At 40.5% G+C, this 51358-nt stretch overlaps 1 protein-coding gene across 1 annotated transcript; it reads left to right on the top strand.

The window, feature by feature from the left end:
• The first annotated feature begins 26178 nt into the window (after window positions 1-26178).
• PIK3R4 (phosphoinositide-3-kinase regulatory subunit 4) lies at window positions 26179-48184 on the top strand. Its single transcript, XM_071429496.1, has 20 exons — window positions 26179-26311; window positions 26473-27250; window positions 28487-28620; window positions 28792-29374; window positions 30680-30814; window positions 32703-32924; window positions 34292-34465; window positions 35605-35750; window positions 36860-37063; window positions 37859-38060; window positions 39592-39791; window positions 40734-40944; window positions 41296-41461; window positions 41914-42078; window positions 43143-43354; window positions 43638-43769; window positions 44960-45060; window positions 45983-46071; window positions 46529-46637; window positions 47573-48184. Exons 2-20 carry the CDS (start codon window positions 26521-26523, stop codon window positions 47741-47743), a joined length of 4086 nt encoding a protein of 1361 aa, XP_071285597.1. The 5' UTR covers window positions 26179-26311; window positions 26473-26520; the 3' UTR covers window positions 47744-48184.
• The last annotated feature ends 3174 nt before the right edge of the window (window positions 48185-51358 follow it).

The following is a 51358-nucleotide window of genomic DNA, read 5'->3' as shown; positions in this document are numbered from 1 at the left end:
TTCCTTGGCCAAAGCAGTTTCCTCCCATTACATTGTGCCAAGTAAAGGAATGCATCAGAAATCAATGGATCGTAAGCAGGGTGTGTGATCAGGTGTCACATGGCTGAGAGGTGGCTGTCAGTGGAACAGTGCTCACGTGCCTCTCAGAGGCCATGTACACAGATCTATCAGCCCAGCACTGCTTTCAGAAACTTAATTCCTTTAATAGCCAACCTTGGGGTCACAATCAGAGTTAATTTCCCATGGATAACAGGCTGAAGTTTTATACCCATATTGCCACACTAGAAACACAGAATAGATATTCTTATAGCCACTGTCCTACAAATGACCTACCTTTTACTCTCTGCACAGCCAGGAAAGCTATTTGTCTTTTTAAAGCTCCATGGTATTAGGATTTGGGCCCCATTTGTTACCCACTCTCCTAGTTCTTCGCGTTAATGAGCTCTAATCAGCAGCCTTCCATTTTATTAAGTGTCACCCTCTAGTGCATTGTTTAAATTTATCTAAATTAAAATCACACCCTATTTAAAATTTGCCTCTTGCTCTAAAATCTCTTGATCAATCATTCTGTAGTTTCAGCCTAGCCTCTACAAATTTGATCAATGTGTGCTTCATTTTGTCTTCCAGATTGTTTAATAGAAACCTTAATTAGTGCTTTCATTAATTAATACCAGACTCGATACTGATTCAGAGACATCCCATTTGATAGCTCCCTCACCACTGGTGTTTCATTGTTAATTATCCTGACACTGTAGCCCAGGCAATTCTGTATTCACGTTACAGGTTTATGAAGCTGAGAAGGGCTTTTTCCTTTCAAATCCTTCCTGAAGGAGCTTCCCACACACAGCAACAAGAAGCCATGGTAGAGTTAGATAACAGGAATCCACTGTGCTTTCACTTGTCTATTAAACACATAATATACTGCAGCTTATTAACTTAGTCTGAACAAAAAAGTTCAACTAATTATTCACACATCTCAAAGGAGCATGACAACATCTTTTTCGCTGCACTGATGGCATGTGGGTTAGTTTTAGGGTGCTTCACAGAGCTGTGGGGCTAGAAAGGCCAGGTGGAAGTTCACTGCTTTTGAACCTGGCAGCCAGCTGAGTTTTTCACCTCTACCCTTTCACCCAAGGTTTAACTCATTACATCACCACAATCTCATCTCTCTAGCCCAGTTAATCTTCCTATAGTGTTGTTAGCATTGTATCCTCAAGTTCCTATAGTATTGTATCCTCAAGTCTGCCTTCAAACACTCAAAAGCAGGTAGCAGCCCATCCAAAAACCCACTAAGCTCCTAGCCAGCAGAAAGTGCCTGAAGGGTGGAAGAAGAGGGCCTTTACTCCTTAGTTTCCTTTTTTCTGACACACAACTCTTCCAGCTTCAATGAGGACTCATCTGAACTGTTTCCATATCTTACTCAGAAGAGCCCTAAGCCAAAGCACTTCCCTTGGAGGTTTGCTTAAGGTGGAGAACACTTACAGTACAATCCAGGTTCTGAACAAGAGCACTTATTTAAGGCATAATCAGAGACACACAAGGTCAGATTACTGAGAAAACCCTCTCCTATTCAAGTACAAGCTCTACAGAAATTGCATCCTGGAGACACCAAGGACTAGACCTGCAAGTGTACTTAGGGTTACCAGAATTATATGTGCTAAGAGCCTCATAAGAGGCTGTAGGAAAACAGGGAAGCTTCTCAAACTAAGCCTGATTCCAGCAATTCACCTTTAAACACTTAGCATTAGCTTTTCAAAATATTCCCCTCATCAGACTAGGGAAAGATAACATGGAAATTCAACATGCATTCTACCAGATTTGGCATACAATTTTCTCCTTGAAAGTAAGGAGTCTCTTCACTCAAGTGAAAGTAGCCCCTTTTAGCAATTTAACTTTACTCCTCAAACTTCTTGCACAATTTCTTCTGCTGTATTTTTGTTTGATTTCATATCTATGTAAAACCTTTTTTCTTTTTGAATGTACCTACCATTCTCAAGATAATTCAACAATTGAGAAATAAAAATAACTGACCTTTTTTCCCATCTTCTCATGGTGTGTAATTCTTTTCCAAGGCCCTTCCAAATGTTCCCCTAGGAACATTTCTCTTACAGAAATACTACATACCACAGAGGAGGAAAGGAAAAGGATTGCAATATCAGCTTTACAAGAGCTCACCTTAGGTTCCCCTCCTCTCACTTAAAACACCTAGCCTAGAACATGATTTAAGGAGATTACTGCTAGGTAATTCTATATTTTTTTCCTCTTGTGTCTGTGAAGATCTCAGATTTGAGGCATGTGAGTTAAGCAAGCAAGGAGAGGAGATGGTGTGAGTGCATGAAATGTGCCTTATCCTGATAGTGGAGCCCTGGAAAATGTTAAAAATAGTCTTTGAAAATATTAGGCTTTGTGTTTTCTCAGATCAGTGCACCTGCATAAGCAGTATGATAAAAGATATAATTGTTAGATGTGATGATTGTTTAGTAATTAAATATAATTATTATATAACCATAAGAAGAATCATGAGAAACTATGTTGGAAATTTAAAGGGGGCTATGTTTAGCTGAAATCTGTGTATACAATAGAACAATATAAGTTTAATAATTAACATGAAAGTTATGTAATGATAGAGTATAAAACATGTTCACCTCGAATGTATGGTCAGAATCAGATTTGGGTGGAAATTACCCAGATTCCCAGAGCTCTTGAATAAAAAGCACCACATATAATCACTTATGTGATTATGTGTTTTTGAACACTAACAATCCTACAGTGGAGAATGTGAATCCTGCCACTGACAGGATGTAAAGGATCTAATTGAAAGCATATGTCATTTGAAAGCTGGTGGAGAGTAAGGACCAATTGCTGAGCACCTGAAACTCCAGGTGCAATTAATAATTCAGCTGCTTAGCATCTACCGAAAAAAAACCCATAACTTATTTTAGAAAAGATTCCATTTTAAAATATCTATCTCTAAGGGCAATTCATTTATCTATTGATCAGACTAAAAGAAGAATGTGTTGGAAACCTACATGCAGCTAAAAGGAAGAACCAGCATGATAGTTTAGAATAAAAGCTTGCCCAACAGGCTCTGAATTTCATATTGTAAATTGGCAAACATCTGACTTGAAGAATGGTATTTGAAAGTAAAAAAGACATTCAGAAAATGGATTCTGAAAAATTATGTCTGGTTTAGACTTTATCTGTTTATATATCAAAGGACACTCTTCCTAGTAGTTACGTGTCAATCTCTTCTTTCTGCCTGGTACACACTCCAAAAATTATTTTAGGATTGAATTATCTGTCAGTTTTGGATAGCCTGGATCTCCAGTGCAGATGATATACAGTTACTTTAAAGACATCAAGAAGAAGCTATTGCTCTCATTATGCACAGATGATCCAAAAAGTGCCTAGAGAATAATAGAGGGCTGTATTATTTTCTGTTTTACAAATCAAGGACGTGTCTTGAGAGCACCCATAGCCAGATGTATCATCATCTCACAAAAACTAGCTGCAGGAATGGAAAGACATGAGACAGACAGTGATCATGAATAGTCCTACAAAGGCTTTTACATGAAGAAGGACTGAAAAGATGCGAACTGTTTAGAGCCGGAAGGAGACAGACACAGAGGGAAATGAAAGACTGTGGAAGAACTAGGTACAGCACATCTGAAACACAGGAAGGAAGTCTGGGTTTTTTAATAGATTTTCTTTTGAATAAAATAGGAAGTGATTAAAATATGGATTTTTTTTTTTCCTGCATGTCATCTCAGGGGTCAAATGTTACTCAGATTCAAAAGAAGATTGAACAAGTAAGTATATAATGGGAACATTCATTAGAAAGGGTGCAGACTGGGATATCAAACTGTATGCTTCAGGGCAAAGGTCCCTCATCAACTCTAAGGAATTAGAAACCAGACTTTTATAAGCAGTTATTCTGGCAGGCAAGGAAAGAATTGTGAATTCATTTATAATGCCTTTGACCTAAAACACAAGGGGAAGATACAGATGCAAAAAGGAAATAGAAATAAAATTAGTAAACAGACAAATGAATCAACATGTAGTTACTTAGAGTGAAAATCCCTAACTTACTCCTTAGAAAAAGAAAAGGGATGAAACATCAGTTAATCACCTTGAGAGAAACTCAAAGTTCTGAGGTTAGGCCCAATGAGGTGGAGCTATGAAAAGACATGAAAAGTGTTCCAAATGTTTGAGTAAAAGAGCATCACATTTATTGAGAGGGTGAAACAGAAATGTGACATATTGAAGAGATGAATAAATGGATTTTTTATTAAAACAAAAATCACAGAGCAGATGCAATACTAAATGTTTTAAAGTTTTGTTAATTTAAGTTGATTTACCAGGGAGGCAATTTGCCTAAATTATTTGCTATATGTATTTATCATCCTGAGCTTGAACATGGTTCAATTGTAGCAGAGGCAGAAGCTAACATAGAAATGATCATTCCCCAACAGACTGAAACTTGTTGACAGGAAAGGATGATGAAACCTGAATTATGTGTTTTGTGCACAGATATGATAATTTGTCAGGGCTGTTTGACACTGACTTCCTCTGCCAATGAATTCTCAAGGAAGGAAGGCAGGAAGAGAAAACCTGCAACCTATTTTCTGTCTCATGAGGCAAATTAGATTAACAGATTCCAGTTGCAGAGTTTGCTGTGTTATTAACTTCTCTCATTCTGAACATTGCCTATGTTGATACACAAACTGTTGGTAGCTGGAGTTATCTTCATTATCCTAGCTTATGACTACAAGTGAGCCATAAGCCATGTTTCAGCCCAGGCCATTTTATTATCTTTGTCTGTTTGAAGTGAAAAGGACCCCCTCAAACTTCTAGAAACTCTAGGCAAAACTTGTCTGAGTCACCTTACAATTATTACTGAAATTTATTGAGCAGCCATGTCCATAAATACCCTTAACCTTTGTGTTTAGCATGGTAATCTTCAACCTTATAAATTCTTGTTAAGAGAATCTCTGTAAAGACGTAATTAAATTATAAGATCATGGTGCTGCATGATCAAGTATATTACTGTCAGACCTCTTACTTTTTCTCCCAGTGTGGGACCAAATGTGATAGATTCACTTGACAAAAGGCAAGCTGGAAGGTGTACCTGTGCCCCACAGCTAAAGGTGCATAAAAACCAGAGGTGAGCAAACCACCAACCAACCTTTCATCACCCACAATGGGTCACAAACTGGGTCAACAACTTGGTCATGGCACCCCAGATTGGGCTACTGGTGTGGCACAGCAAGGGAGGGAGTTCCCAAGAAAGGAGGTGGGTAGCTGTGAGCCACAGGGGATGGCCCCACCAGCCAGTGCTCATCCCACTGCCCTCATGGAGGGAGCAGGGCAGGCTGGAAGGGAGCAAACCAGGCCCAGCAAGTCCATGGGTGATGGGGTAGGTCTGGGGTCAGGCTGGGAAGCAAAATCATGGGTCAGGGACAGTCCATCAGAAGGGTCCCCAGCCAAGTGTAGGCGTGGCCATGATGCAGCTGCAACGCAGGCTGGCTGGGACCCAAGGACCCAGAGCCTGAGCTTAAAACCAGATCCTGTGTGAATGGCAGGTGAAGAAAGACCTCACCGAGTCCCACCTACTTTCTGCCTAAGACCAGCAGCTGTGTCACAGGGCACTAGCTGTGTCAAACCCCCAGGAGGGGCAGAGGGTGCCCTCAGGGCCCTGACATGAGTAGAGACTGTCCTCATCCATTTCTACCAGACAGAAGGAGTGCTGCTGTGTTACTGCGTGTTCTTGTACCACAGGTCACAGCTCTGGGGGCTCTCTTTGCAGGTGTCACCCTTTGCCAGAAACAGTTCACAAGAGCAGCCGTACCCGCTCAGAAGATGTGTCCCCTGAGAGCTGCTTCCTGCAAGGGCTTTTAGCAGATGCACACACAACTGACTTGAGAGCAGAGCAGGCACACAGCATTGCTTCCCCCAGGTACCTTCATCAGCTTCCAGCAATCTCCAGGTCACAGAGCTCCTGCATCAGGAAGGGTGTCTTGAGGTGTGGCAGCCCAGGTTAATTTTTTGTGCATGAATTTCTCTAATTCCTCTAAGAGCCCATATAAACTGCCCACAGCATTCTGTAGCAATGAGCTCCCCTTCTCATCATTCCTCTGGCTGTTGAATTCCTTTATGAATCACTCTAAAAAGCAGAAACCATAAATTTGTGTAGCTAAATCACTGCTGAATTCTTACCGGTAACTGAGAACAGACCTTGATCTAGAAGCATCAATTGCTTTGAGTGATTTGATACTACTGTGCTCACATGCAAATATAAAATTTTGGGCTTAGAGATATTAGGAAAGCTACTCATGGGAAAAAATGATACAGTGTGTTTCACTTACGTAAAATCTGGCAGCCAAAATGTTGAGCAGATTAAAAAAGGAAAGTAAGGGGCATGTTAGTAAAAAAATTATTGCATAGAGACACCTCCAGAGACTACAAGAGCAGAGCAATCACAGTGTCAGCACCATTTATCACCAAGAGAAGACTCAGTGTTCTCACTGTAACCTTGTGTTTCTACGGAGAACGCCTTCTTTGGCTTTCTCTCCAGTTTGATCGATACAATACACCAAATGTGCTCAAATATGCTGTTTCCAGACTCAGTCAAGGTTCCATGATAGAGCAACAGTACACAATTTGTCAGTCAGCAAAGAAAATTACCTTACAGTCACTGTATTTGGGATGTTCAGTGCAGCATATAACTGGGAAATGCTCACTCTATGGAGTATGGGGAAATTTGAAAAATAACACTGCAGAGCTGGGACAGATAAAGACATGAGCAGAATACTCTCATCCACTGCTGCTATCAAAAACAGGGACTTTTTCTCACGTCTCTGCAATGGGAATGTGCAATAGGATGAGGATGCTCTGCTATTATACCTTGGTTGCATCACCTTTTGAAGTGCAGGAAACCCTGTAACACCAAGAAAAAATATTCAGGGATGGAGCATGAGAGCTTGTTGGCAAAGTTAGCTGGGAGTAAATGCCACAAGGTAAATGCTTAAGGTGGCACATACTGTGTGTTCCCAGCCTACCCCGAGCTGCTCAGAGCACCTCCAGGCTGTTGCTGTTCGCTAACAGCAGCTTATCTTGTAAGAGACGATATCTGATGCAGATATCCAAGAGACCCCTATCTGATGCAGAAAGCTTATGCCAGGTGTTCTGCTGGCTTTAAAAGACTGAAGAAAAAGGAAGACTCCATTTTCCTCAAGATTTCCTCAAGAACACCTCCATTTCAGATGTTCTCTGTCAAGAGTCATCTCGAGGGCTTTCTGTACACAGAACATAGCTCTTGAGCCTTTGAGTGACTATGGGTTTTGGGTGGGAAAATGAAGAGCTGCATTACATACTGACAGGAGATCATTGCAAGACAGGGTTTCTAGTAGAGTTAGTGGAGTCACAACTGGAGCTAGCAGGGTGTCTTACCCCTCTCTTCTCCCATTTTTCTGTTTAAAACCCATCTTCAGCACATGGGTCAATTTGCCTATAGATGTTCACAGTGCATGTGTAACACATTGCTATTCTCCTTCCATATGTTTTTTCCATGGCATTCCATGAATTAACATGATGCCATTACCCTGGGATTTACTACTGCTCTGTTTTGCTCCTCATATCTCGCTGTTCCAGAGCATAGGAAGCTAACCTCCTGCTCTGTTGTCTCAATGCAATTTCCCTTATCACCTCCTGGGATATCTCCTTCGTAAGCCTTGGACTCTGCTTTAAATAACTATCTTCACACTGACTTTACAAAAAGCACACTGTACTCCCTGCTGTCAATGCAATGATAGATTCTGGAAATAAATGGATTATGACACAAATCACAAAAAAAAATATTAACAGTGCCAGAAAATAACATTTGTATAGACTGTCAATTAACCATCTGGGAAGCCTACATATAGAAAACATCTGCATTTATTTCTACAGTATCAGTATTTCATTCAACAGTACTGGGTTATTTAATTCCCTTGATGAAATGAGTGCACAGAGTGCCTATTAATGGAAATAAAATAAATGTACTGTGTGAGATAGGAGAAGATTGTGTGGATGGAAACAAGCACTTTTGGGGGAAAGGAAAGTAGCATTTGTATCTGGGTTTTTTTGCCTAAGAGAGAGTGTTTGTGCATAATTTATCTGATGCATTTGCAAGGAGCTGTCTACTCATCAGATATGAATCTCAGGCAGCTAAAAACACAGGCCAAATCTCACTCAAGGTAAGAGGATCTTTAAGTCCCAGTACCCAGTCAGCCTCATCATGGCCACTGGGATGAAATGAACATCGTGTACTGTAAAGCAGATTTGTTACCACTGATTCACTGCACAGTGATGATGGAACAGTCATATATAAAAACCCTTTCTGCTCACTGCCCTAGATTCCAGCTTTTAACTAGGAAAGGTAACTGAGCTGCAAAATTACCTCATGTATTTTGTCCAGTGGTGGTTATGTACATACAGGTCACATGTAAGTGGCATAGAAGTAGACATACAGGTAACATAACAAAATGCATGTTTGCCACATGCATTTTCTGAGAAAAGCATGAAAACCAAGCCTTACTTCCATTCTTTGATTCAGCTCTGATCCTCTCTACCAAAAGCTGAAGGGACACTAGGAGGCATTTTACAAGAGCATGGCACATGTTACATCTTGGCTGCAAATAAAAGGCTTTACTTTCTACAGCTCCTGCACGTCTGCAATGGCTGGACTCTATTCTAAAGGTCTTTTTCAACTTAAACAATTCTACGTAAATCCAGAGTACTTCCTATAATGTTGTGAGGGATGCCATTTATGAACATGGCCATATATTTACTGGAAAACACTTGTCACTCTTGCAATATTTAAGAATTTGTAGGTCACAAAACTCCAATAAAAAGGTCATTTCCAATATTATCCTTTTTTTCCCTCAAAAGCATGTCTTTCCAGAGCTGAAGCACTCCTCAGCACCTTTTAAGTTCAAAAATGGCCAGAACGAACAACAATCAGCAGCCCACCCATCTCTTTCAGCCAAAGGACAATTCAAACATTCTACCCTAAATATCATTTACTCAAGAGCACAATTGTCTCACTGAGTCACTTTTTTCAGGTAAACACAGCAAACGAAGCCTATCCCATAGTGTAATGTGTCATGAATAAACATTGTCAACAGAGCAATTTTGACCAAAATGAAAAACAGAAATTCCCAGGCACTAGAAAAATAATTTCCTAGGTAAATCATATAGTCTCTACTGTCAAGGAAGTCACTCTGAAATTACATTTCTTCCTCTTCAGCACAAAATTCTGATTCTATTGAAAATAATGGAAATGCTCTTATCAATTTTATGAGAGAAGGATTTTAACACAGTCTTTTTAAAGGAATAGTGCCAAGAGTTTGTCAGGAATAGCATTCACCAAGTTTCACCCTTCCTTTGGAGCTTACAGATGGGTAGGAAACATTTTGCCCTCACTTTACCTGCAACCCCACTGGCTGTGAGTCAGAATTTCCATCTGGAGCAGCTGAGCCATTGATATAAATTAGCAAATCACAAAATTCACCCCAGCATTAGGAGAGGAGTCTTATTTCCAGTGAAATGAGTTGCCTTCTAATTTCATACCCGATGGTGGAACAAGGTCGGACCTCTTATCACTTGTGTAACTGCTTCTGCATTAGTCCATCTTCTCAAACTCTCTGACCAATTTAAAGCATTAACCTTCCACCAGGCAAGAGGAAGGCTAGGGTGGGCAAACTAATTTCAGTTTGTGTCACAGCAAGTTCCCCTGAGGGCTTTATCAGCTATTTGTTAATAGTTGAGGAAAAACTTGATAAAAACAGCTGTGCAGAAAGATTAAATATATTTCCCATGTTGACATTTATAGTGACTCCAAGTTCACAAACACCTCATAAAGTATTAGTTGTAAGGCACCATGTATCAAGGCTGTTTTTTAAAGCAATTACACTTAATTTGTCAATCAGAACCTTTCATCAGAAATAAAACAGGTAGAATAGAAGCAAATGAGAATTTATAGACAAATCCCTTGCCTCAAAAATTTGCTTTTACAAACATTACACACAGCTACCACAAGAAAGGTCACTGAAATAATGAAATTTGGATGAACAGGCTACAGACAGCAGCAGTAAACATTTCTGGTTTGCCCTGGTAGCTTAACAGTGTAAACAGATTTTTTTACTCAGTTTTTCTGTATGTAGGTAAGGCCCAACTTTTACTCTTTGTTTTGCATAAAAAAAAGGAAGAAAATTTTTTCTAAGATAAGTTTAGCTTACACAATAAGAAAGATTATCAAATGGCTAGTAATTAGGATAACTAAGAGGCAAATTATTAGATGTGAAAAACACTTTTTTCAAAAAATCCTCTGAAACACCCTTCATTGCAACACTTCAAGGCCTTTTAAAAGTTGCTCTGCATTCTATGTAACCTTAGTTAGTGAACCTGAATTAACCAAACATCCTCCTTAAGCAAACAGTTTAAAATCCCAAGATGCTGATTAATTCTATTGGAAATTCTCTCAAGCATTAAATCACTTGGTTATCTGAAATGGTTCTCTGCCATTTTCTGCATTCAGGTAATCAAGCATATGATACAGTACAGATGTAAGCTTGTTATTTTACCCAGTAACTCCAGAAATGAGCACTAAATTGGAAGGAATACTGTAGCACAGTTATCTACAGTCATAGATAGAGTGAACAGAATTTCTATTTTCAAGACCTTGCAGCTCCTAATGATGGATTTAAATTATTCCTTACTCTCCATGAAAAATGTCTGGCCTACAGAGTTACCATGTTAGCCTTGACACCATGGGCTAATTAAATGTTAAGCATAACAGCTCAAAAAGGAAAAAAAACTTTCTCCTAACATTAATTCTTAAGAGGATCATTTCAAGAATTTGTATGGCAAACCATTCCTGTGCAGGGTGCACAGAGGAAGCCCAAGAAGCACCAGCACTGCAGATAATTTCCATTCAGCAAGAGAGCCAAGCACTGTGGAAAAGCAGGACTGCAATGGCCATGTGTCTCTTTTAGAGAGACACCTGTGGAAAACAGCAACCCTCAGGGGCCTGGACCACTCCCTTGACTTAGCTGAGAAATTGAATCTTCCCTGTCCCAGGAGAGGCTGGTGTGAAGACACTTCTCTGCCTGCTCTTCTAAAAAGCAACTACAAATTCCTTCTCTTAGCTACTGCTCAGGTTTCTTTTTCTTTTTTTACCAGGATTATGTGATTTGTATACAATCACTGGTATAGAGAAAGATTTTAACCAGGACATCTCCATGAATGCTAATTTAGCACAATTATACTTAATGAGAGTGAAACTGCTTAACAGGGGTATATTCATTTAGTGATACAGAAATTAAGTATCTCAAGCTCTTAAATCAGTGTGAAATGCCAAACTTCCATTACAAACAGAGATTCCAGTCATAATAAGGAAATAAATACCAAAGACAAATTAGATACTGTGAGTAATCTTCTTATTGCTGTAGTTTTACTTTGATGGCTACTTTATGTCATGGCAAGTCTTTTCAGAAGCATGTTTGTCTCTTTATCAGGATAACTGTTTAATTGAGTTGGCTGTCTACCAGTTCAGAGGATTCTACTGAATTAACACTCAGATTTGTTTAGCTTTAGCTAATCAGATGTGCAATTGTGATGTTCCTGCAGACCTTTCAGTAAACTTATGTGTTGAAAAATGCAGGTTGGTGCAATTAAGAAGATGTGTTGCAGATATTATACATTCCCTAGGGTACCAGATTGTTTTTCTTCCTTTTATATTTTATATAATTATTACAAATCACTATTGGAAGAAATCTATGTTTTGTTTACAGTAAATAATTATTTATCTATGAACTGGATGTTCAGATTAAGAACAAGAAAATATGAAACTAAGAAAAGAAGACTACAATAAATAAGGGAAAAGTGGCTAAATCACTATTAAAATTGCCTAGCAGCTAGGATGGCTACTTTTTCCACTGATACACCACCAATCCAAATTACTCTAGAAATAAGGACACAAACTCAATTTCCATTTAGCCCTGCAGGTTATCTGCCACAAAAACCAGTCAAAGAGATGTCTATTTGAGAAGGAGGAAAAAAAGTAAGAAGAATAAATTACTCCTAGAAAGGAATTAATGAATATTTAATGATAGCTTTACTTTCAGCAGCCCATGTGTAATTTCAAGACCTAAAACCAAGCTTGGCTATTCGTGCAAAGATTTTCAGGATGTGAAAGAACAGGATGGTCGTCATCTTTTCTGAAACACCTACAGCTGCCCCAGGGTGCTCAGGACCATGGATCTTGTACTAGAAGCGTGAGGAGAGAGAATTTCTACTGTTACAGCCAAAGATTAAGTGGCCATTATGCAAGAGAACATTGATTGTGTCATTGTCCCCCATCTCCATGTCCACCCTCCCCATGCTCACTACAGCACCAGAAAAAAGGCATGGACATGAATCCTTTCCAGACAAGTTTTCTCCCCTGCCTCAGCAATCCTCTGCTTTTGTGAAGGTGTATTTCAGAAAACAAAAAGGATTGAGAGAAAGGAGTAAACCATTTGGTTTGTGCAGAATTCTTTTCTTCCTTTGTGATAGGTGTTTTGGTTTCCTCTCTTTGTCCACTAAACCCTTGCAGTGAGAATATGGAATTTCCTTCCAAAGCAGGAATATTTGGCATTTTTGGGAGTAAACATATAGGCCCAGCTCTGCATCACTCAGTGAGGCTTTTAAGGTACCACTGTCTTCATCAGATAACAGCCTGTTATTGTTGGTTACATCATAGAAATTTTTCAAAGCATGTCAAGGCTAGAAAGTAACCAGCTTTAGCTACAAAAACTCTTTTTTTTTTTGTTACTGTCTTCAGAGGATGAATAGGATTATTTTGTGCCCTAGGAGTTGTCTGTATGCTCTTTTTACCTTTTGTCTTTCTTCCCTTGTTTTGCCATGGCTTCTTTAGGACCCATGTTGAGCCAGACTGCACCTGAAGAGAAATTTGTTCCTTGGCACATCAGCTCCAGGACCTGTAAAAATGTAAGAGCACTGCTGGAAACGTCTCACTTTCTGAAATACATAGCAAACTGTATGCACTACTTGAGTAAAAAAGATTCCAACCTTCTTCTAGTGGTAGGACATGGGGTAATGGTGTAAAACTGAAAGAGGGACAATTTAGATTGGATATAAGGAAGGCATTTTTAATGATGAGGGTTATGGGGCACTGAGAAATGTTTCTGAGGGAAGCTGTGGATGCCTTGTTACTGGAAACGCTCAAGGCCATGTTGGATGGGCTCTAATCAACCTGGTTTGATGAAAGGTGTCCTTGTCTATGGCAGAGTGTTAGACTAGATGATCTTTAAATGTTTCTTTCAACAAGACATTCTGTGATTCTTATCATTCAATTTCTGAATACTTCCAGTATGGAAATGCCTCAAGAAGCAGAAGACCATGACTCTTCTAATACAAAATTATGTAAATTTCCTAGTCAAATAGAAAGGCTATGTACAAAAGATCAGCACAGAATCTTAATATAAACTATATAGGATCTCCTGAAAATTTTCTTTGCTGAGTTTTTGAACTCTCTGCCAAGCTGTTAATAATGTAAAGGATCTCAAATTATGAACACAGTTCATGTTGTTTGCAGAAAGAAAAGGTGATTTATTATTTACAAGAAGATCTATCAAATAAGATGTCAAATCTCAGGTGGTTTTGTCCATACTGACAGGCTGCTGAGTGTATACACATCAGTTTCATACTTCAGTTTGTCCTGATTCAATTTCATTCATAATTGACAACTGCATTTGCCTTTTTATATTTGCAATAAAATACTGTGCAAACAAAATTTGTGAGTATACATGCAGCAAATCTCGTATCAACACTGACTGGCTGCCAGATTTGGAATCAATTCACTGATTAGTTTGAGAGTGATTAATGTGAGTGCTTAATTTAAATCCCTGATTTAAAAACATTTATGGAAAGAGAACTGACAGCCTAAATAGCACTTCAAGTGCTACAACTGTTCCTTCCAAGGATTCTGCTTTTGTGAAGTGCAGGGCTAAGTTTTTGCTCAGGTGCAGCATGCCATAAGGTGATGATGTTCAGATGCCAAATTTTTCAGCCCTTTTTGTAATAAGAAATGATAACTGTTAACAGGTTTTCTGGGGAAAAATGGAAGGAAATCCACTTTTCTCAAAAAACTGAAAGGAGCCCTAAGCAATAGCTGAATAGGGTACTAGGGTTAAATATTTCATTATACTCACACTTGGAATTTCAGCCTGTTTTATACATTCTACTTCCAGCTAGGACATGACAAGTAAAACTGAATTTTGGGTTTAGATAATAAACCAAGTCTGTGTAGATAGTCCAACAGGTTCCTGGTGTTGTCATCATATTTCAAAAGTCCCATACCTCCTTGGTGATTTCTTATGGGCATCTCCTCGCAGCACTGACTCCTTCTTCATAGCACAACTACAAACTGCAGCTCTCTTCTGGACCAGCTAACTCACTCCTTTATAGGACTCTTCCTTACTAGTCACAGCTGTGGTCTATCAAGGTGTGGTGGTTTGACAGGAAATGTGTTTTTTGGGATGCTGTGTTTGGGCCAATGGATATTCAGGGTTTAATATTGGCATTTAACCTGGCCATTAGGACATGGACACGCCTCTGAGAACACGGGGTTAAAAGCAGAGCTCTCCCCTAGGAGGGTCCTTTCTTGGGTTTCCGGTGGGAAAGAGTTTGGGTCTCTCCCCCAGCCCAGCTGCTGGCTGGGCAGGAGGACGGGAAAAGCCATGTGGCCGGGAGAGGTAGGCCTGAGCCCGGGGGTGGAAGGGTGGAAGAGAGAGAGAGACACCGGGAGCCATCGGGCAGCCCCCCCTGAGAGACACAGAGAGAGAGAGAGAGAGACAGAGACAGAGCCGCTGCCTGGGACTGTAACCTTGAAACTGGATAAACATGGGCCTGTGCCGGCAGCACGGCTGGGACGGAGAAGAAGGGGGGGGGTTCAGCCGGCCACTTGTAGGAGCTTTTAACCCCTTTTTGGAGAATGAGAACTTTACAGAACATTGACCTTTCCTAGAAGAAAGATAGAGTGGAAGATGAGGAAGGAAATGTGCAAGTGTGAGAGAGGCCTGGGCGAGTGAGAGATAGTAGAAGAATAGAGAAGAATCCTAGTGGGAAGAGATGATGGAGTGGCTTTTGCTGGACTCTTTTTGTATAGCCATGGACAGAACCATGTTCCTTGTGACACAGAGACTGCATCTAGGGGGAGGCAATGGCCACAGAACCAAGAGGGTTCAGTGTTGATGCCCCTCGGCCCCAGGGGGTGAAAAAATATGGGGGGGACAGGTGTCCCAAAGGAGAGATTGTGGGGACAGGTGTCCCAAAGGAGAGATTGTGGGGACAGGTGTCCCAAAGGAGAGACTGTGCCTTTTTTGGATTGGGACAGAGCATCCTTAAAAAAGACAACCCCAGAAGCAGCTCTGGTCTGTGTTCAGTGGTGAGAGCACTGGACATGAAAAGGAAGAGGTCACGACGGCAGATGTTCTCCAGGCGGTGCCATGAGTGACACGGAAACACACGAGGCTTCAGCTGTGTTTCCAGGGGAAGCCCATGGTACAAGAAGGACTCCTCTCCTCTTGATGAACTGAGGATTGATTGTTTGAAGGGTGGCTCTGGACTAAGAGTTGGTGATTTGGGGAATAGATGCATTGTATTGGAAATTTGGTGGGGGGAGGAGGAAATGTATTTGTAAGGTTTTCATTTTCCCTGTGTGTGTTCCTTTTTATCCATAGTTGTTGTGTAGTTAAAAAAGTTTTGTTTTCTTTCTTCCCTAAGTAGGAGCCTGCTTTGCTTATTTCTGGTCACATCTCACAGCAGAAACCAGGGAGAAGGTATCTTCATGGGGGCACTGGCATTGTGCCAGTGTCAAACCATGACACAAGGACAGGCCTGTTCCTAATCTTTGGTAGTTAGTACAGCTGCAACTCCTCAGGGGCAAGATTACCTTCTGCACCATCTTTATTTTCTTACATTCTATCCCCCCACATCCTGGTGCAACTATTAATTCAGCTGGAAGCTTTTCTCAGCACTGTCATGTCAGACCTGGTGCTTTCCTTCTCTGCATATTTCTGTCCTATGTGGATGGGGAAACCCACAGTCCAGGTCTAGCCATGGCTTTCCCAGCTGTCTGCTGTGCAGTTCTCCAGGAGTAGTGCAGAAAACAGGGATCCAATGTAATGAATGTACCAATGGCCAAATATCAGGCCTGACACTGGAAAAGAAGGGTTCTTGACACTAGGCCTGGTTTTGAAAGACATTATGAAAAAAAGAAGACATAACATCAAAAAATGCTCTCTTAGATAGACTATGAAGGAAGAAACCCTAGAAGATCAAATAAATTCAATTATTTCTTTTTGTTAGGACACAGCTGCATGCTCCTTCTTGAACAGACTGAATACATCTTTGACTGAACACATCCTCTTGCATCTTTGAACTCATCCAGTTTTGGTTGTTTGCCATGAGATACTGCCTTCTGATCCTTCTAAGACTCTTCCTTTCTCAAAGACAAAATCACAGCAGCATTTCAGTAGCTAAAATAAATTACTGAACACTCTCATATCTTAATTTATGTACATATAGAACCATTGTTTAGTTGACATTTTCATCAGTTTAAATCTGCCTGGACATGTTGGAAGCAGACAGATTTCAATGGGAAACGAGAAATGTGCCCAACTGCATTATGGATTTTTCCCCCTCTCTATCTCCTTTGGAAAGATCCATTGGTTAAACCCAACATGTGTGTAACACTGTCTACTAAGATCCAACATTACTGTTTTGCCCAGGCAGAATTCCCAGATATTTGGAAGGTGCACAGTTCAGAACAGATGTTCTCCTTGGCAACTTCATTTTTGTGAACTACCTTTGCAGCCTATAGCAAATTCCCTTCTATTTCTTATGGGTATCTGCAACATGAATAACAGTACAAATTTGTTGTGCTGCTCTGCCTATACCTGTCTAGGTAAGAAAATAAAATTGCCTCTTTATCCTATTCACTACTTCAGGCTGCCAATAAATATGAAAACTCACAGTAACCACTCACATGATTAGAAGAGATTTTCATTGTTTTATAGCACTCAAGCAACACAGAACTGAGCTAAAGTGCTCAACATTTACATGGATTGTCTTCAAATTAAAAACTGATGGGATAAACCCTCCAGACCTCATCATTAGCTCTTCCAAAGTAGCTCCACTTTATTTTGGAGTGAATTGAACCCTATGGACTTGGTATGTAGAACCAAGGGAAAATGGATTCTGGCCCTTTATTGCCTTCTGCCAATGGAAAAAAAATTCTATTCATACTTGACTAGCAGGCACACACAATAGTGCAATTTTGTTAGACTTACTCGCTGTTCTTCAGGAACACAAAAAGCACAGGTTCTTTTTCCTTAAAAAAAAAAAAAGAGAGAGAGAAATTACTTTGCAAAAACTTTTTCTTCATCTATTGAAAGAAGCTCATGGCAATCTATCTTCATTTACACTGTAAGGGATCTGGCTTGGGTCCTGGAATAGACTCTGGTTCCTTTTAAAACAGGGAAATAGCTTCTAAATACATTGAGCTGCTTTTTAGAATTTATGAAGTAGAACACAAATCTAAGGGCTGGCAACATTTAGTGGTAATGAGGCAATTCTTACATGAGAGAGTTCATTACAGGATCAGCTCATGTTATTTTCCAGCAGCTGGAAAACAGAATCTTTCACAGCCTGGGAATGAAAAATCTCTCTATAAAATTATCTTGTGTATACCCTAATACACAATTAGTATAAGAAGGAAGCATAGCAGAATTCATCCTGCTGCTTCTAATGCAATGGGCTTTTTACTGAAGGAAGAATGGGTGTTTTACTGAAGGAAGAAGTGATGTTTTCCTTGTCCAGTGCTGTTGTGCCAGCTGACCAGCAGCACATGGTGGAGAGTGGGTCTTGGCTGCGCTTTGCTCCTCTGCAAATGTTTTGAGACAACCAACATTGCTCCTGTATGAGGCAGAACCTGTCCCTGTAGTCAAAAAGCTCAAAGACAAGGAGCGTGTCTGGCTCTTAGTGCAAAGAAGGAATTTCCTTCCAGAAGCACTTTCTTAATCTGCCATAACTCTCCAAGTGGTCTTTCCTACTGTATTTTTGCCATCAGGTGGGTCCACAGCAGAAGTATGGCCCAAGAGGAGCTTGAAGTCTCCTCCCAGTCTCAGAGCTGGAGTGAGTTTGCCAGCACTGAGCCATGTAGATTCCTACTCACCAGTTCAGCCTTACTCTTTCACCACTCAGATTTTGACAAGGATGAGATGCAATCATGCTGTTTTTCTAAGTGACTGCATTGGCCAGCCAGTGGATGCTACTACAGGAGAAAATCCAGCTGCTTAGTGCCTCCTTTTTTTTCCTTTCATTTTTCTTTTTTTTCTTTCTTTTTTTTTCTTTTTCGTGGTGGTCTGCAATGTGCATGCTAAGAGATTCTCTAAATGACCCAGGGCTGCAAACACAACCACCCCAAAATGGGAAATATTTTTCCTTTAAGTTGCAGTCTGCTGCTGTTCAAAGTATTTTGAAAAGATGCTAAGATAACTATTTCACTTCATTTGCTATCCCCAAGTGTACTCAAGTTCAAAGAATGCTAAAATCAGTTGAAAACAACAGGACAACGAAACATTCCACTCATCCTTTTTAAAAGCTGCAGGAGCCCAGAGAAGAGCTAGAACTTAAGCTTTCAAGAGGAACCCAGCCATCCAAAGTCAGCTGCAGTTTCTCACCAGTTATTGAGCTGGCTCCCACACTCAGTACTGGTGCAGAAGGGGGTGGTGGAGACCAAGGACAAAAACTGCTTCCCCAGCACTCAGTTCCCCAGCTGGCTGAGGCAGCTGGCTTTCATCACTATTTCCCTCCTCCCCAGGCAGGCATCATGCAAGGCTCAAACATGCCTTAGGAGTGAGGCCACAGAAAACAGCTAGGGAATCAGGAGGGTCTGGGGAAAGGACAAAGATGGACTGAAACCTATGAGGATTTTTAAAAGAAGGGCATCTATAAGAAGCTTATTTTCTTGCAGAGGCTTGCAAACCTTACACTAGCAGCCTGACTGTAGTCAACAGATAGGCAAGCTGGGCACAAGCAGCAGTGTGAGTCAATGCCAGCAGTTATCACCATAATTCTTTGTCTCGGAAAAAATGAATTATAGAGAACTACACAAGTTAGGTAATAAGCAATATTTTTTAAAAACGCATGGACTGCAGTTGCAAAAGTCAAGGAAGCTTGAAAACTCTGAGAAATTGTGATTTGAGAAATCACAAAGTGCAATATTAGACTGCTAAACCAAGACAATTTTTTGCTTCAGACAGAAGATGCAAAAACAGAAACCAAAAACAACAACAAAAAATAAACCACTAAAAAAAGGCTGGCAGAAAAAGAACCAGGTATCTCAGCTGCAAAGAAGGCCAAACTGTGAGCTAGAAACAGATTGCCAAAGAAGATACCCAAGCAAGTCAGCCAAGTATTTATTTTGATTCATACCCATCCTTGGCCCAAAGCCCCAAACACTTTTAAAATATACTACTTGAACAGTAAGAGTATGAGTGAAATTGCAACTTCAGCTTCAGATTAATTTTATAGCAACTTAAAGTTATTGTTGACCTTTAAAGAGCAACTACTAATGGTCTGAATTTCTGAGACAAGTGAATAAGCTCTGAATGAGACATGAGAGAGAGAGAGAAATAAAATATAATCAAATAAACCAGTACCAGTAGCTTTCCTGGTAAGAGTTTTTTGTTATTGAGACAAAGAGGCTGCAGTTCTTGGCCTACAGCTCACCCAGGATGTATAGGTTTGCAGCAAGTTTCTGGCTGAATTTTTGCCTCTCTCTACAAGAATCCAAACTAGCTGCAGCAGTAGCAATTTCTGCCCTGAAATCCAATCTATAGCTCTTAGATACTGTCATGTTGTCATGGCTCAGTGAGACCCAAAAAGAATTTCACTGTTGTTTGCAAACAGATTGATATGGATGAAAGTCAGGGTATGTTCTTCTGTGCTTGAGAAGATATAATTTAACACTCTTGGACCCAATTTTACCCTAATTATAGGCAACACAGAACTTTGCAGTGAAGTCAGTAGGCAGAAATCAGACCTCTTACTGTAGCCTGAGAGACAAATAACAATCTGCTGCATAGCAGAATGTGATTTACCCTGTATGCTAAAAAATTAGTTTAAATAGCTCTATAATATTAGGGATTCTTCAGAAATGGAGGACCAGTGGATTAAGATGCAAAAATGACAATGCACTGATTTGAAAAGAGCCAAGATGGTTTGGTGAACACTCTCCTACTCCTGGACACATTAGAGATGCATTTCTTGAAGCGGTGAACAGACAACAGCACTAAGGAATAAAGCCTGAAATGGGGGAAAGGAAGAAGGAGAAGGCAGTTCTCCAAAGATTAATCCGCTATTATATTTTTAAGACCCCTTTGTTATCACCAGCTTAATTATAACTAGATTTGCCTTGCTTTTACTTACTCTCTTGCTGTAGCCAGAACTGGCAGTGACACTGCTATCCTTGAAGTAAGTGCTGATAAAAAGAAAATCCACAGGGAAGCCTGGTGTGTGGCTTTCCAGGCTCTTTGCGTGCAAGGAGTGAAGCTGTGGTTAATTACCTGCCTCCAGCCACTCCTTAAAAGCTGAAGAGCTTTTCTTTGTATGGCTACAGTAGCCATGGCAGCTGCTCATTTATTAGTTGCAGCACATATTAGAGCAGGCTGGGTAACAAGACTGTGTGCAAGGTGAAGATGTCAAATTTCTATTAAAAAAAAAAAGAGGCCAATAATCTGTTTACTGAGAGCAGGTAATGGAGGTGCCAATCAAAACCAGAAACTGTCACGCATTTCACCATCAGGGAAGAATGACTAACAACTGAATATTGCACTGAAGTACATAATTATCTTCTGATCTAACTACCCCTGGCATCTGATAATAGATCCTTCACTAAAGATGGGCCTGAGTCCATCATTTTTATCTCAAATTTGAAAAAAATCTTTGACAGCAATATTAGTTGTATTCAGACCAGGATTTGGAGCTAAACAGTCTGACTGCAGCAAGAGAGAGACTCTGCAGGCAAATTTCCCTGATATTTTACTGTTGCAGTAGGGAAGGGTAAGAGTGGAGAAGAAAGGGTACTGTTTGATAGCACAGTATAAACATTAGTGCTTCTGTCTCTGCCAGAAAGTTGTCATGGAAAGAATGGAAAGAATAAAGTGCAAATAAGGTTTTTAATGCTGTATGTCCATATGAGAAGATCATGAAGAGCAGAGATTCTGTTCTCAGTCCTTCCTCCTATGGACAAACCCAGTATCACTGTGGTTGCTCTCACACAGAGAGGCAGTATTATTGGCCTGGAGGACAATAACTCAGTTATGGGACTGACAACTATTTCACTGTCCTCTCACCTGACACTCCCATAGCTAACACCACTGACAAGCCAGATATTCCCAGCCTTGCATCACCTCTCCAGAGGTTGCCATTCCAATTCTCCTGTCAGTTGTGTGCCAGGCAAGCTTAAAACCTGACTTTTCTCAGTAGGCTTTCTCCTAAGTGTACCTGTTCCCAAAGAGCTCACTCTCACATCATCATCATCTTCCTTGCAAGGGAGGAATTGCTTTTAATTTCATCCAGATTTCACAGCAACTAGCACCTGCTAGCTGTTTTTCTCCCTGGGACATTTAATATTCAACCCCAGTTCTGTGCTATCTTTTGCCTCTACAATTCCAGCAAATGAGGACATGCATTTGCAACATGATACTCAGCCCTTTGTCAGCAGATGTTTTGAACAGTCTCCTCTATGTCTTGGTAAAATTATTTCCTACTGAGACAGGAACAAGTGGGGCATGGGAAACCAAAGCCCTGGAAATGGTGAGTTATAATTGCTTTGGGAAGGCATCCGCTTTCCATAAATCCTGCCTATCTAAAACATGCTTTCAAAATGTGCTGGCCACTCTGTTAGACCCTCCCAAATTCTCATCAGCACACAAAATAAACAGATGAAACACACAAACCTCTCAGCTTCCAGCAGAGGCCTGCTTCCTTGGAAACACTTGGCATTTCTGTGGGGTCACAGCCGGACCGAGTCTGGATCTGGCAGAGAGGAACTTGTTTAGCACAGAGCTGGTACCTTTATTGAAGAACATGTTATATATCTGCCCAAGAGCCCAGTTTGGCATTTGTACCCTGGATTTCAAAGGAAGACTAAATAGTCACTGAAAAAAATAAAATAAAATAAAATAAAATAAAATAAAAATACATAAAACAAAAAGTAACATAGAATAATTTAAAAATTAAATTAAAATAATTTTATTAGATATATAAGGTGTTTGGCATTGGAGCTTAGGTTAACTAAACTAAGATACACGAAAATAAAAAGTATGAGTTGTTTGGCACTGGAGCTGACTTAGTCCAGTAAAAGATGACTATTAGCTAAGTTGTGGCTAATACAGAAGAGCCATTTCTGAGTCTCAGGCAGAGGAGTCACATGCAGGAAAGGGGAAATTTACACAGTTTAGTTCCTGAGATTAAAGAGTTACTCAGATTTCATTTGAAGCTCAAAACAGCAGCATTTACCTCAGTAAATCTCCACAGTTCTGCAGAAGAAAAAGAGTAAAGCATTCTTCTTGCTCCACTCTCCCTGCAAGGGGGTGGTTTTAAGAACTATCCACAGCTTGCAGGTATGTTTAAGGCTTAGATTTTTAAGGTATGTAATAGAACTCACCTCTACAATTTCCATCTTTCTCTTTTTAATTCCCAAAGTTAAAAGTAACTGCAGACACAGAAGAAAACTGCACTAGTATAACCTAGTATAACCATGCATGCTAGAGCAATTTAACTTGCTGTGTGGCAGAAATACTGAACTTGGTCTGAATGAAACATTATTAGAAGATTGTGTATGAAAGTACCACACATGACTGGATGCTTCTGAGTACACAGTGTGGGAGTGCAAGGGACTGACATCTACAACACAATGTGCTAGTGACTGAAATCAACTTTGTTTAAAATAAATACCATTTTCCCCTTCCATATGGTCTCTTGCTGAGTTTTGTGAAATTAATTTTGTACATGCTGCTTTGGTAGAAGGATCCAGGAGCAAGTGATTCTCATTCCAAAACAATTAGCACATGACTAGGGAACAAATCTGTCAGTACATCAGTCTGGAGACTAAACTTGAGGCAGTTCCCCTACCTTAGGTACTTTTAAAGAAAGTATTCTATAAACCACTTCTCTCACTCATTTAAGTCCCTGGGATCACTGCCATATTGCATGCAGTGCAGTCTTGCTAAATCAGCAGGACAGACTGTCACAAGATGTGATAGCACAGAATGGTGCTGCAGAATGTTTTAAATTGTACAGACATACTAATCATGGGTGATACACACAGATCCTGAATCCCTTTGCAAATTAGTAATTAAAAAAGCACCATTCCTAGAAAGTCAACTGACATATTAATGAACCATTTTGAAAGCAAAAAATTACCCAAAATGCTGGCATAGAGAATCATAAGAAATTAAAACCTTACAAACCCTTTTCAGTAAAATATACAAATTTGAGCATTTCAGAAGCTTTGTTCTTATTCCAAGATGCTTTAGATTGAAGATTCATTAAATCTTCTTTCTTCTTTCAAAGTAGTTTTGGTTTCACACAACATAAATATTTCCATAAGCCCTGGTCTGAGTAAATAGGGATAAATTCTTTGTACTGGGGCAAGAGCATTGGAGATCCATAGGACACACCACTGAGCCCAGGCAGTTTCCAGGCAATTTCCAGTCCTCATCCATGATTTAATGGAGACTTCTGATATGACAATGCTCTTTGCTTTTCTGTTTCTAAGCTCTGCTCTGCAGAAGCAGCAGAGTTCTGACATTTTCAAGAAATGATGAAAGGCATTGCATTTGCATAGATACCCAAGGATGTTTGCTTTAGAAGGGAAACAGATTTGGGAGACAAGGAAAATATGACAATATATTTGGAAACTTATATAATTTCTGTTAACTTCAGCATGATCAACAGCTAAAACCTCTATTTTTGCTTCTTGTATATTTCTGAATAAATGCTGACCAAAGATGCCACAGTGAATTATAAGTTTTCCTTCCTATTTGTTTTTGATTTGGAGGAGCACCTAAAGAGTATATAACCTAGGAAGAAGAGGAGTTGAAAGGGGTGAGCATATACACAATTTGCTCTTTTTTTCCACTTTATTGCTCTGAGCCATAAATGCACCTCCTCCATTTGTTGTGGCCAGTTTAGCCAAACTTCAAATAAAGATCACAAAAACATGCTGTTGTATCTCTCTCAGCACCTGTGCCCACACACGCTGTACACCTGGCAGTATGTGGAGGCTGTCACCCTGACACAGGTGGCTGAAAAACTGGCTTGAAGCATGACTCTAGCCCATCACAATCGTGTGCACAGGCAAGAAATCTGCCTTAGCTCGGAGACAGCAGCTATGGCTCAGCTTGGAGCAAAGTCTGCCTTTGTAGCAGCAGCTACAAAGAGCCCTGGCTATGAAAAAGCCCTGCCCTCTTTTGGAAATGGAACTTACCTCCTATGATCAAAGGATGGAGTGCACAGCTAAGGTGCAGGGGCTGACAGATGCAACTGAGAAAACCTTTCCACTCTAAATCCATTTATGTTTTCCATTAGAGGGAGCAACACCTATGTAACTGTTTTGCAGGAAAGCCCATGGAGATTTTCTGATTACCCTTTTAGTAACTTATAACACAATCAACTACCAACTTAGCCAGACTTTTTAGCAGCCACTCAGTTGTCTCCTTAGACAGCTTTCTCCAGCCATATTATGCTCTAAAATGAGGGAATGAAGTTTTAGGTGATTAGGAAGGCTCATACCAGGGTACTATTAGCATACTGTCTGTTTCAAAGTCAAAAAGGAAGCACAATAGTCACCACTCCACATTCCCTTCCCTACCCACTATGACAGGAGCCAAACAGTGCTGTTTACAGTGCTGCAGCACAAAACCAACCTGCCAAGCTTCTAGCAGAGCAGAAAACTGAGTTATGTGCCTTCTCTTCCAAACTCCCCTGGCACTTGATGCCTGCCCTACCTGCCCTCCAGGTAAAGGTCTTGTTAATGGAAGTTATGTCCAGATCATGGGATTCCAAAGAGAAAAAATGGCATGACAGTTATGACCCTAGAAGGAACTGTGCCTAGGCACCAGTCTAACACCAGAAGGTTCCCTGCTTCTCACTCTCCTCACCCTGGTCCTAGTCCTAATCTAGCCCTAGGCCTGAACTAAGATTTCTGCCCTGGGACAGGATAACTCTCCAGGTGTCCATTACTGATGTGTGAGTCCTGCTGGCAAGAAACCCTCACTAGGCCAACCCAAACCACTTTGAAGACGGCACGATTAAGTGACCTCACACATGGCTGGTGGCAATCTTGTATTAAGGAAAGTTTTGAGTATACAGGCACTGGTCTGTGAGACCCAAACACCACATCTTTAGTAATGCATCATAGGTAGCAAAGAAAGAACAAGGCAAAGGGAAAAGGTAAAGGAAGAATGAACAAGCTCTGCCTTGGGCTTCTTCTTGCTCTCAAGCACTTTCAGATTAAACTGTGAGAAAGGCAATGATTTTGTTTGCTACAAAAAGCCTTTTTCCTCATATTTCCGATATATCACGCATTGTCAAGACAGACCTAGAAGTGAAGCCACCTGAAAAAGCCAACAGGCACCCAGTGCTAAGGACCAGAAGGAAGCACGGCAACTCTTCTCCTGTTTGCTGAGAGAAGCAAATGACTGATGCTCCTGAGGGTCGTTCCACCAGCACCCCCATCTCCTACAGGCACCTTCCAACCCGCACTGCTTGAGCTGGCTCAGCACCAGGCTCGCAGGAGACGCTGCACCTCCACAGCTCTTCCTTAACACGGCTAAACAAATAGACGGAAACAACTTAGAGCTGGCCTGAACACATCCCCAAAACGCTGCCGCCCTGGCCTCTTCCCATTGCAGAGCAAAAAAACCCAGAAAGAAATCCTTCCAGGGAACGGAGCCAGAGGGGGAGAAAAAGAAGTTCATCAGGAGGCCAGGCGGCGAGAGGAGCCGGCCGGCTGTCACCGCGCAGGCACCGCCGCGGACTCTCGGGGACAGCCGGGCGCCGCCGGCCGGGGCAGGATGTGAGCTCACGGCGCCGCCCCTTCCCCGCCCGCCCGGCGGTGCCGGTTCCGCCGCCCCGAGTCCCGCCTCGCTCCCTCTCACCGCCTCCGGGGCCGGGGGTCCCGGCTCCGCCTGGGCCGGTGAGTGCTGCGGGGGGCCCGCGCCCCTGGGGCCGGCCCGGGCGGCCGGGTCTGGGCAGCGGCGGAGGCTGGGCCCGCTCGGGGCGGGGAGCGCGGCCCGCGGGCCCGGGCAGCGGGGCGAACCCGGGGCTGCGTGAGATCCGCGCTGTGTTTGTCCGCAGGCAGAGCCCCTGAGCCCTCCGGTGTCCGCGGCCGGAGGAGGTGCCGCCATGGGGAACCAGCTGGCTGGCATCGCCCCCTCGCAGATCCTCTCGGTGGACAGCTACTTCTCGGACATCCACGACTTCGAGTACGACAAGAGCCTGGGCAGCACCCGCTTCTTCAAGGTGGCCCGAGCCAAGCACCGCGAGGGGCTGGTGGTCGTGAAGGTGTTTGCCATTCAGGATCCCACCTTACCCCTGACGAGCTACAAGCAGGAGCTGGAGGAGCTGAAGATAAGGTTACACTCGGCACAGAACTGCCTCCCCTTCCAGAAAGCCACCCTGTCCGAGAAGGCCGCCATGCTTTTCAGACAGTACGTACGGGACAACCTTTATGACCGAATTAGTACCAGGCCGTTCCTGAACAACATCGAGAAGAGGTGGATCGCTTTCCAGATCCTCACCGCGGTGGACCAAGCGCACAAATCTGGAGTCCGCCACGGTGATATTAAAACAGAGAACATAATGGTGACCAGCTGGAACTGGGTTCTTCTAACTGACTTTGCCAGTTTTAAACCAACTTACCTTCCTGAAGACAATCCTGCTGACTTCAATTATTTCTTTGACACATCTCGGAGGAGAACGTGTTACATCGCTCCTGAGCGCTTTGTCGATGGCAGCATGTTTGCCACAGAGCTGGAAAACATGCGGGACCCTTCCACTCCTTTGGTAGACTTGGCAAATAGCAATCAGCGAACAAGAGGGGAGTTAAAACGTGCCATGGATATCTTTTCTGCAGGTACTTGGAGCTATCAGGTGTTGTTTCTGACTAATGCAGTGCAGAAGAACTTTACTGGGGGTTTTTGATTCCTTTTTTCTTTCCTTACAGCAGGCTCGGAGAGCAGCATGTTAAAAACTTGTGTATTTTAAGCATAAAGACCCAAACCTTTTCCATTCACAGAAAAGTACAAAGACAACATAGTAGGCTACGTAAGTTAAGTGTATCACTGTTATCTGAGGAGAGAAATCACAGACTATTCTGTTATGGCTCACCTATGCTCTTGGAAAGAGGTGGTTCTTCAAGGCACAGTCCATCATCTTCCATTGGCAGAGAAGCATGTGCCTCATGGGGCCTGAGAGGAGAAACCAGTCCGTGGCCCAGTTCTGGGGGGACTGACACAGCTTTCAGGGTAATTTGGCAGTACTGGCTCTAGAAGCCCCTTTTTTTATTTTCCCCACAGGCACAAAGTGGAAGCAAAGTCCTGTTATGGTCCCACTCACGAATACTAGTTAAGAGTTTGACTGTGGGAGACTGCCTTGAGTCTTGGCCTTATCTTAAAAATCATGAGTTTAGCCCTTTTTGGGGTTTTTTTCTCCCCGTAAAGTGATTGAAAATTAATTTGAAGGAAATGGTTACTTCATTTTACAAGTTGCTCTTATGGCCATACTTCCAGGACACTCCACAGATAAAGCAGACTATTGGGAGCAACCTGCAGGAGCATGTTCTTTGAAGAGAGACTTGTGTCATGTACATGATACTGGGGGTCTGGTTTTGGCAATCCTGTGTGAGTGAATATATGCTGTCCCCCAGCATCAGCTGTAGGAGCAGAAATTATTCCTTTACTTTCTGTAAAAGGGCTGCTTAATTTTGACCTACTACCCGACCCATGCTGACTTACCACTCTCTTCTTCCACATGATGGTGATGTGGGTTCCTTTTCTAGTGATGGATTTTCCAGCTGGCAGGTGGCTGAAGTCACTGCCTCATGTTTTCTAATTCAGCAAACTGCTCTGCTGTTGACATGCTTGAAATAAATTACTTGGAACAGATTTCAGGGATCAAGTATAAAAGCCAGGTTTTGGAGCTTGAGATGTTATCTCCTTTCCACAAATTAATTTGGCAACTCATTTGCCTTATTTTTAATTGAGCAAAGACTTGTTTAGGGTTTGTTCTTGTCTGCATATAGAAAACAAAGTTATAGTGTCTGTTTATAATCTTCTGACGTCTTTGACTTCTTTTTTTCTTTCTGTCCCAGGTTGTGTAATAGCAGAGCTCTTCACAGAAGGTGTACCCTTGTTTGATTTATCTCAGCTTTTGGCATACAGAAATGGCCTCTTTTCCCCTGACCAAGTCCTCAACAAAATTGAAGACCGCAGTATCAGAGAACTGGTAAGGATGGGCTACAGAATTAGAACCATCTGTGTGTTCTGTTTGTTTATTTCACCTACTTTGGTGACAAATTGCTTATTGTTTGGGTTTGGGTTTTAATGTTTTTATATTACAAATGTCTAAACCTCTGATCTTTCTCTCCCACTCCCTCCTACTTCTGTCTTTCTCAAGGTCACTCAGATGATCCATCGAGAGCCAGATAAACGTTTAGCAGCTGAAGATTATTTGAAGCAGCAACGTAACAATGCATTTCCTGAAATATTTTACACTTTCCTTCAGCCTTACATGGCCCAGTTTGCCAAGGAAACGTTTGTGTCAGCAGATGAGCGTATATTGGTCATACGTAAAGATCTGGACAACATCATTCACAATCTCTGTGGGCACGACCGCACAGAGAAGGCCGAGGGAGAGACAAAAGAGAATGGGCTGGTTATTCTAGTGTCTGTGATAACTTCCTGTTTACAGACTCTCAAGTACTGTGATTCAAAACTGGCTGCTTTGGAGCTGATTCTTCATTTAGCACCAAGATTAAGTGTAGAGATTCTTCTGGATCGTATTACTCCTTATCTGTTACATTTCAGCAACGACTCTGTGCCCAGGGTGAGGGCAGAATCTGTGAGGACACTAACTAAAGTTCTTGCTCTTGTCAAAGAGGTGCCACGCAATGATATTAACATTTACCCAGAATACATTCTGCCAGGCATTGCACACTTGGCCCAGGATGAAGCCACCATCGTCAGACTTGCATATGCTGGTAAGAGGACATCCAGTCAAAACTCTAAATCTTGAGCTTTCTGTGTTCTCTTAACTGTTTCTGTCAGCAAAACTCGCCAGAAGTCTCAGAAGTGACTGCAGGTATGACACCTGTAGTCACATTTCATTAGCTCAGATTGTTTCCAGAAAATGGCCTGATGGAACTGAATAAATAAGAAACTAACTTAAAGCATCAGTGTGTTGCTGGGCTGCAGAGCTGTTTTCCAACAACATGCAATTTGATATGCAGGGGCTGAAATTAGATTACTTGCTCTGTAATAAACTGGCTTATACTGTAACAGATGTTTTCTTTAGATGTTATTCAGATGTGTGAGTTCTGCACAGTTCAGGAAGAAGCTTTGTAGTCATGCCCATGTTTGCTATTTACTCTGTGCCCTTACTCACTATGACTAGCACATTTTTATTAGATTTTGGGGTTTTTTTAGTTGAAAACGTCAGGTGATGTTTTTCTTTTGTTTACTAAGTAAACTGATAAAAATAATTATTGAAGACTTTGTACGCTTAATGAATAGAACCAATTGTTTGTGGTCACCATGATCAATTTAAATTTCAAATACATTAATGTATTTAAAGGTAGTCTAACTGGGTTAATTTCTGTTACACTTTTGGAAGTGGTCAGACTGGTACTTAAGAGTATTTGGCCTGGGCTGTGGACAGGCTCCATTGGCACGTTGCTGTTGCTTTGGATGACACTCAGAACGGCTGCTTAAGTGGGACTTCTGCCTTGATGTTATTGTTCCTGTGCCAGCAGTGGCTGACCCATATAATGCAGCCTGAGTTGCTTCAGCAGCTTCCAAATGGTGCAGAACGGTGCCAAATCGTCTGGACAGATACCCTGACAAATGTTCTAAAAGTGGATTCCAGGGTAACAAGTTGTTATTTCCTAGGATAATGTCCTGGTGTGGTGGTTTGTTGTTATTTTGTCGCAGTCTACTATGTGACAATGTTAGTTAATTCAGGCTGTTTGGCCTTTACCTTCTATCAAATTGTTTAGTTGCTAATTGGGCTTGTTCTAGAAGAATTAAATTAGTCATTGTTACACCTAATATCATTAGGATTTTTCCACTTGTTTACATGACAAAAGTACTGTGTAATTTGATGTACTTTGGTAGCTTTGCTGGGAGTCAACAGAAGTGGGTTGACCAGAGCATCCTGTTTAATTTCAGTCCTGTTTGCCCGTTGTGACTGGTGTTGTCAGTGACTGTAATCTCTCTTCAGGGGGTCACCAGACTGATGTAAATTGGCAAAGTAGAACAATTCTTAACCAAAATGTTTTCCTTTGCAGAAAACATAGCACTATTGGCAGAAACAGCTCTGAGATTTCTGGAGTTAGTACAGCTGAAAAATCTGAATATGGAAAATGAACCAAATGGTGAAGAAATGGATGAAACATCTCACCCTAGTGATAACTATGACACAGGTAATGTCACTTTTTGCCTGCTTATAATAGCAAATGATGGGCCAAGGCTCCTAGGTAGCACTGAGCTATCTCATCTCTCAAAGCTTAGCCTTTCTATTAAATGGGAAGAATGTTTTGCCTTGACCGGTATCAAAGTGTGTGACAGCTTCCTGTGGAGACAGACACCTCTGCTCTGAATGTGGTGTGAGACAAAAAAAGTACATAAATGAGCATATTTTTCTTTTCCAGAGGTCCTCAAGGTATTTGACTGTGATGCTGGTTGCTTGGTTGCTTATCCAGCTTCACTTCCAGCTTATCTCATAAACAAGACAGCTGCAAAAACACGCCTGTGTTCCAAATACTGCATCTGGAGTGGGAAGCAGCATTAGCTTTGGAAAATCTGTCAAATTCTAGCATAGTCATTGCACTGAATTTTTCATTCTTCCTTTTCTGTCCCTGTGCTTCACAATTCTTGTCTGTTTGCCTGGTAAAACTAAATGTGTGGATGCCATTTGGCAGTGACATTACTGTAACATTGTATTATAACTAGTGTTGAATGAATTAAAATCCTAAGGATAGATTTTCTTAACCTTTCCCTTTGTAAAGACACACGGTAATAAGCAACCTATGTGTCATTTCCAGTGCCTTTTAGTGTTGCATGAATTCCCAGAAGAATGCTGGGCAAATCTAAGCTGGGAAGAGTTTGTGGTTAAAAACTGTCATTTCTCTTCTGGGCTAAGTAGAGCAATCTGTGACTAATCAGAGTTGGTAAACATCCTGCACATATTCCATTTGGGGAAAAGGCAATTATCTCTTAACTAGTTGCAGGATGATACTTTAAAATAAGACAGCAACAAATCTACTAAAACCAAATATAAAAGATCCTCTTCAAATTCCTTCATGTAAGGCGGGGGTGCTCAGAATTGGTGAGAGAGAGAGGAAGCTCCATTGTTTGGGCTATGCTTCTAAGAATGCTGTCTCCTATCCCTTGAGATAGCTTGGAGATGAAGGAAGTAACACAAAGAAGAAAGAAGCTTGAGTAGTTCTGTTCTTTTCACCCTTTTTGAAACCAAGCATGAGAAATTTGAACCCAGGAGGCAGATATTTCATGTGGCTGATGGACAGGGTCACAATAGAAAGCAAATTAGCTGGACTTCTCACTGCAGGTGACTGATAATCACCCATCAAAACTGGTGCAGCAGAAGCTGAAATTTTTGTGTTGCTCGTTTGAGATCCTGCCTTGTAGTTTTCAATAATATTCAGTGCATTAACAATCTGTTATTTCCATTTAATAGAAATACTTGGTTTAATTGTGTCATGAAGTAGAAGCCATAGGCAAGGTCATCTTCAAATTTTTCATCAGTATTGTTAGATTAACTGCAGAAATTTAATGAAATTGGAAGCACTCACTTTTTGAAGTAGTACACTTCATGCTTAATGAAGTGAATCTATCTGCCTAAATAAAAACATAGTCTTGATCTGTTGTCAGTTCACAAATTTTGAAATTCATAGTCAAATAAACATATCAAACCAAAATTGCCTCAAAGCCTTTTGTTTACTGTGGTAACATTGCTGCTGACTCATTCTTATGCTTCTTCACATCTGCATATCATCTATACGTATAAAATGAGTGGAATGATCTTAGTGAAAGTTACATGTTTAGAATAAATTGATCTGGGTAAAAATGTCTCACATTTCTCTACTCTTTGGCTTTGTCACCACCTCATGCTTAGCCTGAAGTCTTTGGTAAGCCCTTGTTGGAACTGTTGAGGTTCTGTTGCATTACAAATTTTACCGAGCCAGGTGTTGTTCAGGATGACCTGTCACTGTAACTCCTTTAGCAGCAGGTGGTACACATGCACACACTGTTTCTCCTCAGCCAAAATGCTCATCCTGTTGTCCCTTGCAGAATTGCAAGCCTTGCATGAAATGGTCCAGCAGAAAGTTGTGACTTTGCTAAGTGACCCAGAGAATATTGTGAAGCAGACACTGATGGAAAATGGAATAACACGTCTGTGTGTCTTTTTTGGACGTCAAAAAGCCAACGATGTTCTTCTGTCTCATATGATCACTTTCTTAAATGACAAGAATGACTGGCATCTTCGAGGAGCTTTCTTTGACAGCATTGTTGGTAAGTGTTTGGTTTTGGCCATACAGAGTGGAAAGAAAATAAATAAATTAACAGTTACCAGGATATGAAGAAATAAGTCATATAAAACTCCTTTCTTATAAAGATTTCTAGAATTTATAAGAAAATACTTTTTCTGAATTATTGGGAGGAAATGTTTCATTAGGGAATGAAGATGAAACAATGTAGATACAAATGTATACTTCTTTTAGTCCAAATATTTAATACAAATACAACTGAGGCATTTAAGTCTAGGGTAGATTAACATTTAAAAATTGGAATTAAAATGTTTTTTTCTTCTTTGAGTCTCTCCTATAGCCACTAACTTAAAAAGCTAAATTATGGCAAGTGATTACTAGGATTTCTGCAAGCTCTATAATAGATGCATCACTTCACATATGCACATGGTCCCATTCACTTCAGTAGATCCGTTCATATGATGAAAACTAGGCATTGGTATATGCTGAAGTTCTAACTGGAAAGGTTTTTTTAGTGGCTTAAAACATCACCTAAAGATTCTTGTTACTTCAGATTACTTCATAACGATTTAAAAAATCTTACCAATAATGACATTGGCTGTTAAGTATATCCAATGCTCCGTGTATGTTGGAAATCCACATGACCATTGCTGAGAGTCAGTGCTCTGGATTTGTGAGTCAAGAAAACTTTCCCAAGTGCAGTTCCTGAGAGCAAAAATGGTACTTTAGGTGCATGGCAGGAAAAACAATCATGATCAAACTTTCAGTGGGGCCAGTATGGTAGCTGCACATTCCATTGTAACTGGAAACCACAAAATTCTGTGCTGGCAAACTGCCAAGAAGTGATATTGATAACTTATCAGAAATTGTTTAGAAGGAGCAATGGAACAGCCAAAGCACAGGTCCGAGTGTCCTGCCTTCTTGCAAAAGACATAGAGACATGTGAGGCAATTAAAAGTGAAGACATGTAACCTATGTTTTTAACTCCTTTCCCAGTGTCCATTCACAACATCCACAGAAGAATTCAGATTAAGTTCCAAAGTTATGTTTTTATTTTACTTCAGGCATTTGCACATCTTTAGAACTGAGCTCTCTAACTGGTATTTAAGTGCAGGCACTGCTGCCTGTGGCTGTGAGCAGATGCCCATTCTGTAGCAATGGCACTGAGAGTATTTCTCTTTCTAGTGCTGTTTCTCTCTCCTTCCTCCTTTCCTTTTAGCAAAAGATTGCAATGTCCAACATTAAGACATGAACAAGTATATGGATTATTACCTTATTAGATTAGAAGCAATAAAGTTATTTTATGTTTACTCTCAATTCTGATGGGAAGACATAGAGTTTTCTGAGGTTTATCAGTTTGCTTTGGATTTTTATGCTATTTTTATGTTTCAGGTGTTGCTGCTTATGTTGGCTGGCAAAGCTCATCAATTCTCAAACCTCTGCTTCAGCAAGGTCTCAGTGATGCTGAAGAATTTGTCATTTATAAAGCCCTCAATGCTCTTACTTGTATGTGCCAGCTGGGGCTCTTGCAAAAGCCCCATATTTATGAGTTTGCTTGTGATATAGGTAAGTTTGAATACTGGAGAATACTCTGTTTTCCTAGTAAAGAAATTTTAATTCTACATAAAGCTCCATTGTCGGGTTAGCTGTCCAGAATACAAACCTGTAGTTCTGTTTTAGAATCTAAACAAAATTGTGGTATGGACCTACTGCTAGTTGAACCATGTTAGTGCTCAGGACTCTAAAATAATAGTTTTGGTGGAACAAATTGGATGCATTCTGCCAGATTTTATATAGGGCAGCAGCAAAAAACATTCACTCCAAAAACTTTCTGCCTTAAGATCTTTCCTTGATCTGCATGGCAACCTGCTGTAAAGAAAAAGTCCAGGATGCTTCTGGTAGTCCATCAGGCACATCGTTTTCAAACATTTATGCATTGGCCTTTGGAGATGAGAGAATTCAGACAATCATGATCCTTTCTTATTCTAACACCATATAAACCCATTAACTCAATACATCCTTGGTTGCAGAGTTGGTCTCTCTTTCCCGATCAGGCTTATCAATTTAATTTAGATGTGCCCAAGATTTAACAGCTATTTATAAAAAAAAATACCAAATGATCTTTTGAGATGTAGTCTGCTGCTTCTTAATGTTATGGTTTTACAAATGCACTCAGAATTTGGAGCAGATGATCTGTGATTGCATCTCATGACTAGATACAGTGCCTCGACAACAACTTCTTAAAGCCCACATAATTAGGGGTCTTCTGGGCCTCATAATTTCATAATATAAGTAGCGACTCTTCAAGGAAGAGAGGGAAAGCAGGAAGGAATAAAGTATTTACTTAAAAAGAAAAAAATCTATCACCGGTTTTAGGATTCACTGTAATTGTTAAAATGTGGTTGAGATTTATTTTTGGATTAGTCTCCCTTGCAAATCTGTCGTTGACAATTAGGGATTGAAATGAGCAAATAAGGAAAATATGCTTTTTGGCAAGAGCATGGAAATTGAGCAGCATGACTACAGTGAAATCCATGAAATAATTTCCTCTGTATGAATGTTTTAACCTTGTTGCTCTGGAAGAGAGAAGGCTCAGTTTGGGAGTAATTCTGTTAGAAGGAAATTACATCACAGGCTGCCATATGCAGGATGATCTCCTCTCTCCTATATGAATGATATATTTTAACAGCCTGTTTTTCTTTCAGCACCATTCCTGTGTCACCCTAATCTGTGGATATGTTATGGTGCAGTTGGATTTATCACTGTGGTGGCACAGTATTTGAATATTGCTGATGTCTATTGCAAGCTAATGCCATACCTCCATCCTTTTATCACACAACCAATAATACAGGTAATACTTCAAATAATATTAGTGGGAATGTCTGGACTAGCCATGATCCATAAGTTTGTTTTGGCCATGGCTATACGGACCATATGTACTTTTTTCAATTGAGATTACAGGCAATTATAGATTTTTTGATTTCTGCTATAAATCTCTGGCAGATTTATAGAATGGCCATTGCTTTCCATGTTTTAAAGACTGTTGTCTCAAACTTGTTGCAAAATGCAAAACATTTTACAAGGCCTAAATCAGCAGGTATGTTTTTAGTTCAAGCCTTTTTGCCCTGTTTATAGTCAAACTCTTACAATACTGTGCTAGTTTATAGGAGTCTAAAAAGGATGGAAAGTTGGCTGTGAAACAAGTTGGTTTATGTTCTGTGCTTTCATCTACAAGACCAGTCTGTTAATTAGTGATTACCGTGCTTGTGATTTCACCAGAACCACTCCTGTGTTTCAGTGCTTTGCCAGGGGTCAGGGCACAACGCTCAGCATGAATTAATTAAGTCATTTACTATTAGTGCATGTCCAGGAATGACCTACATGATGCTGGTAATATGATCATATAGGCATCTTTGCATACAGCTTCAGGACCCGTAGACTGCACCTCTCAGGTGTTTTAATAGATAAAGAAGAAATAATTGCAGCACATACATTGAGAAATGTATCCTGTGTTTAACATTTTGTGGAAAACCTTGCAGATGGGAAATTCACTATAATAACATTTTTCTGTGTTTATATGTTCTTTGTGCTGTGTTTTAGGCATTGATTGGTAAATTTGTCTTGTTCACTTCCTGTGCCATATTAGTATCTAAATCTTTTCTTCTTCATTTTAGTATATAAATCTTTTCTCTGCTATGCAACACTATATTTATCGAGTAGTGGGTAACATGAAGTTGGATTGTAATATTAAGTCTTCATTCTGGACTCATTTTGAAGTTGTTTTTCATGTAGACAGCCAGCTATGAGAAGTACTTGATAGGAAAGAGGGGAAGAGAATGGAGAAAGTCTGACATGACCAACACAGATCTTATTTTCAAGAAAGGAGACAATTGTTGGTCTAGATGATTTGTACAGGTTATGTGGATATTATCATGTTGATTGATCTGTTTTGAATTGCAGGTAGACAAAGAAATAGTCCTGTTAAGTGTCCTTAAGGAGCCTGTCAGCCGTTCTATATTTGATTATGTCTTAAGATCAAAGGATATCACGAGCCTCTTCCGACACCTGCACTTGCGTCAGATGAAGAGAACTGGAGCTCTCTCTGAGTGCCCACCCCCAGAGGACCCTGCCATTGCACAGCTCTTGAAGAAGCTTCTTTCACAAGTAATTGGGTTTTATTTGTACTTTAAAAGTCAGGCTTGAGACTCTTGGGCTCTGTACACCTCTGCAAGCCCTGACCTTGCAGTTCTGTGAAGGACTCCCAGTCTGAGGTTCTGATCCCCCAAGCCATTAACTTCATTGATTTCAGTATATGCTTGTGGGACAAGTTGTTCAGAGCTTAAAGATGTTTAAAAGATCTGCCAGATGCAGAGACATACAAATACCACCTAAGTCTTTGAAAAATGACTGTAAGTCTCAAACATCTGATGCATCCTTGATGTGGCAGCTTTACAGAGCATTGCTGGATTAAGTGCATTGTGCTGGATAAAGGAGTATGTATTTGTCAAAGTGCTAGACATGTGTGCCAAAAGGAAATGGAGCTGGAAAGTCTTGAGGGTTATGTGTGAAGAGGGGAACATAAAGAATCACCCACCCAAAGTAGTGAGAACTGGGAAGAAAAAGGACTGTAGCTGTGTGGGGTTTTTCCCCCATGGCATGTGGGCTGTAAGCACGGTCTAGGTGGCAGCTAAGCAGATTGCATCAGAGAGTGATCCAGCAATAAATTCTGTTCTGCCCTTTCACTTTTCCTTGCCCCATTCCTTAGGAGGAAAGATGTTCTTACACTGCAGTAGCTTACCTTATGTTTTTTATGAGCAATGGACCAATGCTTTGAATTCTGGGAATGTGTTCTTCTGCACTTCTGAGCCAGTCATTAATTTTACTGCTTCTTAACTCTTCATGCCTTGATGCATGTTATTGTTAAGAGAGAGTAATATTACCTTTTCTTTTATTCTGTAGGGGATGACTGAGGAGGAAGAAGACAAACTGTTAGCACTGAAGGACTTTATGTTAAAATCCAATAAAGCTAAAGCCAATATTGTGGATCAGAGCCACCTGCATGATAACGGTCACAAAGGGGTGATTGACTTGTCAGCTCTGGGAATAACTGGAAGACAAGTGGATCTTGTTAAAACAAAGCAGGATTCTGATGACAAACGGGGTTAGTATATTTTGTCATCTATATAGTTGAAGTATAGCCTTCCTTTCAGGGTGTTCTCAGTAAATCAGGCTACATGACTATCACCATCCTCACTGAGTTTGCAATAGGAAAATTACTGCTTCTGTTTGAAATGTGAGGTGATTAAATATTCTCTGATCATTGAAAAATGGGGATTATTTTTTCCCCTGAGAATATTTTAAATTATTTTGACTGCATGTGCAGTTGTTCAGCTGATTGTGACAAACAGGACTCTAGTGACTCATGGCAACAGTGTAAATGTTGGAGGCTGCATGTCTGCTCTCTCTCCTCTCAACAAGGGCTAAGCTTTTTAACTGTGAAATTCCTGGGTGTTTTCTTGAGGTAGCCTGAAGAAAACCAAAAACTCCTCAGGCTGGCACTGAGGAGTTCCCAGCTGTTGCTCGCCCAAGTACATGTGTTTTGGCCCTAGGGTTCTTCAGCTTCTCATCTACTCCCATTTTACTTTTTTTACCTGCTCTTCTTTCAGCTCAAAAAACCTCTTACATTTCCTTGTTCAGATATGAAAACCACTCGCTGCTAACTATTCCAGTTCTCTGTATCCTCAAAATTTTCATTTACCAGACAGTTTGAGCTTCCTCTTTACTCTCTCAAGCTTGTAATTCCCTCCTCTATTACATCACTGGTAGGTTCTGTGTTTTAACATATAGAAATACAGAAATATCTGTAAAACCTATAGCTATTAACATCCTTTTTCCAGAATTAGGGTGTTTTGCATATAATTTTAAAGGAAAGTACAGAAGTGTAGGATTTTTCTTTTTTTTTTTTTGCATCCTTGAATTAGGAGTCAACATGATTTAAAACTTAGTGTATATGAAGTCTATACGTGAAGTAATTTGTTTCACCCAAAGCTGTTACCCTTAAAGTCTTTATGCCTTTAACTTTTCTTCACTGTCTTTGTCCAAATTTAATTTGTTCCATGGGGGTTTTTTTTCTGTCTATATTTTACAGTTCTAAGTGACTCTAAAGGAATTCTGGAAATAAATAAATTTCCTATTTAGAGACATAATGTACTTGAATCTACAGGTGATGTTGCAATTATGATGGGAACTGATTGTATTTGACACCAACAATGATTTGTGTACTGTGCTGTTACAAATTTTTTCTTGATGCCCCTGCTCATTGCAGGGTGGTTGGACTAAATGATCCATGATTCTCTAAGAAAAATTGTCATATGGTGGAGTCTAATCCTGCAGCCTTCTAGATGTAAGCTTTCCCTCTGGTGAAGTGATCTATTACATGAGTCAGCTACATGATCCAGAGGATGTGAACACATGAGGCAGGTGCTTTGTTTGGTTTCCCTTAAAAATGCTGTCAGCTGATCTCCACAACATAGCAGTAGGGATCTGGCCTGTAAACATTAGATTTCCATGTAGTCCCAAAGTAATGACAATCCTGAGTGAATGTTGTCATGGTAATGTTGGGGGTGTTTTGTTTTTTCTTCTCCCACCTCCTCCTTCCCTTCCCTTCCTCCCTCCCTCCTAACTACTTACAGCCAGAAAGCATGTAAAGCAAGATTCAAATGTAAATGAAGAATGGAAAAGCATGTTTGGGTCCCTGGAACCCACAAACATCTCCCAGCCAATATCCAAAGGACATGGGCAAACTACTGATCCTGAAGCCATCCAAGCTGGGAAGCCACTTCGTTCAGAGTCCTCAGCTGGCATTTGTGCCACTTTGTCATCCTCTCCACAGGTATACCTGAAAAATACTCTGTTTGCATCTTACCTAAAATGATAAATTGTTTTTAAGTCAGGTGACACTATAGGGATGTGATGTTCTTGTTTTGTTTGGAGGTTATTTGACACTGGCCATGCTATTGGCTGGTGTCTTCTTCAGCAGAGTTGCTGACTTTGAAGCTTTAATTTTTAAAATAGGAACTGAGAGAGGACTGAAATAAGTTTAGTCCCTTGAGCTTCACTAACAAATAGATGCTTTGCAGAGAGAGATGGGGCTTTGTGGATTAGACAATTATTATGTAAACTTCTTTAGGGAAGACTTTTCCTCAATTTTAATGCCCTGATACATGTTGTGAGGAAGAGATATCATGGTTTTAACTTGGAAATCACAGTATCATTTAGACATCCTGTACCTGTAATACTTAGTACTGGCTGGAGGAGGATAGGCTGGGAGTTCTGTGGGCCATGGAGGCATGTCTTGACACTGAACACTCTTTTCTGTTTGGCTTTTAGTTGGAGATTAGCTTCTGCTAGCTTTAAATGTGTCTACCCTGAACTATAAGGGAAACACTTCACACTTTGGTTTTTAAAGCCCAACATAAAAAAATTTGAGAGCTACCCTTTAATTTTGTCAGTCTTGGGACCAATAACTGCCTCTGTAATAATCACATTAATAGGTGTGTACAGCACATTATAGTTTCTTTAGACAGAATATAGAACAGAGTAGGCAAACAGGATAGAATAAGAGAATGTTAATCTTTTACATAAACAATAATTTTCACTATTTTTATTGTCTTCATGCAAGCATTTTTTAAAATGCTATTTTACTGCTAATTGATTCAATAAAAAAAGATTTTTGCTATTTTTATTCACTGTGTGTGACACAGAAATCTCGTGAGGGGGATTTATCTGTGTGTAGAATGTAAGGCATATATTTTTAAGGGCTGATTTCCTACAGGCATCTGATGGAGCAGTTGTCCAGCCCAGGAAACCAACCCTGCAGGCTCTGAGCAGCACGATGTCCCCATCTGCACACCAGCTGCGCATCACCACCTGCAAAACTGAGCTGCAGCAGCTGATCCAGCAGAAGAGAGAGCAGTGTAATGCAGAGAGACTTGCCAAACAGATGATGGAGAATGCTGAGTGGGAGAGCAAGCCCCCACCTCCAGGTACATCACTGGCCACTGAGGTTATTAGATAAAAAATTATGTGTATGTATGTATGTATGTATATAATTTGAGTCAAGATATCATCCTTTCATGGAAAAAATGCAAAGAATGAGGAAAAGAAGAAATTCTTAGTTTAGGAAATGTGTTTACTGTGCAGAGCACCTATGACTAGTGTCTAATTTAGAACTGAGCAAGTAGGCTTTTGGCTTTAATATTTAAAATGCTTTAACACTGTTTTCAGTGCTGTCTGTGCTTTGCAGTTGTAAGGAGTTTCCTGATATAGCTGTTAGTGGGTGGATCTAGGGGGACTTGCATGTTCCTGATTAGGTTGTGGTTTTGTTTTCCCTGTAGGATGGCGTCCCAAAGGGTTGTTGGTAGCTCACCTTCATGAACACAAGTCTGCCGTGAATCGCATTCGGGTCTCTGATGAACACTCCATTTTTGCCACTTGCTCAAATGATGGCACAGTGAAGGTCTGGAACAGCCAAAAAATGGAAGGAAAAACCACTACAACCAGGTAGCTTAAAAACCTGTGATAGTTGGGTCTGCAATTTTAGAGTGAAAAATAAAGTAGAGCAGGGAGCAAAATACGAATCACTTGTGGGTGTACTGGAAATATCAATGAAGAGATATATTAGTGTTCCTCTTGGCTTGCATCTATAATATTAGATTGCTGTTTCAGTTAGTTAATAAAAGAAAAAAATGCAAAGGGACTGCTTTGTAGCCATAATAATTACAGGCTTTTTGATTTCATTTCTGTACATATATAAATATATTCTGCTGTTGTTGTTTAAAGCCAAGACTGGATTTTTTGCTTTCTCATTTTGGAACAGCTAGAAAATGTTATTTTCAGACCTTTCTCAAGAGCCATTGGTTTTAAGTTGGTGTTTAAGAGAAGTAGTTTTTTTTTTAAGTGCCACCAAAAATAACCTCTTTTTCTCTCCCCCTACTTGTCTCTGTACTGTTTAGATCAATTTTAACATACTCTCGGATTGGAGGACATGTAAAGACACTTACATTTTGCCAAGGTTCACATTACTTGGCTATAGCTTCAGATAATGGTGCCATCCAGCTTCTTGGTATTGAATCCTCAAAGCTCCCTAAATCTCCAAAAATTCATCCAATACAAAGCAGGTATGTACTTCAAGCAATTAAATCTCATCACACACAGAGCTCAAGCTGTTACTATATTCCTCAGATAAGGTCCTTAAATTTGCTCTAGGCTTCCTGCTGGCTGAGCCCAGAGTGTACAGGAAGGCTGTAATCCATGTTCTTATCCTGCTTCATGAAGAAGGGTTGAAAGGCAACTCTGCAGAGCTGACCATTCTTAGTTATAGGATATTTGTACTTCCTGCATCACTGAACACATTATGAGCTTGAAACAGCCATACAGAATAGTTCTCTGATGTTTTAATTATATACTGGGATTGGTTAGTTCCTTTGTTACAATCTTAATACTTACAAAGTGATTTTGAAAGTTCTTTTGCAGGTCATTAGACATACAGCATGTGATGTTGCTTAAGACCTGCAGTTTTTCCTCTTGGGCCCTTAATGTGATAAGTTGGTCGAGATATGGGTAATGGGATAGTATGTAGGGGAGTCTTTGGGCCTGATTTAGCTCTTTCTTACCTCCATATGAGCAGTGTTTGAATGTTTGGCACTGAAGCTACAGCTTGATCTTCCAGTTTGAGTGAGAGGTATGTCCAGGCCTCAGAAAGGACTCACAGTACTGCTGGTGGGGTCTCACAAGTGTGGAGCAAAGAGAGGGAGAATCACCTCCCACAACCAGCTGCCCACACTTTTGATTCTTCTGTTGTGGGTGGCTTTTTTGGCTCTGAGCAGACATTGCTGCATCATGCTAAGCTTCTCATCAGCCAACACTCCAAGTCTTTCTGCTCAGGGCTGCTCTCAGTATATTTTCAACCCAGCCTGTATTTGTGCTTGGGATTGCCCCGACCCAGGGCACAGAACTGTGTTTATGTTTGCAAAGGGCTGCTGACAGCCTTGCAGGTCCTATCAGCAGAGAGATTTGAGAGAGCATAAGCATCCATTGTACTGAATTCAGAAAGCTGTTTCTGGCAGATGCCTTGAGAAGTGACACAAAGAGGAAAAAGCTGCTCAGCATAAGCTGTGGGAAGGAGTCTTAAACTTGGAGGGAGTCTTACCTGTGCCTAAATTAGTTTATTATTTTAACCCAGGTCGTTAGATCTGAAGGATGATGGCTGTGTGGTAGACATTCATCACTTCAATTCAGGAGCCCAGTCAGTTCTGGCTTATGGAACAGTTAATGGATCTCTGGTTGGATGGGATTTGCGATCCAGCAGCAATGCTTGGACACTAAAGCACGATTTGAAGTTAGGCCTCATAACTTCATTTGCTGTGGACATACACCAGTGCTGGCTGTGTATTGGTAAGCCTGTATTTCTTATTAGTTCCCCTTTCTTCCCGGCCCCCCTCTTCCTTTTGGTTTTCTCTTACAGTAGCTACAGCTCAAGCTTTTGCTTGATCTGATTTTACTAGTGTATGCTCTTCTCAAACAAGAGGAGAGAAATATCTTCTCGTCTATTTTTGAGAAGCATTCTGCCTGCTAAGAACTTGAGGCTGAAGGCCATCTCCCTCAGAACATAGCACAAAGGTAGGGACAAAAACTCATATATTTATCCCTCTGACTAAGGGGAGCTTTTTCTCACCAGGAACGAGCAATGGTACCATGGCATGCTGGGACATGAGGTTTCAGTTACCTATCTCCAGCCACTCTCATCCTTCCAAGGCCCGAATCAGACGCCTGCTCATGCATCCTGTCTATCAGTCCTGGGTAATAGCAGGTAAAAGATGTCTTAAACTTACCTCACAGTTGCCAGAGATTGTGATTAAAGCAGCTTTTTTTCAGCTTCTGCTTCAAGCCCTGGTGGAGAGTTGAAAAGAAGAAAAGTAGGGTTTAGCCATTGTCAAAATGACAGCGTTTACAATTCTCATGAGGGGCCCTCCCTGTGTGCTGTCCACCCCATCCCTTTTTAAGGACAGAATGTTACAAAAGATTAAATTCAAAGCCATGACATACATTGAAGATGATGGAAAATCTGCTACCGCCTTCTATAGAGCAGAGATTGAATTCCAATTCCCCTTTCAACCTAAGCCAGCTGGGTCATGGGTTAGAACTTTTGGAAATCTCCAAGATTCCTCATCTGATACCCTTACTGCTGCTTCATCCTCACTGCATGTGGCACTGTCATAGACTTTTATATGTTTGTGTCAGGAACACATTCTGAAATGGACAAATACCTTAAACTAATCCTAAATAACAAAATTTATCAAGTTGCGGTAAAACAAGAGTAAGTTGAATTTCACATTTTACTTGCTTTAAGGCTTCACTTCCTATTCTGAGTTATTAACCACCCTGGGAGATAAAACAAACTCCTTGAAAGAACATACAAATAAAGCAAGTTTCACTGTGCTTTCCAGTTTGTTTCCTCCCTGTGAGAGACTAAAGGAATGACAGAGTTCGTAATTTTGGATTATTATTTAAAAGTCCTTGCCTGCTAGGTTGCTGCCAGGCTTGTAAGCAATCCCTTGAACAGAATTCTTTACCTGTCCACATGAGTGTGGAAGTTCATTGTAGCTACTGAACTCTGTAACTTTGGGTTGTTTTCTTACATGCATAGGAGTGTTCTCCAAAGTGTCCCTGAAGACTATGCTGAACAAACCACATATCCTTCTCAGAGAACGCTGAGAAGTTATCTAGGTTTTATAAAACTGAGGGTTTTATACATTTCTAAAAGGGTTGGGAATTAAAGCAGGTTTCCTCTAAACGCTTGTAAATCAGGCACTTTTAATTATAGTGAAGCTGCTTTCAAGCAGTAAAACCAAAGTACTAAAGCAAGACTAACACAAATGCTGCAGGGAGCAAACAGACAGTGTCTCTGTGTCATACCCTCTATATGATGTCAGTAGAGCAAACAGCAAGAGCCAACCAATCTGTTTTGTACTTTTTGCACTGGCTTTATCTTTCCTGCAGCTGTTCAAGGCAACAATGAAGTCTCCATGTGGGATATGGAAACTGGTGATCGACGCTTCACTCTGTGGGCCAGCAGTGCGCCACCTCTTTCAGAACTGCAGGTCTGGTCTCTTTCTTTTCCAGTTTCTGTTGTGTAGCCAGGGTTAGAGCAACCTTAGACTGATGCTGTGCATCAGTTCAGAACTTGCCCTGGGATTCATTTTGGCACCATAACTGTTTTACTTGTCAGAATTAAATGCCCTTTGTAAAACAGCAGTGTAACCTAAATCTTCATTGGCACCTTCCACTGTCTATGGAATGTACTTGTAGCACTCACTTGTTATGCCCAGCCATGTTCTTAGAAAACCAGTGAGCTTGTAAAGATTATGAAAAAGCCAAAATTCATGGTATGGTATCTTGTACTTATTTTTGCTTGCTGTTCCTGGGGCTATGCATACTTCTGTAAACATCTGCTCTTTTACACATTCTTTCTGTAATATAATACCACTACAACACTTAACTGCTAGTTTAAAGCATGAAGTGGTTCTTCTTCAAGGACTTAATTGGAAAAGGAGCAATCTGGAATATGGTTCACAAATCCATAGACAAAAATTACCACAGCTGCTTCTATAAATGTTGTAAATGCCTATCTGGAATCTACTTAAACCTAAGTTTGTATGTGCCAAAAGGATTGCAGGTTGAGTTAATTTCAGTCCTGCCCTTTTTTACACAGGGAGCTCCATGATCTAAGATAGTTTTCTGTTGTATATCTGTCCCATAATGCCTTCATAGCCTAAAAATTTAAGCATCCATGTGCTTTTCAGTAGGATTTGCCTGCCTGATTCTGTTGTATTGCTCTGTAAACTGTAAGGGAGCAATTTACATTAATATATTAAGATGTGGCCCACTAAAGTGACTTGGCATTTGCCAGAAAGATTTGGAAACTGGGTGGATGAATGTGGCAAGGAATGCATTCCCTTTCTGAAGCATCATGTAACAGCTATTGCTGATAAGTTATTTTTATATATGCCTTTTTCCTGCTAGCCTTCTCCTCACAGCATCCATGGAATATACTGTAGTCCAGCTTCTGGTAATCCCATATTACTGACAGCAGGCTCAGACATGAAAATAAGGTAATCAAACTAAACAACTTCCTTGTTTGTCACCCTCCCCTCCACCCCTGCTGGTGTACTAAATTTTGCCAAGTGTTGCCTAAGTAATCTCTAAGAGTCCAAAACAATAATACTGAACATGTGTTCATTAGTAAACACCAGTGAGCTGAGGAAATTGTTCTCAGCAAAAGGACTGCAGAACTTGGTGCTTCTCTGAAAGATAATGTGTACTCTGAAACACAGTGGGTATCCTTCTGTAAAATTCTTCATGGGTTTCATGACAAAAACCAAAAATAACTCATGTGTGAGCTTGATATGAGCATAAAATTTATCTGCATTACTCCCTCCCACTAAGTGTAGAAAGCAGATAGCATTTGAGCCCACTCATTTTCATCGTAAGAGCAAGACCACTTTCAAGCAGCTGTTTTAAGCTGATAGAATTGAACATCTCACCTTGATTTTATTTCTTCATGTTTAGGTTTTGGGATCTAGCCTACCCTGAGAGATCATATGTTGTTGCTGGAAGTTCTAATTGCCCATCTGTTTCCTACTACAGGAAGATAATTGAGGGCACAGAGGTGGTTCAGGTATTTTGCTTTGTTTGATAGACACCTATTCTGCTTCCCTTTGGATGGCCCTATGGATTGTACTCTTTGCATGATGTCTTCAATCAGAACTTACTCACTCTTACGTTTTGTGGATGGTCTCAGCATTGCATGTTTTGGGCAGTTGGGAAGAAGTTACTTTAAAAGAAGTACATAATTTGTTTTTGACAGAATTGGGCTCAACAAATACTACTTACATGCAGAAGCCAGAGTCATATGTTCCTTTTGGGATATTGAAATTTAGACTTTTAACACTTTTGGCTTTGATCAGTGTTTGGAATGTCTTTTGGGCAGGACCTTAGCATGTGAGATGTACTGGTACCAGGATAATACAGTAGCTGCATGCTGAAGTTTTTGTTACATCCTTCCGAGTGACTTTGGGAACTGGCAGTGTTCCTAGTTGTTAAATAGCACAATGGTTTCAGTTCAACAAATTGAGTGCTACTTCAAAGGTGACTAAAACAAGTCAGTAGGGGTCTACCCAATGCACTGTTCTTTAGTGTTTCTTCTCAAACTTCTATATTACGTTCATGCTATTGAAGCAGTTTTTATAAAAGCTTTGGGAAGCCAAGATGTATGTGTTCCTATAACTTTTTTCCCCTTATTGGAATATAAAATCTTAGTGTCATTGAAATAAATACGAGAAAAACCTCCACTGTTTACCTAATCAAAGAGCTATAGTGTCAGTTCAGATTAAGACTTAGACTGTGTATGATGAAAAGATATGAACCAAGGAGTAATCCTGAGAAAACTGTCAAAGGGAGTGAGGTGGTATGTTTGGACATTTTTGTTTGATTGGCTTTTTGGTGGAAGAGGTTTTGTGATCTTCTTAGACCCACAACCTAATATGGATGACAGTTTCTCTTTGCAAATGCTCACCCTTCTGTAAATAGTATTTCTCACTTTGTTTTTTACAGGAAATTCAGAACAAGCAAAAGATGGGGCCCAGTGATGAGACCCCTCGGAAGGGTCCAGAGTCTCTCCCAGTCGGGCATCACGATATTATCACCGACATCGCGACTTTCCAGACCACACAAGGGTTTATAGTAACTGCGTCAAGGGATGGGATCGTTAAAGTGTGGAAATAAAAATTGTACTAATATATAGTATGTAAATATTTGTAATAAAGAAATAGTGTTATAATGAAGTTTTCAAGGACTGATTCCAGTTAATGGAATGGACTGGACTTTAAAAACTATAAAAGCAACGATAAAATCAGTTACCTGTATCCTACCACCCTGTTGGCACTTCCTAATCACTTCTTATATTAAAGCTTTTTGGTATCCATAGCATTTCCTTGAAATAGCAGGGAATCTATGAAGTCACTTAGCTTGGTTTTGACTACACTGTTCTTCAAGAACCTTTCAGAAAATTATTTCAGGATGTCCCACATGACACATTCTAAATATGCATAAAGCAAAGAGCTGGTGTCTAACTGCTCCTGTGTTGAATCTGAGAAATGAAATAAGAACCAGTGCACTGATGTCCCTGTACATTCTAATAACTATAATAAAGTCCACTTGAGCTTCCCTGTTTGGTACTTGGGTTTCTTTACATCCATGGTTCCGCTGCAGTGATTCCACAGTCTCAGCTGGCAGAGCCATTGGGCTCATTGTCATTTGATATCATCTTAGCATTGTGTCAATCCTCAGCTGTCCTTTGACAGTGGTGTCCTTGCTCCTCAACTGTGCCTTGCATCCAGCTTGCTTTAAACTTGAGTCTAAGGCTAAGCTCTGCTGTCCTGGGAACCTAAAGCAGCACCACCAGGATGGTCTTCTCTGTCATTCAGTATGGACGTCAAAAATAGCCAAAACATGGCTTTCAGCAGGAAGTACTTTTTCATCATGGAATGTTCATGTGAGAGGCAGTTCTAAATGTCAGACAGGGACAGTAAATGTTCTCACTACTCTTCCACTATCTGATCCAATTCTTCAGATTTCCAAATCCTTGTCATACTTAAACTTTACTAACATTCCTTATCTGCAGTTCCAGGTACTACTTTTCCCCCTAAAACAGGTGATTGACCCCCTCTGCGTGGATGGACTCAGAAGGTCACTGACAACAAACAACATTAATTTTACATGTGTTCCTTGAGTGTAAGTGGAAAAAAATGGAAGCCTACTTCTCTACAGAGTATCCGATAGAAGCAGGGAATGGTCTTAACTTGTGAACTGGGTTCTTTGAAGAGACAACACATGAAATAATGACTTATTTAAAAAGTCTCAGAATTCAATGGATAGACTGCTTTCCCTAGTGAGTGCATTACTTGGATAATTTAGTGTAGTAGACATTGCCCCAAGTGTAACAAAAGAGGAAGTGGGCTCAAGAACAGTGTGACATTTCTTTGCAGACCTTATCATTGCTGCTCCCTGTTATGCTGAAAGAAGATTTTTCTTGGCTTTGTATAGAGGAGCTGGTGCTGTCCCTTTATGTTGCATGAATTCAGAAATAAGGAAGGTTTTCTCAGTCCACTTATATCACAGAGCAGCAAGGAAGAGGGTGGTAAGTCAAGCTTTTTCTGTTGCTATATCCATTTGGTGTACAGTTCTAAACAGGTCCTTATTCACCTGGTGAAGGGAATCACCTTTGTGGCTGCATTGCTTGGTTAATGGTTCTGCCCACTGACAAAGTATTTTGATGAAAGAAGCAGATCAGTTTTCATTTTCAGGTGTTACAATCCACTGACACCATATGAAACTTACAAGACATTTTAAGTATTATGAATACATAGGACACTTCAATGGTGGGTATAGTATTAAAAAGAATTTGCACTGAGACTGATCTCATGGGAAAATGTTGCTGGGTCACAGTCCAGGAAGACAGTGAGGTCTTCTCTGGTGTTACCTGTAGTTCCAGACTTTTAAAATCAGAGCTGGATTATTTAAGTTTAGGAGCACCTTTTAGATCAGGGAAGGAAAACACAACCATGATGCACTGCTGCACTGTAGACATGCAAAAGGGGGAAAAGAAAACAAAATTATATTCAATAATATTTATCAAAACTCTTACATCTTATAGAATACTATTCTATTAATAGCATGGATTTTTCAACTTCTAACTTACTGTTCCCTGTAACAAGGAAGGCTTCCAGCTAAGTGAAAGTGCTGATTTACCCAATAATTCAGGACATATCTTCATTTTAATATCTCTCAGAGTAGCAATATTGGTTCAGTCCCTGTTCTCCCTCCCAAATCTAGAAATGGCAGATAAAACTCAGCAATTTCATCAGTATTTAATCAAAAGCATCTTAGAACTCAGGAGCTTGGTGTTTCACCCACAATTCAAAACATTTCAAGCAGCTGGCTAAACCAGTCCCAAAGCCTGAAGTGCAAAACTGTCTTAGGAATTTTGCACAAAGATACAGGACATTGTGTACAGAAGCAGAACTGAGATTCAGCGAGCACAGGGGAATAATTTGTAGCTCCTTCAGGAAAAGTGGTCTTAAACTAAAATTATACCACACTGCTGACAGTTACAATTAGACAAGTTTTGGTGAAATACTTAAAGAAAAGACAAGGGGAGTGGAGACCGGATGTGAAAGGGCATGATATTTTCAGTGACGTTTCCTCTGGGTTTGTGTCAACAGAAGCTTTGTGTCCTCCGATTTGGCCTGGAGCAGAGCTTGGCAAAACTATAAAGGGAGGCTGAAGCAGTAGAATCCCATCAAAAGAAGGCATGGATTTTCTACCAGAAAGGCAATTCCATCTGTGCTAAAAGAAACTACAGAGACTGCAAAGGTGGAGAGCACAATCATGAAAGGCTCCATTTAGCTGCCATGATGATGATGACATCCTATTGCTGTGTGACATTTAAACAAGGATAATGTTTTCAGATAACATATTCACAGTAGCATATTGAAGACTAGTATGAGGTTAAGGAAACCTTTCAAAAGTCATAAGTTATGCTGAAATAGAAAACACAGGAAAATAAACTTTGGAAACCATGTGTAAAACACAATATAGAAAATATATTCTCAGGAAAACATTCTGCAAGACATAAAAACAAATAATAAACTCCTTTCCAAATATATTGGGAATGAGAATCTGACAGTTTCTGTTTGGCCAATAATTGAGGAAGGTGTAAAAGATTTCAAACAAAACAAGGCCATGGTAGATAATTAGAAGGGTACTTTTCCTCTGTGTTCACTGTGGAGGAATTCAGGGGGGTTCCTGTGCTAGAATCTTGTCCCTTTTCTGCATATGTATGTGATGTGCCACAGGATCTCCCTGCCTGAAACATCTGCCAGCTTGGTAGGAGAGGTTTCAATCAGTAGTAAATTGCCAAGAGCAGAAAATTCTCATCTAAAAGATGATGTGTTTTAAAGGGCATCAGGAATGAAACAACCAAACTGCCAACTATGGTTTGGAGCCTCTTGCTTTAAATTGCTCTAGTTTTAAAAAGGTTGAATTCACACCAGATCTTTTAGAAAAATCCTGGGGAGTTTTGAGACCAGCCTAATGTATGCAGTAGGCAAAATATTATTAATTATAAAAAAAAGCAGGGTTGGTAAAGACATCAATAAATGTGCTCTATCAAGGAAGAGTCAAAGTCTAAGGTGGAGTCTTTTATCATAAACTCATCTTTGAAAGAATTGCTAGCCATGTGAACAGCCATGTCTGGCAAATTGTCTTGCTTTTCTGGAAGGCTTTGGACAAATTCCCCAATGAAAGCCTTCCAAAAATAATTAATGCTGTCATCTGAAA

The sequence above is a fragment of the Agelaius tricolor genome, unplaced genomic scaffold (genome assembly GCF_023055355.1).
Source record: "Agelaius tricolor isolate 1412-34295 unplaced genomic scaffold, bAgeTri1.0.p SCAF_6, whole genome shotgun sequence".
Lineage (NCBI taxonomy): Eukaryota > Metazoa > Chordata > Aves > Passeriformes > Icteridae > Agelaius > Agelaius tricolor.
The sequence above is the reverse complement of the archived record's forward strand: the minus strand, read 5'-3'. Positions and strand labels throughout refer to the sequence as shown.

Bases quoted from the DNA above. Each gene is read 5' to 3' on its own strand.
- PIK3R4 (XM_071429496.1), top strand. From the start codon at position 26,521: ATGGGGAACCAGCTGGCTGGCATCGCCCCCTCGCAGATCCTCTCGGTG. The intron at 40,945-41,295 runs GTACATCACTGG...TTTTCCCTGTAG, and splicing joins GAGCAAGCCCCCACCTCCAG to GATGGCGTCCCAAAGGGTTG. The intron at 41,462-41,913 runs GTAGCTTAAAAA...TGTACTGTTTAG, and splicing joins GGAAAAACCACTACAACCAG to ATCAATTTTAACATACTCTC.